Source organism: Monodon monoceros, unplaced genomic scaffold (assembly GCF_005190385.1).
Source record: "Monodon monoceros isolate NGI ecotype Baffin Bay Population unplaced genomic scaffold, NGI_Narwhal_1 Super_Scaffold_18, whole genome shotgun sequence".
Lineage (NCBI taxonomy): Eukaryota > Metazoa > Chordata > Mammalia > Artiodactyla > Monodontidae > Monodon > Monodon monoceros.
Genome location: NW_021703774.1, coordinates 3,720,054 through 3,792,142, shown reverse-complemented (window position 1 = coordinate 3,792,142; position 72,089 = coordinate 3,720,054). Strand labels below are relative to the sequence as shown.

The following is a 72,089-nucleotide window of genomic DNA, read 5'->3' as shown; positions in this document are numbered from 1 at the left end:
ATAATATGACACATTTATCATAATTAATGAACCGATATGCTTCCATATTAAGTAAAGTCCATATTTTATTCATATATCCTTGATTTTAACCTACAGTCCTCTTTGTGCTCCAAGATCCCATCTGGGATGTCATGTAACACTTAGCTGTCACGTTTCCTTAGTGTCCTCTTGGCTGTGACAGTGCCCTTGTTTTGATGACCATGAAAATTTTAAGGACTCCTGGTCAGATCTTTTGAACAATGTTCTTCAATTTGGATTTATCTAATGTCACAGTTAGACTGGAATTTTGGGTTCTGGGGAGGAAGGTCATAGAGATAAAGTACCGTCAATACGACTTAGACTGTTAACCTTGGTCACCCGGCTGGGGTGTGTTTGCAGGTTTTTCCGTGGTGCAGTAAGTCTTCTTCCCCTCTTCCTATTCTGTGCTTTTTTTTTTTTTTTTTTTTTTTTTTTGCGGTACGCTGGCCTCTCACTGCTGTGGCCTCTCCCGTTGCGGAGCAACAGGCTTGGGACGCGCAGCCTCAGCGGCCATGGCTCACGGGCGCAGCCGCTCCGTGGCATGTGGGATCTTCCTGGACCGGGTCACGAACCTGTGTCCCCTGCATCAGCAGGCGGACTCTCAACCACTGCGCCACCAGGGAAGCCCTATTCTGTGCTTTTTGGAAGAGGTCATGCCCAGCCCTCATTGAAGGGGTGGGGTGTTTTGTTCCACCTCCTTAAGGTGAGGAGTTTCTGTATAAATTACTTGGACAAGAGATTTATTTAATCTCCCTCACTTACCTATTTATTCAATTGTTTATTCCTACTAATGAGGACTCATGAATACTTTGAGTGTCACAGATTTTTTAGATTATGCAAAACTCGTCTGGTTCAATTTGGACCCCGTCTTACCAGCTCAACTACTATGATCCCTCACCCAACACCCCAGATTCTAGGCACAGGAAACTCCTGTGTGTTCTCAAACATGTATCTCTCCCAAGCACCCTGCTTCTTCACCTGGATGCTCTTATCCACATTTTATAGTTGAATGCAGGTCAATCTTTAAGATGTAGCTCATATGATTGCCTGGAAGTTAGCTTCTCCCTTTGCTTCCTTGGTAGTTTATGTGTCCATTAGTGTGTTTGTCATATCATCTAATAAATTTTTGCCTGTTTATGTCCCTAACGAGCTTGTAAAATCACGTTAGGCCGTTTCTTAGTCACTTCTCCATCCTTGGGCATCTGGCGTCCCACCTGTCATAGAGGAGGTTCTTAACAAGGTATTTGACTGGCTGAACAAGGAATGCCACTTGGCTAGTTGACTTTGGAGCTGATTTTGGAATCACCCTCTGAGTCCTTTCTAGAGAAAAATGGCATCGCAGATCTGCTGTTATTAGGATACACATTTTCTGTTGTTTTCACCTTCTTGTAATGATGTGTTTATTTTGACCATCTAGGTTTCTGAAAGTGGTCATTTTTAAGCTCAGTCATTGGTGAGATGGCTGGTCAGAGTAAGGGTCACAATTCCTGGCCAAGGAACAGCCCTAAACCCTGTGAAGAGGATACACCCTCCCCCAGGCAAGGATGGAAACGGGGTGACCTTTGTCTCATTAGCAGGCGGCCCTAACCATCCGAGCTAACCAGCCGGACTACAAAGGAAGCAGGCACGGAATCGAACAAACACAGAAGCTCACTTTGCAACCTAAAAACTGGGGCCCATCTTGACACACACAAACTGGCTTGACTGTTTTGACTGTCAAGTAGTCAAGAAAATATTTAAGTCAGTGAAAAAGCAGTCGAGTTAGTCAAAAATCATGTCTGACTTTTTTTTCCTCTGACTAGACTTTGAGTGCAGATTTGACTGGTCTATGTTTGTAGAAACAGTCACATTTTCCTTGCCAAAAGAGGAGGCTTTTTTTTTTCACTGAAACTTAATGAAATAACTGTTACATCATATAAATTCATTTCCTCAAGAATATGTGTCAGACTATCAAATCAGTTAAGGAAAATTCTCATCTTTTTTTCTTTTTGAAATTATGGGTGGGACAGTTTGGTTCCAAATTAAGTGAGTTCATAGCGCCATCTAGTGCTTCAAAGCAGAATGTCAGCACAAAGGTGGAGAAATTTTAAATCCAGCGTTCGTTGGCTGCAAACGCAACATCCTCAAAATCACTTGTCTGATTCAGGCTAGCACTTTCTGGTTTTAAGATTATTACTCACAGTTGACTGGGTATTGACACTTTATCACACTTTATAGTGTGAGTGATCATTGATTAAAGTTCAGCTTGAAAAGAATCCCCAAACAGAACCAGGAACATAGGTCCATTTTCTTCTAAGAGTATTAAGCATGAGACGAACCCACAAGTAAAACCCAACAGGACCGCGCAAGACAAATGATGAAAATCACAACCTTAAGTCTCCTCCCACCCAAATAGGTGAATTAAAGTGGACGAATCTGGGGACAGATGTCATCTTATTCCATACATTTCTGAAAATATGTATTCTCTGAGTGTGTTTGGCACTAAAACACAGAAAGGAAGATGTTCACTGGAGAGAAAAAGCAACTTACTTTGCTCGACTTCAAGGAAACAGGCAAACCTCTATTTACCAAACAATTTCTGCCTCGATCGCCTTCCCCTCCTATAGAAAATTGTATGAGTTTTGAAGCCACTCTTGATTTGGAACCATTTCTTTTTTTTTTCAATTAGTTTTTATTGGAGTATAGTTGCTTTACAAGGTTGTGTTAGTTTCTGCTGTACAGCATAGTGAATCTGCTATATGTACATATAATCCACTCTTTTTTTGATTTCCTTCTCATTTAGGTCACCACAGAGCAATGAGTAGAGCTCCCTGTGCTATACAGTATGTTCTCATTAGTTATCTCTTTTATACATAGTATCAATAGTGTATATAGGTCAATCTCCCAATTCATCCCACCACCACCCCACCCTTGGTATCTATACTTTTGTTCTCTACATCTGTGTCTCTATTTCTGCTTTGCAAATAAGATCATCTACACCATTTTTCTAGATTCCACATATATGCATTAATATACGATATTTGTTTTTCTCTTCCTGACTTACTTCACTCTGTATGACAGTCTCCAGGTCCATCCACGTCTCTGCAAATGACAAAATTTCTGGAACCATTTCTGATCAAGGTGCAAGTGTGACAAATTTACAATTTTTTCTTTGTCTTTGAAATCTAATAATATTTTATGTTTCTCTGCACATTAGAATTTTGGAAGCACCTGGATGTGTTATTCTGTCTCAAGCAGCCCTGGAAGCATGGTCAGCCCCACTCTCCAGTGAACTACCAAGCTGGCGTGCAAAGCCCATCTCCTCCACTCCAGGGCACTCTCATAGCTGCACGTGCTTTAGTCCCCTTCTCTTAGTGGGATTTTGAAAGCTTGGATGAAACAGTGAGAAAAGGGAGGAAGAATCAAGAGCACTGGACAAGGAGAGAGGGAGGCTTAGACTGGGGCAAGAGAAGCAGGCTGGGCAAGGTTTATGCACCACTGTATACAAGGCATTGTAACTCATAAAGTTATACTTTTTAAAGAATGGGAAAATAATTATGAATATTGTAAGCAATCCCAACATAATGACATGTCGCCACGTAAAAGTTTAATAATGATCAAACACTGAATGAATATTGCTGATGTAAAGAATGGATAAAAATTCACTCGGGAGCTTGTTCAACATCGTGACTACCATCCTATCCATCCCAGTTACTCGCACACAACCAAAACAAAATTTTTTTTTTGGCTTTTTCTTATCCATTCCGATTCATTTCAGTTCATTCACTTTGGGGTTTTAATCTGGCTAGAGCAGCAAAGTCATATTTTGTAAATAATTCACAGTTAAAAAATACTTAAACAGTGTTAATTTTTTAAACGTGATAATAAAGCTTCGTTTTCAGTAGTGCTTCGGGTTCATCATAGCAGATCAGCCATTGAAGGTACTCAATAAAAGGAGTTTTCTCAGTCTCAGGAATGTTCTAATCATTGCCCCTACCTCTCCTTAATTGCCCATCCTAGGAGAAAATCCTTCACCCCTGCAGGATTATGTCACTGTGGATGAAAAAGATGCTTACCTGTTAAAATATTTATGACTTCGTCTACCTGCATTATCAACTCATCAAGACTTATTGGTAAGAAATCGCTGTGCCTCTCGGCTAAAAGAGCAACGCCAGAAGCGGTAAGGATCACGCTGACAGCTGGACCTGGTCCACCGCTAGCGACTTCAGTGATTCTTGCCCTTGGCAAAGAACTTAGCGAGAGAACAAGAAACATATTATTATAAACCACTCAAATGTACCCAGTTTGCCAGTTTGCATATTTCTCTGCAGGACCCATGATCCAGGTAGCTGTGGGCAGAGCTGCAAGCTCTGCTAGCCTCCCTGGCTTTGAACGAAAGTGTTTTGTTTTGTCCGTTCTCTCAGGTGGTTTCCTGTGGGTATTTTGAGGAAGAGTGTGAGGAAAGAGGTATTTTTTGTTTTGCCTTGTTTTTTTTTTTCAATCACAAACAAAAAACCATGAATTCATTTACTCCCCACAAAATGGAAACAAAGGGAAAAAGCCTTTGGGAATCACCTTTGAAAGGAGCTGGCAGCAAGGAGGAAGAAAACATTCGCCACAGCCATTAGAAGCACACATTTGTTGGGTTGGATTAATTTTTGTCATCCTCCAAAAGCCTTCAGTTGACTTAGCTGCTGTGTCTGCTAAGTGGATGAAAAAGACGCTTACCTGCTAAAATATTTACGACTTCGTCTACCCGTCATGAGGCCTGTCCACGCCGGCCCTCCTGCCTGGAGGGTGGCCATGGCTGTCGCCTTGGTCCTGGTGTAGACTCACCTTCATCGTCTGTGTCTGCGGTGCCTTGGCTGTGCCAGCAGAAAAAGTGAGCTATCTCCAAGCAGTTCCAACCACACAAAATTAGGCAGAAAGAACTTGTCATTCAGAAAGAGCTAATAAAGGAATAATTTCTGTATGCCTCTGGAGTTATTATTAAATTGTATATTCTTGCTTTCCTGAAAATATCAGCCTTCTGCCTTGTCTATGTTCTCACAGTGCTTTACCCGAAACCACCGTTGGCACTGAACACTTTAAATTGTATTATATTTCTGTCCTTCTGGCCTCTGTGGGTAGTTTCTGAGAATCGTTCTTCTCTGCATCACCTGGAGGGTAGCACAGAGCCTTGCATGCTGTACCTACTGAATAGCTACTTGTTGAATGAATGAATTTACAAAATACCCTAGCAATATAATGAAGAGACTTCTTGAAATTAAATGAAGGTGAAGGATCATGTTATACACCGATCAAATATATTTTTGAAGTGTCACAGTGTAGGTAAATATGTGATTTGTGTAAGTATTAACATGAGCACCCAACCAAGTTTCATTTCCTATACCTGTCAGGCAATCTGTTCTTCCTTAATCATATTTTAGTTTTTCTATAAACCATCCAAAATGGCCAACCCTCTATGTTTTAAAAAGATAGTTTTGTATTGTTTCCTTTCTGTAGAATGAAAATCTGTTTCTAAAAATAGAGAAAAGAATTTTTTTTCAGAGGAAATTGAAAATTAACATTGGTTCAGGTCTAACCATGTTCAAGAAATGTAATTTTGTGTGAGCTTGTGTTGCCTGTAAGTAAATTGTCATGCCGTGATTAAACAGCAAATTCAAGCGAATTAATACAGCCTTCTTTAATTATAGCTGCTGCAGGTATAAGAAACATTAAATGGTACAAAACAGGAAATAATCTTTTTTTCCCCTTCCTTACCTCCCACCCTCCTTCCTTCCTAACTTCTCTCTCTCTCTCGGTTTTGTACTAAGAGATTTATAGAGAGAGCATTAACCCAGAAGTTATTCTTTTCCTATCAAAATTCCTGGTTAAAATAGTAGTGTGTGAAGAAATAATTCCAAATGTTTGTTTGGAAGACTGGGCTGTATTTTCAGTTTTCCACAAATGCACAGATCTATACAGTAGTACATAGGAAAACAAAAATGAAAAGCTCAAGTTATGGAAATACCATAGTTGAAGAACATCGTTAATTGCAGACTGAAAGATTGATAGCATTTTGTAATGAACACATCCAAGCGGACAAGACAAAGTGTACAGTTAAGATGAAACAAGTCGTTTAGCATAAAACACGGAAGAACAGAACGCATGCATCATTGCACCCACATGGACACGCACACACACGGGAGATAAAAGAGGAACTGTGCAGAACAAAGACCAAAACATTTTGTTTAAATACATCTGGCTAAAAAGTGCTTCACCTCGTTGAGGCAGGATTGGCGTCTAAGACAAATACTACAATGTAGTTGTATCTGAACAGTTCATTAAAAAATAATTACTTTTTAGTTGGCATATGAACATATACTTAAGCTACCGCTTAGTAAACATTTCATGGTGTGAATTAAGTTGTTCTAGACAAAACTGTTATACAATTTTCAAATTTAAGAGACAACCAAAACTAAATCCTAGGTATATTGCTCAGAAAGGGTCCCCCATCCCAGTAACACCCAACTGATAACTTACCACAAAACTCTCGCCATTGGAGTGGGAAAGCCAGTTAACCAGCGCCTGTTGGTGGCTCCACACGGGCACTTGCAATGCTGTGTTTGCCTTGACACCCATCATTGGCATTTCTTGAATATTTCCCCTTCTCTCTGTTTCCAACCCTTCCACTTCTGTGGCTCTGGTCTTTCTCATCTTTCATTTGCTCTAATATGATGCAAATTACTATACGTTTGAAGAGCTGTGTTCTCTGGCATCCACTTTATACTTACTTTCCTTTATCCCATTCCCTCACAGTATCCTGTATTTAAAAAAAAATTTATTGAAGTATAGTTGATTTACAACGTTGTGTTAATTTCTTCTGTATAGCAAAGTGACTCCGTTATACATACATATGTATATATACATATACATATGTGTGTATATATATATATATATATATATACATATATTTTTTTTCATATTCTTTTCCGTTATGGTTTATCACAGGGTACTGAGTACAGTTCCCTGTGCTAGACAGTAGGACCTTGCCGTTTATCCATCCTGTATGTAATTGTTTGCCTCTGCTGACCCCAAACTCCCACTCCATCCCTCACCAAACCTCCCCACTCCTGGCAACTACCAGTCTGTTCTCTATGTCTGTGATTCTGTTTCGTAGATAGATTCATTTGTGTCATATTTTATTTTATTATTATTATTTTTTTGCGGTACGCAGGCCTCTCACTGTGGCAGCCTCTCCCGTTGTGGAGCACAGGCTCCGGACGCACAGGCTCAGCGGCCATGGCTCACGGGTCCAGCCACTCCGCGACATGTGGGATCTTCCCGGACCGGGGCATGAACCCGTGTCCCCTGCATCGGCAGGAGGACTCTCAACCACTGCGCCACCAGGGAAGCCCGTTTGTGTCATATTTTAGATTCCACAGATAAGTGATACCTTTGTGGAGTATCTCTTCTCTTTATCACGCAGGGACCACTCTCAGTCATCTTATTATTTCTTCCACAGACTTTCAGTCCTCCCAGAAGGGGAAGGGACACCAGCTCTAATGGTAGAAAGACATGAGTTTGGAGGATAACTTATTCCTCACTAACTGTGAAACTGTGATAAGTTTCCTCAGTTTTCTTATCTGTAAAATGTGGGTAATAATACCTACCCTACAATCTGTTGTCAAAATTCAATTAGGAAGTGGATGATGTAGTGGTCAGGGACTGGTATCCGATAGAAAGTTCCAGGTAAAAACTAGTTCCCATCTTGCAAAATCACCCCACGCCCAGGATATTCTGTTGGCTCTTTGAGCCAAAATAGTTGCATGAATCACATTCATTATTCCTTGTTGAAACCCAATAACTGGTAAGAGAGGAAAAAAACAGGAGTGTGGTTTGTCAACTTTGTGGGTGGTCATTCTCTGTTAGAAAAATAGTCACTTTATGCTGTAGATCAACTGGGATAGGAGAGTTTAGGGAATATTGCAGTTAGGGAAGGACTGGAGAATCCTTGTATATGGTGAATTTACCCTGGCTGTGAGAAGAATTGCAACCCAGCAAATAGAAGCAAGAGAGCATTAGTGAATATATATATATATATATATATATATATATATATATATATATATGTAATTGGTCTTCATCATGTTTCCAGCCCAGAGCTCCTAAAACCCTTAGAGTTTCCTCAGGGATGAGGGTGATAGGGCTGTTCTTGCTGTGTTAATGAGGTTATTTTTGGAATGGCCCTAGATCACTAAGGATGGGGGCTGATCACCAAGGGAAGCAACCCATGTGATGAGAGGGCTGGAAACTTGAGTTCTCACCCCTTCACCCCTACCTCTGGGGAGGGGGAAGGAAGCCGGAGATTGACTCAATCACCAATGGCCAATGATTTAATCAATCATGCATATAATGACGCTTCCATAAAAAACCCCAAAGGATGGGTTCTGAGAGCTTCCTGGTTAATGACACATGGAGGTGCTGGAGGGTGGAGCATTGGGATAGCACGGAAGCCCTGCACCCTGTCCCCACACCTTGCCCTGGGCATCTCTTCCTTCCAGCTCTTCCTGAGTTATATCCTTTTATAACAAACTGGGAGTCTAGTAAAGAAAACGCTTCTCTGAGTTCTATGAACTGCTCTAGCAAATTAATCAAACCCAAGGAGAGGGTCGTGGGACTCTCTAGTCTACACTCTGTAGCTCAGAAGCACAGGTGACACCCTGGACTGGGGACTGGAGTCTGAAGTGGAGGGTGGGGGAGGGGGAGAGGGGGGAGAGTGAGGAGAAACACCTTCATTTGGTTGCAGAGGTCGATGTCATGCTCTTAGACAATACAGTCATCTCTAATTGATTTTGATTAAACATATATTCTCAGTAGGAATTTGGAGACGTAAGAAATGTAATGCCTCTTATATCTGTGTGGCATTCAGTAGAACAGGATGACTAATGTGATTAGATAATTTTTCCCTTTAAATATTAAAATGTATGTTGCTACCTTGTGAAATATTCAAAGGACCTAAGTATTTCCAGTGAATGATTTGACCTACAGAAAAATCCTCCCAGAAATAGAACCCAAACCTACAGTGTAATTTGAGAGTTACTTATAGCCCTCCCTGTCCCATATAGATCTTTCCCATATTTGCCAAGGGGTAGACTATTTCTCCTATTGGTCTGAGTTTAACACAGGGCTTTAATTGTACATAAGAGTTTGGATCAATTATTCATTAATTCATTCAACAAATATTTATTGAGAACATACTATGTGCTTGGCACTGTGCTGTACTCTAGGAGAAACAGTAATAGCAGAGGGAACTGCAGGCAATGCCTGTGAACAGAGAAATAATTGACATGGCTTTAAATAATGAGATGACAAGGGTGATGGAGATAGGGACTCCTTTAGATGGATGGTCCAGAAAGATCTCCTTGACGTGGGGACTTAGGAAAGGGATAGCCTGTGCCGTTGAATAACGAGAAAAATAGGAGGAAAAATCCACATGTGTGTGGTAGGAGAATGGGCCACACATGGTAGTATGTTTCCCATAAGAAAAGGTCAGCATAGATTTCATAACCGAGCCTTAGTACATCTTTAACAAGAAAGAATAGCATTCCCCCAAATATAACAAACTGACAAGGAGGCATGACTCTCCACGTGAGATCACGTCCTATAAATGCTACGTTTATTGTTAACAGTATTCCAATGTCATATTTACTTTTTATTTGCAGTTTTTATTTGCAATAATGATGTTGGATCATGTATTCATGGCCAGTGGTACCATTCCTTAGGAATTTCCTGTGGTTTAAATTGTCTTTTACTATTGTAAGGTGAAGGGCAATAAAAGATAGAAAGCCAAAGCAACTGTGATACTAGCTGTAAATGATACAACTAGTGTACTGGATACAAGGCAGTCACCTTACTTTGTGTAAGTAGGAATTACTGAACTGGCACTGTAATATATAGAAATCCAAAGTCCACTACACAGTGGTCTGAGCAAGTAGATAACAAACTCACAATTTAGGAAATTTAAGGTGAATTTCACACACACAAAGTGTAAAAATACTAAAACAGATTAATCTTATTAGGTTAATCAACATCAACTATAAATCTGACCATTATAATTTAAAAATTGGATTGAATTCTTAACACTTTTTTTCTAGCAATTGTATCAAATTTAATTCTGACACACTATAAAATTTCTTAATTAAATTAAGTAAGAACACTGGAAACTTCTGTAGCTGTCTGTTTGTATCCAGCTTTTGGAACGTTGTACTCAAAAGGATATGGATCCTTTTTTCTTTTTATATAGCTCACTTTTTACTGAAGTATAGTTGATTTACAATGTTTCAGGTGTACAGCAAAGTGATTCACATATATATGCATATATATATATATATATATATACATATATATGTTCCTTTTCAGATTCTTTTCCAGTATAGGTTATTACATGATACCGAATATAAGGAATACAGATTTTGAGAAAGACAAAAGAAAAGCCAACCACATTATAAGCTTTAGATGGACAGGGACCCTGTCTTTTATTTTCTTTGAAATCCATATGCCTCATGATAAGCATGTCAAAGATACTTGCTAATATGTCAAGGAATTAGGAGATGTTTATTGGTCCTATTTACAGGCAAGGCACTATCCTACGACCTGGGGGTAGAAGTCTGACTTCAAAGACCTCACAATCCAGGTGGATTCCCTGGTGGTCCAGTGGTTAGAACACAGCGCTTTCACTGCCAAGTGTGCTGGTTCAATCCCTGGTTGGGGAACTAAAATCCCACAAGCCGCATGGCATGGCCAAAAAAAAAAGAGAGAGAGAGAGGGAGATCTCACAATCTAAGTGGAGGATTGAACACACGTGTTTGGACACACGCGCTTATCTTGCAATATAACAGTATATAATTTAATAAGGTGCCAGCAATAACTCTAGAACATGTACAGATATGACACTTGATTTATTCGGACATGGATTCATATTGACATGGATTCCTATGGTCAAAGCACCATTCTGATGGAGCACCCCTTTCCTGGTTTCCCTATTCTGTGGACTAAACTCTTGACTAAAATTGTAATGAGTGAGGCCCATCTATTTCAGGAATCAATCTTTAAATGGAGGATTTAATGTAAAGACAATCCAAGAGATTAGTTCAGAGTCCCATATTGTGATATCAAATTTATACAGTTTACCAAATAACTAGCTTGGACAACAAATAAATGTATGAAATGGGATCTCCATGTTGACTGATGCTATCTCCACGGTCAAAAACTGCATGGTGCAGTCCATGGGGTAGGGCTATTTCCTCTGTCCCGATATGGGTGGAAACGCTTCCTTTTAGATTTCTGATTTGGATTCTCCTTCCACACTATCACCTCCTACGCCCTGTGGATCACAGTACAGTGTCGTGGTTTGGACCAGGGACGCTGGAACTAGGCAACCCGGCTTTGAATACGGCTCATCCTCACTTCAGAGCTGTGAGTCTGTGGGCAAGTTGCTAACTGTCTTCAGGCTTCAGGATCGTTTTGCAGAGTGAAGATGCTTGTGTTACTGCCGTGGGATGAATGGGGGTCTCCTGAAAGATAACTCCACATCCTACTCTCTGGAACCTGTGAATGTTCACTTATTTGGAAAACAGATCCTCGTGGACGTAATTCAATTAAGGATCGTGAGATGGGACGGTGGTGGATTGGGCCCTAAATCCAATGACAACTGCTTTTAAGAAACAGAAGAGGGAAAAGTGACATAAAGAACAAGACAGAAGGATAAGGCGGCCACAAGCCAAGGAGGCCAGGGAGTGCTGGCAGCCCCAGAAGCTGCAAGAGGCCAGGAGGGTTCTTTCCTAGTGCCTCCAGGCCGGCTGAAACCTTGACTTCAGACATCCGGGCTCTGGAGCTGTGAGAGAATACATTTCCATTTGTTGAAGCCACCCAGTTTGTGGCCATTTTTCACGCAGCCTCAGGAAACTAGTACAAGTGCCTGCATCTGAAATTTATGGTCAGGATGCAAATTCGTTGGTCCCACGTCTGACATGGAGTAAGTGCTCAGTCTAGTTGAGCTGTCATTGTTCTTTCAACGATGGCCTTCTGTAGTGAGGTGTGCTGTCTTTGTGCCCGACATTCACGCTTGTAACTTTTTAACATCACCTTGACCTTCCTTGAGGGAACTTCTGATTTTTAATCTTGAATGAATGATACATGGGCACAAAATGATTGATACCAATTCCTCTAGGTGTCCTAAAGGGACCGTTCCTTTTCTCCTGACATCAGGCCTTGAGATGCCCCATTTCTTGGCGTTTTATTCCAGTTGGTGGGCTGCATGGTAGCCTGTTTTCCTCTTAAGTTATACCTGTGTACAGTATATAGGTAATCTCTGGAAAGTACTTAACCAGTTATCGGCACATGCTAACAGCTAAATAAAATAAGATCTATTAGCATTACTTCCAATCTTGCTCTCCAATTTTGAGTCTCGTTTTTGAATTTCTTGTTGGATATTTCGACTTGGTTGTCTTGAGATGATTTCACTCCCAGTATGGGTAAAATAAAACTGTTTATCTTCCTCAAAAGCTCTATTTTTAGATTCCCCTTTCTCTGAGAATTACATTATTTTCTTATTCAGGCTTCATTTGACTCATCTTTAACTTACTTCTTTTGTTTGTTTTCAGTGTTATTTGAGTACACTACTTCTCTTGTTATTAAGCCTTCCTTATATATTTCCTTGGCTTTCTCAGCCTTAATACCTGTTGATGCCCATATGGTAATCTGCATATCTTTTTTTAAATTGTTTTTCAAATTGAGGTATAGTTTTTATTGTTGTTTTGTTTCCTTTTTTTGTTTTGTTTTTTGTTTTTTGGCTGGGCCATGCGGCTTGCAGGATCTTAGTTCCCCGACCAGGGATTGAACCTGGGCTCTGGCAGTGAAAGCCCAGAGTCCTAACCACTGGATCACTAGGGAATTCCCCAAAGTTGAGGTATAGTAGACTTACGATATTATATTGATTTCAGGTGATCTTTAACTTATTTCTATCTATCATGACTAATAACCTACTAAAGCCATGTAATATTATTCAGAACTCCTCAACAGTTTTTCTTTTTTTTCCCAATACTCAGCCTAGTTCCAACTCACAATTGTTCATACTGAGATTATTGACAAATATTAGCTGAATCTAAGATTTTTCTCCACCTCATATTTAGAATTCAGACTCCTGAAGGTAAGTCTTTCTTAAATACAGTTTTTATTCACAATATTTTCCACTAAAAATTATAATTCCACTTATTTAACAATAGAAAAATCCACAAAAGCACATGTAAAATAATTTGTCAAAATTATGGTACAAATTAGAAATAGTTTAAATTTTATGCAAGTCTTCAAACTCCTTCTCCAGTGTTTTATTTAAGCCTTAATACTTGCTGCCAAATTCAAAGAAACTATTATTAAATGATAAATACTAGAAAGCTTTTCATGTTCAATTTCTGTTTTTTAATAGGTAATCTTTTGAAAAGATTAACATATCAAAAATTACTATATTATCACCTATAATTGTCATAGAATAATATTGGTTTTGGGGCATCACATTTACATCTGTGCAATTCACCACAATATCAAGAAACATTTGGGATGAGATAGAAAACCCAGGAATTTGTAGTCTAAAATGAGCTTATTGTAAAAGAAATTCTCTCTCAGAAATAATAAAGATCGCTTTTAACTGGACAAAGTTCAATTTCCATATTTTAACTTCTATGCTGTTGTCTTTCCTCTTTTTTTCTTTCAGTGTTAGCATGATACTAGAGACTCCATATTGATGAGTCATGATTCTTGGTTCAGATCTTTTTTATTTTCTGTGACAGCCAAGTCCTGAGGGATACAGTGTAACTGACAAAAAAAAAAAAAAGAAGGGATGCTGGACGGTGCAGCATCCCTGCCAGGCAGAGCGTGGTTGAGACCAGAGGCCCCAGCAGGAAAGCAGGGTCTCCAAAGCAGGATGAAGCAATTCTCAGTGGATCTTATTCTGGACTGCAGAGACCATTTGGCCAGCAAGTTCCTCTTTTAGACTTAAAAAACCCCAAGATTGATTAAATCCATTAACATATAGCTATTATCAGCTGTAACATAGGACTATGGATGGACATTTTGCAGCAGGAGTGCAAGTCTGAGAATATAGAAAATTTTATCACCACCTGGGGTACTTGGTGTGCTGGGAACCTGGGAGTGAAAGCATCCAGAGGAAGGAGGTCTCGAAAAAGAGGGGAAGGGGCAGGAATTCCCTGGCGGTCCAGTGGTTAGGACTCTGCGCTTTCACTGCTGAGGGCATGGGTTCAGTCCCTGGTCGGGGAACTAACATCCTGCAAGATGCACAAAAATAAATAAATAAATAAAAGAAAAGAAAAGAAAGGAAAAAAAGAAAAAGAAAAAAAAATGAGAAAGTAGGGAAGGAGCTACAGCCCATGGGAGGAATTGGGGCAGCCCTTAGTAGCTGATTATAGGTAACTTTCCAGGTAAGAAAAGGATGAGCTCTGCCTTGTATAGGGTGAGTGAGGGAGGTGATCATCCTTGGGTTGCTGTGCTGTCAGGGGTTCTTGGGTATAAGGGGAACAGGACATCACAGAGTCCCGGGTCAAAGTGACACTGCTTTTAACTTTTATGGTGAAGAAGGATGCATTTCCCCATAGCTTGTTATCCTAAAAGGGATTCAGAAACAGCTGTGCCTTCTTCAGGGTCTGGGATGAAAGGGTAGAAAATACTGGAGCAAGTCCTATCCACCCACCTGAATGCACGGAGCTCCCGGGGCTGTGACGAGGGAAGAAAGCACAGGAAGAAGAAGCTTTGTGCGGTGAAGGAGGAAAATGGTATAGAATCTGGCTGGAGTGGGAAAGCAAAGAGAAGCAGACACAATAGCGGAGGGTAAATAAGAGGTTGCTCCCCGAGAGCAGCGAGGAAAAGAGGGATGGAGAGCCCTTCAAGAGATGGAGCTTTTTGTCTGACGGCAGGACGCAAGCACAGGGGAGGCATCATTGTTGTAGGACTGAACTGAGAAGAGCAAAGCAAGTGGGAATAATAGGTCTGTAGATGGGACCTAGGCACGGGCAGAGAGCGAGGGAGTGGGTGCACCTCCCCTCAACCCGGGGAGAGCTTCATGCCTAAGAAGTAGAAAGGAAATGAGCCTTCAAAGAATTGGACCCAACATTTTATCAATATGGAGCTAGGAGAGCATAAAGTAGAAATATAATCTAATACTTCAGAAGATGGCAACCAGTGATACAGTCTCTGAAATTCTGGAAGCAGAAAATGTAATACCTTAATGTAATATCAATCCAAAGGCTGGATACGAGGAGTAAGATTTATTTTAAACTGAGGTCTTGATTTAGGATTTCTAAGTGGCCAAAATATAGGAGGTCCCTTCTGGTCAGGATTACCGGCTGAAGAAGGATTTTTCAGGCTCTGCACGCAGAAGACATTTAAGGGCTGGCAGAGTGTACACCCTGGTGTCCAACACTGAATCCTCCCAGCTGTGGTAGCAGGAGGGAAAAGCCTCTAGTTGTTCCAGTTTTTTCTAAAGGAGAAAAGTGAAATTGCAAGGTCATGGAGCCATTTTGGTGATGTTTTGCAGAATTACACACATTCAGGCTTGCATCCCAGTCACTGGCTCTGTGACTTTGAACAAACTGCTCAACCTCTCTGAGGTTTAGTTTTGTCACCTCTAAAATGGGGAGACTGGCACTTTCGAGCTATGTTTGTGACAAAGACTGAAAATACTGATGTGTAGAAAGAACCCGCTTCTGTGGCTGCAAATGCTCAGTGCTGTGTGGGAGGGTGACATTTTTTTGCTGCTGCTTTATGTGTTGTTGAGAATGTGAGGTCAGTCCAGGACCGGAACCCGACTCCACTCCAGAGGGCTTCCTTCCACACCGGGCAGTTAAATATAAGAGTGGGACTGAAAATGCATTTATGAGTGTGACTTAGATGAGCGGACACAGGACTCTGGGATGTGGGACGTAGTGTTTGGAAAAGTGTGGGAAGGTTTTTCAACTGGACACAGGAGACAGTGATAGGAAGAGTCCAGAAGTAGTCTAAGGTGATCCGTGGATTTAAATATTTCCAAGGGTATGAAGCAGGGTTGGTCACTACTTATTTACACACAATCTGGTGCTGTAATTGTTCCAAATCATTCAGCCTATTTCATGTTTGTGTTTACTAAAACAAGCCAAGGTTTTGTGTGTGTGTGTGTGTGTGTGTGTCTGTATGTGTTGTGTGTCTCTGTGTTTGTTGGTGGGGACATTTGCAAAGTGCAACCTAATTGTTATAAATAGGCAATGCCGTTTTTACCCAAATTGTCAAAATTTTAAGAACAAAGCAAAACCCAACCACTATTTAAGATGTGAGCAGTTATGACAGGGTAGGTGTAGATTTCTAACCTCTGAGCACCTCCGCATGTCAGGAAGTTAATAATATTAATTTTGTTTTAACACTCGGAGTATTTGGAACCTCCAGCATTTTTCTAATTCATCTCAACCTTCTTCTGGACAAGCTTCACATTTTCAAAATGCGCCTTTTAATCCTGAATCTAAACATCCCTAATTCATCTTTTTATTACGTTTGTAGGAAGACCTAAAAGACAAGACAACCTCTGACACCTCTGTGTCCCAGATCATAGAAATCACAGTTGAACACTCAAAGCCAAACTTGTGACGCATCGTGGGACTTCCCTGGTGGCCCAGTGGTAAAGAATTCACTTTCCAATTCAGGGGATGTGGGTTTGACCCCTGGTCGGGGAACTAAGATCCCACATACGGTGGGGCAAATAAGCCCGTGCGCCTCAACTAGAGAAGAGAAAATCCGCATGCCACAACAAGAGAGAAGCCCTCGCGCCCCAGTGAAAAGCCCGCACGTCGCACCAAAAGATCCCACGTGCTTCAGCGAAGATCCTGTGTGTGGCAACTAAGACCCGAGTCAGCAAACAAAATACAAAAATAAATAATAAATATTAAAAAGAAACAAACTTGTGATGTATCAGATGTACACAGCACCACCCACGTTATTAGTTTCATTGTGATTCACGAGAGACTTGAAGGGAATGTTTAGGTTAAATCATTGCACAAAAATGAAACCGTATTTCAGGACATTTTGAATAAAATTTTATTTTATTTTATTTTTTAACATCTTTATTGGAGTATAATTACTGATCTCCCTGTGCTATGCAGCTGCTTCCCACTAGCTATCTATTTTACATTTGGTAGTGTGTATATGTCCATGCCTCTCTCTCACTTCATCCTAACTTACCCTTCCCCCTGCCCGGGTCCTCAAGTCCATTCTCTATTAAACCATTATTTTAAAGTGAAATGTTCAGATTAAAGGAAAACTTGACATGATGGTGTCCTGAAGAAACACTGGCCATGAGTTTTACAAGGCCAGGCTATGACCGATTCTTCTTACCAAAGAGAAAAGGGGGCCGTTGAATGGGTAGACATGGTGACAATAGTGGAAGAGTCTTTCTCCCCTAAAATGAATGTTTCAAAAGCTTGAAATCCTGGCAGACACCTATGGAAGATGAGCAAATCCTTGTTAAAAGGGGAAGACATCAAGAATAATCCAGAGATGAGAAGTCTTCCTAAGACACCAGAGAAGATTGGGGGGCAGGGCAGGGGGAGCGGGAAATACTATTCTGTAAAATAGGAAGCTAGAGAACATTCTAGAAAGGAGGGAGGTTGGGACATCACTGGTGGTCCGGTGGTTAAGACTCCACACTTCCAATGCAGGAAGCACGGGTTCAATCCCTGGTCAGGGAACTAACATCTCACATGCCACGCGGCAAAAAAAAAAAAAAAAGAGAGAGAGAGAGAGAGAGGAGGGAAGTTAATGATTAAAGAGCAAAATAAACACGAATAGCTGCTGAAGGGATTATAGGAGGCAGTCCATGTGTAACTTGAATCAGAGATAGCAAAATGCAATAAATGCTTGTACGATAGAGTTAAGGTCACATATGGAGTTATAGAGTTCAAGCAGGGATTCAGACACAGCCTCCAGGCACCCGGGAGGATTTGTGGTGGTCAGTTTATGGGATTAAGACTGATAGACTAAGAAAGAGAAATTGCGGATAATGGAAAAGTTCTCTAGAGCCTTGTTCAAGAGCAAGAAAAAGGAGCTCAGACAGGAAAGAACGTGGCTTAACGCCTCATCGAAGCATCGAGAAGCAAACGAATGGACAGAAGGTCAGGACAGGGGGCTATGATGGAGACGGGGTGTTTGCTGGTCCCAAGTTCTCACTTTCAATTCTACACACTTTCGAGCACCAACAGGGGCAGCTTTTTTGGTTGAACTTTTCATGGAAGATAAACTGGGAAATGTGAAGTTGATTGGCAGAAGTAATATATCATGATATCTCTAAAAGGCAGGGTAGAGAACATAAAAATTGAATGTTCGAATGTCAATGAAATGACAAACTATTCTGTTGGATCTTGCTTATAAAAAAACAAAGAAGCGCTAACATGATAAAGAGGCCTACCCTTGTTGGACATACCTTCCCTGCTCATAGCAGCAAATCCCTCCTTAATCTTTGAGGGCTGCTCCAACCTTCTCTGAGATGCCTTTCTTTGCTTGCTGGGGCCTCTCCCCACTGCACCACCGCAGCATTGTGCCCATGGTGCTGAAAACTCGGCCTCTGTGCACCGGTGCCGCATCAAATCTCAGAGACAGAGTTTTGGGTGAAGTAGAAAAGAGTAACTTTATTGCTTTGCCAGGCAAAGGGGGACACAGTGGACTCACGCATCTCAAAACTATGTGTCCAGACCCGCGAGGGTTTGGTGAGGAGTTTTATAGCAATGGTTCAAGGGTGGGGCTGCTGATAAGATTGGGGTGTATGCCTACAACGCTGAAGTTATATGACTTCACTCTTCTACTCAAATCTGGCAATGACTCAGCAGTTAATTCAGCTTAAAGAGATGGATTTCCTACAGTAGACTGTAGGGCCCTACATGATGTGCCCCCTTCTTGAACACTTCTACTAATCTCTCATTTGCTACTGTGCTCCTACTTTTCTGCCCTCTTACTTCCTCAGAGGGACCAGGCATGCTCCAGGCTCAGGGTCTTTGCTTAAGTTTTTTCTTCCTCCTGAAAGCCCTTTATTATGTATCAGTCAGCTCAGGAGAATACCAAAAATCAGTGGCATATAAAAACAAAAAGACTTATACCTTCTAATGTTCGATGCCCAGTGCTTACTCTGAGTTGTGTTATTCTCAGATCCAGTTGGAAAGATCACCTCTTATCTGAACGTTACTGATACTGTGACAAAGGAAAAGGAAATATGGGAAAAACATTCAAGAACATGGCTCCCAAGCCTTCTTCTTAGAAATGGGGACATAATTGCACTCACATTTCTTTAGTTCAAGAGAGTCATGGCCACTCCTGATGTCAATTGGTCAGAGATTTATAATCTCAAAAAGAGAGACAAGATGTATTCGGACAAGGATGCAATCTATTGATCACTCTCCACATATCACCTTGACCGATTCCCTCACCTTCCTCAGGTTTTGCTTAAATCTTATCTCCACAATTAGGCTCATCATTTTAATAATACAATCTTCTCTATCTTATTCTACTTGTTTATAGTACTTACACCTTCTAGTTAAACCCATTCCAGCCACTTCTCAAAAGTATCAACAAGAAAAGTATCCTGATAATTTATAGGTCCATCCATGTTGAAAGAATGGCATTATTTCATTCTTTTTTATGGCTAATATTCCATTTTATATATATATATATATATATATATATATATATATATACCACATCTTCTTTATCCATTCATCTGGCAATGGACATTTAGGTTGTTTTCTTGTCTTGGCTATTGTGAATAGTGTTGCTGTGAACATAGGGGTGCATGTATATTTTCAAATTATGGTTTTCTCAGGAGATATGCCCAGGAGTGGAATTGTAGGATCATATGGTAGATCTATTTTTAGTTTTCAAGGAACCTCCATACTGTTTTCCATGTGGCTGTATCAATTTACATTCCCACCAACACGGCAGGAGGGTTCCCTTTTCTCCACACCCTGTGAAGTAAGACAGATGGAGAAAGACAAATATCATATGATATCACTGACATGTGGAGTATAAAAAAAAAAAAGGTACAAATGAACCTATTTCCAAAACAGAAAGAGACTCACAGACATAGAAAACAAACTTATGGTTACTAAAGAGGACAGGGGAGGAAGAGGGATAAATTAGGAGTTTGGAATTAACATATACACACTACTATATGTAAAACAGATAATCAACATGAACCTACTGTATAGCACAGGGAACTATACTGGATATTTTGTAATAACCTATAAAGGAAAAGAATCTGAAAAGAATATGTATATATATATTTATATATAACTGAATCACTGCGCTGTACACCTGAAACTAACATGGTATTGTAAATCAACTATACTTCAATTTAAAAAAATATATTGCTTTAAAAAAAAAAAGTAAAAGAAAAGTATCCTGGCTCTCAGACTGAACTCAGTAAATGAATGACCTCTAAGATAAGGTGAAGGGCACTCTTCCCTGTGCCACAGACCTTAGGAACTCTCCTGGGAGCAGCTTCCTCTTTCCTGCACCCCAGGCTTGCTGCAGGTGGAGCTCCATGTCTGAAGCTGTCTACATCATGAGCACTGAGTTATGAAATCAATAGGTGTGCATTTAAATTCTTGCTCTGCAAATCGAACAGTTATGTAACCCTGTGGGCAATATTTAATCTTTTGGAGCCTCAATTTTTTCATCTGTAAAATAGAGAGACTAATAACTTCCTGAATAAAAGATGGCGTTTCTTCAGCAAAAATAAGGGATGAGGAACAAACATGTAAAGTTGTCAAGGGGAATACAAATTCAGGAAAAGTATAAAAAAGTGAAATGAATGATGAAAAATGAAATATTATTAAAGTTATGCTTGGTTATTAAAGTTATCTATTACATTATTACAGCCATAAAAATGAGAAGAAATAGAAGTATGATGCTATTAGATAAATCAGTAGAGGCTTTTAGTGAGACTGTTCAAATTAGGGAGGAATAAGATGCAAAAGGAAATTAGGAAATTAACATAAGGAAAGAATATATTACTTTTGTAACAGAGATTTAAGAACAATATCGGATGAATACAGTAAAAAAAAGAAGAAGAAATAAAAAGAAAACAAGATGAACCAAAAACAGAGACTTTCATTTATCATAAGAAACTAAAACGAGTGTTCTTTTTTTAAAAAACAAATTTCCCTGCACATTTCTTTGTAGCTGGCTTCTGCTATTGTTCCGTATTGTGTACTGACGGGGACATGTTGGTGGTCCAACAGGGCACACGTGTGGCAGGGATGATGAGAGTGACTAATATACAACTGCTTTATAGTGTAATGGGATTCATCTCTAAGAAAAGGGAGACTCCCAACAAACCAAGGTCAAGTTTTGCATTCCATTTCCTACGTAATCAGCTCTGCTCAAAAGAAAAGAATGTTTTGAAAAGAAAAGGTCACTTGGCGACCCAAGAAAAGGACATGGCAAAGAAGATGGCAGAGTGGAGGATAGAAGTCAACAAGTTGAAAAAGAAGACCTGGATTGCTACAGAGAATGATCAAGGAACTTGATACTGTAAAAATAAAATGTATGTAAGACTTGAGGATAAGGACATTTAGAAGAGATTTGAAAGGTTTGCAGAAATAGAACTAAGAGAAAGCAGAGATGTCATGTGGGACATTCTACATAAACTGCTGGTTAAAACCAGCAGAGCCCTGAGGTAGGAGAGGGGCTGCCCCCTTTCTCCCACAACAGAAGGTGAGATCCATGGGAGTCATCTCTCCTTGGAGCTTCTACTGTGAACCAGGTTCTGGAGGAGGATCTTTATTCCCTTTTCACTTTAACGTTTACAGCAAATTTGTGAGTTGGGCATCATGCGTTCTTAAGATGAGCACATTGAGTCTTGGAGAACTTGCAGAGGGCTAATCTGGTGGGACAAAGCTGGGTTTCAACTAAGAAGTGTCCAACTTAGTGTCTACTTTGCTGCCTGGTCCTTGGCCACGCCCTGTCAGAGACCACAGCAAAGGCTACTGGAGCCACTGGGAATGGAAAGAAAAACTATTGGCAAATATATCCCAAGGAAAGATGTAAAGGATCTGTGAAGGGGGAGAAAATGAGAAAGACTGAGAATATTAACAATAAAGTCATGGCAAAAAAAAAAAATACACATACATCCTCACATACAAATGAATAACAGACCAAAGAATAAAAACTTACTGTGGAAGAAGAAGAGAAATCAAAAAGTAGGCAAGTCCTGTGAAAATATTAATATATTTTATAATAAATCTTGGCAGGACATTTTTTAATAATAGAAAGAGTTCAAGCTCTAAAAAATCAACATGTGCTAGGTATTTTATAATTAATAATTCAGTACATTAATAAAGAATATACAACCAAGCATCATCTCAATTTCTTCCTTATTCAATTTTCCCTTCTCAATGTCCCACATTTAACACACTCACACCTGGACTGAATCACATGTACTTTTTTTCTCTCTCTAAATCTACCAAAAGTATCATCCTTCACAAAAGTGTCTTAGGTTGTTGTTTTTTTATTGTGGTAAAAATACACATAACATGAAATCTATCCTCAGCAAAAATTTAAGTGTATAGTATTGTTACCTACATGCACATTGGTGTACAGCAAAGCTCTAGGACATTTTCAGCTTAATGACTGACACTCTACCCATTAAACAATAACACCCATTTACTTCCACCCCAGCTGCTGGCAGCCATGATTCTACTTCCTGCTTTCAAGTTTGACTGCTTCAGATGCCTCACATAAGCAAAATCACACAGTGTCTGTCCTTCTGTGACTGGCTTATTTCATTTAGCATAGTTTTCTCAAGGTTCATCCATGTTGCAGCATATGACAGGATTTTCTTCTTTTTTAAGACTGAATAATATTTCGTTGTATGTATATATCACACTTTCTTTATCCATTTATCTATCTTTGGACATTTGGTTGTTTTTATGTCTTGGATATTGTGAATAATCCTGCAATGAACATGAGAGTGCAGATATCTCTTTGAGATACTGTTGAATACCTTAAGATAAATACCCAGAAGTTGTGTTGTGGGATCATGTGGTAGTTCATATTTTATTTTTTTGAGGAACCTCTATACTATTTTTCATATCAACTGCACCATTTTACATCCCTATTAACAATGTATAAAGCTTCCAATTTCTCCACATCCTTGCCGACACTGTTTTTCTTTCTTTCTTTTTTTTTTTTTTTTAATTAATGGCCATCCTAGTAAGTGTGAGGTAAAAACTCATTGTGGATTTGATTTTTATTTCCCTAATGATTGGTGATGTTGAACATCTTTTTCATATATTTGTTGACCATTTGTATATCTTCTTGGGAGAAGTATCTATTCAAGTTTTTTGCCCATTTTTGAATTGGGTTCTTTGTGTTTCTGTTGTTGAGTTTTAGAAATTTTCTATATATTTTGGATATTAATCCTTATCACATATATGATTTACAAATATTTTCTCCCATTCTGTGAATTGACTTTTTACTTCTTTGATAGTGTCTTTGGATGCACTAATTTTTCTAATTTTCATGAAGACCAATTAGTCTAATTTTTCTTTTGTTAATAGAGAAAGCCCATGTATTAGAGTCCATATATTCTATTGATCTAAAATGATACAGAATCCAAATATGCCATTGGTCTATATATCTGTCTTTATGCCAGTACCACACTGTTTTGATAACTGTAATTTGGTATTTAGTTTTGAGAGCAGAAATTGGGAGTCCTCTGATTTTATTCTTTTTCAGCATTGTTTTGGCTATTTGAGGTCCCTTGAGATCTCATATACATTTTAATATGGGTTTTTCTATTTCTGCAAAAACCATCATTGGGCTTTTAATAAGAATTGAATGAATTTGTAGATCTTTCGGTAGAATTGACATCTTAACAATATTAAGTCTTCCAATTCATGCACATGAGATGTCTTTCCACTTATTTATATCTTTAATTTTTTTCATAAATGTTTGTTTCCATTGCACAAGCCTCTTTCACCTCATTGGTTAAGGCAATTCCTAAGTATTTTATTCTTTTTGATGCTATTGTAAATGAGACTGTTTCCTTAACTTCCTTTTTGGACTGTTCATTTTTAGTGTATAGAAAGACAATTTATTTTTGTATGTTGATTTCATGTCTTGCAACTTTACTGAATTTGCTTATTATTTCCAAGTTTTTTTTTCCTGTGGGGTCTTTAGGGTTTGCTTACATATGAGACCATCTACAAACAGAGATAATTTTACTTCTTTCTTTCAGATTTGGATGACTTATATTCATTTTTCTTGCCTAATTTCTGTATCTAGGACTTCCAGTACTATGTTGAATAGAAGTGGTAAGGGTGGACATCTTTGCCTTGTTCCTGATCATAGAGAAAAGGCTTTCAGTTTTCAACATTAAGTATGATTTAGCTGTGGGCTTGTTACATATGGCCTTTATTAAACTGAGGTAATTTCCTTCTATTCCTAGTTTATTGAGTGTTTTTATCATAAAAGGAAACTGAATTTGGTTGAATGATTTTTCTGTACAGTATCTGTTGAGATGATTATATGATTTCTGTTCTTCACTTTGTTAATGTGGTGTGTCACTTTTATTGATTTGCATATGTTGAACAGTCCTTGCATTCCAGAGAAATCCCACTTGATCGTGTTGTATGATCCTTCTTGTGTGCTATTGAATTCAGTTTGAAACTATTTTGTTGAGAATTTTTACATCTATATTCATCAGGGATATTAGCCTATATTTTTCTTGCAGTATCCTTGTCTGACTTCAGTATCAGGGTGATGCTGGCTTCATAAAATGAGTTTGGGAATGTTCCCTTCCTCTAATTTTTTGGAAGCATTTGAGAAGGATTGGCATTAATTCTTCTTTAAATATTTGGTGGAATTCATGTGTGAAGCCATCTGGTCCTGGGATTTTTGCTGTTGTTGGCAGGATTTTGATTACTGGTTCAATCTCCTTATTAGTTATAGGTTAATTAAGATTTTCTGTTTCTTCACGATTCAGGTGAGTAGGTTGTATGTTTCTAGGAATTTATCCATTTCTTCTATGTTGTCCATTTGTTGGTATATAATTGTTTATAGTAGTCTCTTAGGATCCTTTGTATTTCTGTGGTATCAGTTGTAATGATTCCTCTTTCATTTATAATTTTCTGTATTTCAGTCCTTTCTCTTTTTGTCTTGGTAAGTCTAGCTAAAGATTTGTCAATTTATTTGTCTTTTCAAAAAAACAGCTTTTAGTTCAATATCAAAAAATCAAACAACCCAATCGAAAAATGGGCAGAAGACCTAAATAGACATTTCTCCAAAGAAGATATACAGATTGCCAACAAACACATGAAAGGATGCTCAACATCATTAATCATTAGAGAAATGCAAATCAAAACTACAATGAGGTATCACCTCACATCAAAAAATCTACAAACAATAAATGCTGGAGAGGGTGTGGAGAAAAGGGAACCCTCTTGTACTGTTGGTGGGAATGTAAATTGATACAGCTGCTATGGAGAACAGTAAGGATGTTCCTTAAAAACCCAAAAATAGAGCTACCATATGACCCAGCAATCCCACTACTGGGCATATACACAGAGAAAACCATAATTCAAAAAGAATCATGTACCACAATGTTCATTGAAGCTCTATTTACAATAGCCAGGACATGGAAGCAACCTAAGTGTCCATTGACAGACGAAAGGGTAAAGAAGATGTGGAACATATATACAATGGAATATTACTCAGTCATAAAAAGAAACTAAATTGAGTTATTTGTAGTGAGGTGGATGGACCTAGAGCCTGTCATACAGAGTGAAGTAAGTCAGAAAGACAAAAACAAATACTGTATGCTAACACAAATATATGGAATCTAAAAAAAAAGAAAAAAGGTTCTGCAGAACTTAGGGGCAGGACAGGAATAAAGATGAAGATGTAGAGAATGGACTTGAGGACATGGGGAAGGGGAAGTGTAAGCTGGGACAAAGTGAGAGAGTGGCATGGACATATATACACTACCAAATATAAAATAGATAGCTAGTGGGAAGCAGCCACATAGCACAGGGTGATCAGCTCGGTGCTTTGTGACCACCTAGAGCAGTGGGATAGGGAGGGGGGGAGGGAGACGTAGAGGGAGGGGATATAGAGAGATACATATATATATATATATATATATATAATATATATAGCTGATTCAGTTTGTTATAAAGCAGAAACTAACACACCACTGTAAAGCAATTATACTTCAATAAAGATGTTAAAAAAGTAAACAAAATATAAAAAATTAATAAAGTTTGAAATAAAAATAAAGCAGATCTAATTTTTAAAAAAACAGCTTTTAGTTTTGTTGGTCTTTTCTCTTGTTTTTTATTCTCTATTTCATTTATTTCTGCTTTGATCTTTGTTATTTCCTTCCTTCTGCTAATTTTGGGCTTAGTTTGTTCTTCTTATAGTTCCTTGAGATGTAAAGTTAGGTTGTTTATTTGAAATCTTTCTCTTTTTTAAAAAATGTAAGCATTTATTTCTGTAAACTTCCCTCTTAAGACTTCTTTTGCTGCATCTTATAAGTTTTGGTATCTTGTGTTTCCATTTTCATTTATTTCAAGGTATTTTTAAATTTCCCTTTTGATTTCTTCTTTGAACCATTGGATGTTCAGGAGTGTGTTGTTTAATTTCCACATATTTGTGAATTTTCCAGATTTTCTTCTGCTCTTGATTTCTAGTTTCATTCTGTTGTGGTCAGAAAGGATAGTTGGTATGATTTCAGTCTTACATATTTTAGGGCTTGTTTTGTGACCTAACATGTGATCTATCCTAGAGAATGTTTTATGTGCACTTGAGAAGAATGTGCATTCTACTGCTATTGGGTGGAATGTTCTGTATATGTTAGGTCCATTTGATCTATAGTGTTGCTCAAGTTCTCTGTTTCCTTATTGATCTTCTTTTTGGATGTTCTGTGCAGTATTGAAAATGGGGTATTGAAATTTCCTGTTAATTTTTGTTGCTGTCCGTTTCCCCCTTCAATTCCATTAATGTTTGCTTCATATATTTGGGTGCTTTGATCATGGGTGCATATGTATTTATATTTGTTACATATTCCTGATGAATTTACTCTTTTATCATTATATAATGTTTTTCTTTGTTTCTTGTGATATTTTTGACCTAAAGTCTATTTTGTCTGATATAAGTATGGCCACCTCTGCTCTCTTTTGTTTACTATTGGCATGAAAATGTTTTTTCCATACTTTTAGTCTCAGCCTGTGTGTGTCCTTTTGTCTAAAGTGAATCTCTTGCAGACAGTGCAGCATCAGAATCACCAAGTGTGCCTGTTAAACAAGCAGATTCTTGGAGTTCATCCCAGACCTACTGAATTAAACTCTCTATGATGGTATTGCCATATTCACATTTTTAAAAAGATAAATTTAAAACCCAGTATTCCCATTTCTTCCTGGAATTTAAGATTAGCTGTGTCCACCAGAAGGAGTTTTGTGGATTATCTGGGAAATTGTGTACTGTAACTAATTTAAGATTGGAGTTTGTTATTTAAACTTTCCCATTGCCTTATTAGAGGTTGGATTCCGGTAGCTGGATGATTCTTTGTTTGCCAAGCAAAGTGATGGATGTGGGAATATCCATTTTGGAGATAGAAGTTGATGCTGGATTTAGTTATTCTTTTTTTCCCCCCAGAGATTATATAAGGGAGTGTGCAGGGAAAGAGAGAAAGGAAGACAATGTAAGAAAGAAAACTTCACGAGGAAAGAGACTAGGTGGCTGGTTTCCATGTTTTTGAGGTTGGCGAAGCATGACTGCTTGAAAGAATGGCTGGAGAGACCTTGGGGGAGAGGCAGGAGCAAAAGAAAATTTTCAAGTGAAATGCTACATGCTAGGGCATGAACAATCCCTTTGACCCCATCAATGTTCAGGAAAAGTATAAAACCCATAATATGCTTGGAGAGATGAGCTTGGAGAGATGAGGTCTCTTGAGAAAGCCTATGATGCCATGAGATTGACTCCAGGTCATCGCGACTCAGAATAGAGTGCACTTGCCTGCATGAACAGCTGTACATCCTGCACAATGGTGAGTGTAGAGTAGCTCCTAGGATATTTCACACACCCACCAATCCTCCCAGATCTCCAGGCCTTCTATATTGTTTTGTGTTGTTACTGGATGGGAGGAGAAGGAAGTAATGGCGGGGGCTGGATGATATAAGGGGATTGAGATGGAGAGAGCGGGACAAAACCTGAGAGTCAAGATTCTGGTGGGGAGAAGGGGTGTCAGTAGTGGCAGGTAGATGTAGAGAAATGTAGAACTCAACAGGATTTCAGGTATGTTATTTTGATTTAACCTCGGTTTCTGCATAGGATGACAACTGTGAGAATGAAAGAGGGAGCTCTCAGTAGTCTACCAGGAAAACAGGTATAAACTGAGTCTGTGTGTCTGGCAGGAACTAGCCAGGATATGTGCTCAGTCTCCTTCTGCAGGACTGTTAACATCTGGGTCTCCCCTTTGTCCTCAGAGGACTGTTTCTTCTCAGTGTCCGCAGTCTTTATTTCCCTTGAATTCTCCTTAAGTTTCTTTTTTTTTTTTTTAAGAACTCTATCATGTTTTCTTTTCATATCCATTGAGTTCTCAGGTCAGTTCTACCTCTTTATTGTCTCTCTTTCTATCCTCTTGTCTCTTTTCCTGCTATAGACAAGGACCTACTTATCACCCACTTGGATTCCAACAATAGCCTCCTAACAGATGCCTTGGTGTCCAGTCCGGTCCCCCTTTCTAATCCACTGGAGGCACTCTGATCAATACATGTGCAGTTCTCATTATTTCACTTTACTGCTTACAGCTGCTCAATGGCTCCTGATCCATTTCAGGTAAAGAACAAACTTCTTAGCATGGCCTTGAAGGCCCTTCATAAGCCACCCTTCTAGCCTCTCCAACAGCAATTTAAGCCTTCTCCCAAATGCAATTCTCTAGCTTTCTACATCTCCTTGTCTTTGTGGGTGCTCTTTTTCTAGCAGAAAAATAGATTCTAAGAAATATTCTAAGTTCTAATTCTGTGAAATTCCTGTTGAAGTGTTCATGAGGATCTATTATCATATCATAATAAGAACAATTGATTACTATGAACTTTAAATTTATTAATTAATCACTAACCAATCCAGGGCCAAACACTGAGTTAGGCCTTAGGAGATGAAGATTAGTAAGACATAGCTTTTGACCTGGACGAATCACAGTTAGGGGATGGGGAGAGACCAATAGACTATGTCCTACAACATGGGAAGTGTTATAATAGAGCTATAAAATCACCAATGTGGTAATGGCCACCTTTCCTAGGGGAGTTGAGTAAGACTTCACAAATGAAACAAACCTTTAACCCTAGTGAAACCGAGCTGGACCCTGTGGAGCTCCTGGGCATGGAAGCCTTTCTGTACCCCATTTTCTTGTTTGTAGGGAACAGACCCCAGATTCCATGACCTTCCCTGAGTTCCAAAGGGCATATTCGAAGAGTTGCTAATCAGGGAAGGGAGGGGATGCAAAGACAAGGGAGTAGCAGCCAAGAAACCACCTGAGGCTACATTAAAGGAACCAGAGAAGACCATCAAGAAGATTACCTGAGACCAGATTAAAGGAATGCAGGCCCTGCATATACCCTAATCTTATCAGCAACCCCACCCTTGAACTATTGCTATAAAACTCCTCATCAAGTCCTCCCAGTTGGGACACATAGTTTTTCGGGGCAGGAGCCCACTGAGTCCCCCTTCACCTGGCAAAGCAATAAAGCTATTCTTTCCTACTTCACCCAAAACTCTGTCTCTGAGATTCTATTCGGCACAGGTGCACAGAGACCAAGTTTTCGGCATCACTGCCTTGAAAAACCAGTAGAATTTGCCAGATAGAGAAAGAAACTCTAGGCAAAGAGAATGGCAAGTTACTATAATAACTGGCCTTAATATTTTTCATTTGCTAATATTGCTGCTAAGACTTGTTTTGACTGTCTCACCATTAGCAAGGCCTTAACTTGAATGAAAGAGAGAGGTGTAGGTTACTATCGATGCAATTATTTCACAGCTGGGGCAGTGAGTGGTATTGTGTCGGTGTATATATATTGCCTGAGGGTTTCTCTTTCCCTTCTGTGTGATCACAGATGATTTTGAAACTTCTTTCACGAATGGTGGGCTATCCAATGTTCAATCAGCAAAATCACAGCGCTTTCAAACTTTGCTGACTCTGAGAGGGTCAGTGTGGGAAACTTCTTGCCTCTTGTGTAGACTGATAAGTATATCACATTCGGTGCTGGTGGTTTTATTTGGGGTGTTTGGGCATATTTACACTTTTGCTTAGGAAAGCATCTTTCTGAACTGTGACTACAAACTGTGAATTCACTAGGAAACAGGTCTTTAGAATATTGGCAAGGTTCTCATATTCGCTGTAAGCTCTATTTAAATATCTCTGGGGTTGGTCTGTGGAACACACATGTTCTTATTAATTGATTACACATTAATAAGAATGATAACAAGTTAACACTTGTGGATGCTTTTTCAGTGGAAGTGCTAGCATGATAAAACAGGCTCCATTAAACTTCTGTTCTACTGGATTCTACTTCACCGAAGATAAGCAGCTTACTCTAAAAATGAGATAATTTCATAATAGTCTATTTAAGCTGGCTGCAGAAGTAAATTACAATGGTTTTCTGCCATTCCCCACCTCACCACCCCATACCACAATCATTCTGTCCTTAAATCAGTTGATTTGGCTTAGTTCTTTTTCTACTATAATAATAATAATAATGATACTTATTATTATAAACGCTTATATATCACACATAATGTGCCAGGTAGCATGCTGAGCATTTTCTGGGTATCTAGTTATTTAATATTTACAAGAACTCTCTGTGGTAACACCGCTACTCTTTTGTTCGAGGAATGAGGGAGCTAAAGCACAGAGAGGTTAGTAACATGCTCAAGGTCACAGAGTCAGCAACTGACGGTGCTGGGATATGAGTCCAGACAGTCTAGCTGCAGGCATGCTGCCCTTTAATACTGTGCTACACAATCTCTCTAGCCACAGTCATAGTCAATGTGCTTCTCTTCACAGTGTCATAGCAGGAGTTTAATTGACTTGAGGACATAGGGACCCCCATGCCATCCAAGTACCCCCTCTTACACTGGAAGTGAGCACTTGGGTGACTGGAGGTGGGAGGAGTAAGAACATGGACTCGTCAGTTACCATAATGGCCCTGGATATATTTCCCATCTCCAATGTGTGATTTAATGGAATTCAGAAACCTTGGTTGAATAAATGAATGAGGGGATGAATGATTACTATTGCACAGGATGTAAGATCTCCATTATGTCATTGGCAAGAAGCTCCTTCAGGCACTCTGTGAAGTGAGTGAAGAAATTCCCTACACCAGTAACTCCCTGCAATGCCAGGATCCCACCGTCCTGGGAGGATGGGGATGGGAGAATGGGAAACACGACAACCAGCTAGAAACAGCAGCAGTTGCGTTCCCTCTCGCTGATAAAATAGAGCCATAACATTTTCCATGACCTCTAGATTCCTGCCTTTAGGGAATTCCCAGGCCATCCAGTGGTTAGGACTCATCACTTTCACTGCCATGGCTCGGGTTCAATCCCTGGTGGGGGAACTAAGATCCCACAAGCCACATGGCGTGGCAAAAAAAAAAAAAAAAGAAAAGAAAAAGAAAGGATATATTCTTATCTTTATTTTTAGTGCTTTTCTTTCAGTGATCTTGTTTTCTTTAGGTCTAGGGCTACAATAACCATTTCGAGGAGAATTTTCCCAGTGCAACTTTTGAGCTGAAGGAAGCAGGACAAGAGAGCTGATCTCAGGTCTTTGTTGATGAATCTAGAGGTGGAACGAGACCACCTGCCCACCCTCTGCCCACTCCTGAATCCCACTATCACCAGAGAAAAACACATGACTGACGTCATCTCCTTCTAAAAGGATGGCAACGTACTATATCTCATTTTGACACTCAATGCTGTTGGCAATCCTATTACACTTCCCTAGCATAGCCATGTTCATACTTTCTAAAATGATCATTTCCCCCCTTGTTTTGTCTTGCTAAGTCTCCTAAAATTTCTCATTCAGCCAATCATTTTCCTCCTATTTATTAAAACAAACAACAGCAGCAGCAGTAAATCAGACAGGAACTTTCTCATCTTCCTGGCACTAAATCTACCCACCCATTTGTATGTCAGTCCCACTGCCATCTTCCTGTTCATGCAAGAGTCCCTACTTTTATCTAAGGCCAACTCTTCTGCTTTAATCAGAATCCTATACTTCTTGCCCTCTCAGGGACTTGGCTTCTGCAATAGTTGTCTTCTATTCTGCATTACAATCTTTTCCTCTTCAGTGGAATTTCAGTCAGTGTATGAATATGCTCTAACGTGTCCTGTCCCAAACAAAGAACACATGTTTGATACACACTGAAACCAAGCAGGACCCTGTGGGGCTCCTGGGCATGGAAGCCTGTCTGTGTCCCCCGTTTCTTGTTTGTAGGAAATAGGCTTCAACCTCCATGACCTGCCCCAAATTCCAAAGGGCAGGTTCAAACAGTTGCTAATCAGGGAAGGGAGGGAATGCAGAGACAGGTGTAGCAGCCAAAAAACATTAGTGCAGCCTTGGGGCAGGGTCCTGGTTCCACCTCAAGGGATATGCATAACAATATCTTTGAGCTCTTCTGCAAAACTAAAACCCCCAACAAATGGAAGATATTAGCTACTTGATGAAGCATTCTTCATTCCAGAGAGAAGATCACAGTTTGATAACTTTGAGAACCACAGAAGCTCATCAAGAGACAGCCTGGGGCCAGATTAAAGAAATGTAGGCCCTACACACACCCTGATCCTTATCAGCAGCCCCAACTTTGAACCATCATTATAAAACCCCTCACCAAATCCCCCCAGGTTGGGACACACGGTTTTTGAGGGCACAAGCCTTCTGTGTCAGAGCCCCTTTTCCTGACAAAGCAGTAAAGCTATTCTTTCCTGCTTTACCCAAAACTCTGTCTCCAAGATATGATTAGGCACCAGTGCATAGATGTGAGTTTTCCACATCAACATCTCCCTCAAGCTGCATTTCCATGTCTCTGGTGGTGTTGGCAGTCTTAGGGTTATCTGGAGCTGGTATCTCTCCCTTGCTCACCACACATTCTCCCCTTAAACTCCTCCTCCTCATGCCTGAATCTAACAGTCCCACCTCTGTGGGACTGGAACTCCCAGCAGCGTTCAAGACAGGTGATGACCCTCTCCTTTTTCAAAGCAATACCGAATGGGTCTATCTGTTAGCTAGTGCTTCCCAAAGCATCACACCAAAACTCAGTGGCTTAAAATAACAATTTACTGTTGCTCGTGAGTCTATGGGTCTTCTGGGCAGTTTATATGGTCTCTTCTTCTCTCACTCAAGTGTGATGGTCAAGTGCAGGTAACGTGGTTCTGCTGATCTAGGCTAGGTTCTTACATGCTGTGGGTTGGCTGGTTCTAGGATGGCCTCAGGTGCAAATTTCAACATTGGCAGCTTTGCATACTCTGGCCAGCTCTGTTCTAGCTCAGTCCCTCTGTAAGGTAATAAGGCTCATTTACTGGTGGCAATTTTTGATTCTGTGTGTGTCTGTGTGCTAATATAGAGGAAAAGAATCTGAAATATTTTTATCCCTGTACATTTCTGTGAATGGCATGGTTTTGTTTTCAGATACAATGGAAATGAGTAAGAACTTGATGGAATCATTTTTCATGTTGCAAAGGAGCAAAACAAAAATAAAGGAGGATTCAAAGCAACCTTAGGTTATTCCATTTCTGTGTGAAGACCTGTGGGAACAGAAAAAGCATTTTAGGATAAGGGCATGTGCAAAAAGGTCAACTTTTTTTGTGACTGAGAAAGCTATCAGAGATAATCGAGTTATCTCTGAAATATGTAAAACCTTCTTCATATGTAAATAAAATAAACCCTGGTGGCTCTACCTTCTGTGAGAGTGTAAGAGTTCTTGAACAATGACTCATTCAGTTAGGCAAAGACATGAAACCATATTTGAATGTAAAACTATATGTGTTACAGAGAATCTAGGAAGCTGGGTATCAGTACACACTACTGCCAATATAGCATGCAGGGTAGATATGGGGTCAAGGAAAAGTTACCAAATACTACAGAGGTAGATGAGAAAATGCCAAGTAGTGGGTACTGCTCTTTGAAATTGGTTTGATTTGATTGGTGGATTAAATGTTGAAGGCCTATAGGGATCATTTATTTCAACACCATTTTGTCTATTAAGCCATTAGAAAAGAATCTGAAGCCCAACAGGACATAGAGAGGACATAAACAGGACATAGACATAGACAGGACCTAGAGAGCTTGAGGCACAGCCAGGACCAGACTCACCCAATCTTCATCCTTGTCTTCTGGCTGTGGGCACTACTTTACTGCTGAGAAAACTCTTGTACTGATTTTAGTGTGTTTCCGTCGTGCTTAAGGCTTAAAAAAAGTATCCTATCTCCTCTGCAGGAATTTATTAACATGGGTGTTCTGGACACTATATGAGCTTTTTACATCCAGAAAATTGACATCTTGATGGTTTTCATGGGACAGGGTATTTAAGATATTTTTCATTAGATTAGATCTTCAAGGCAAATCACAAGTCTGTGTTTTTCAAAGTGATCTTTTCACATGAATGACTTTTCAAATACGCTGTTTTACTCATTGTTTTACATGTCTTGATCTGTAGGATAGAGTAATTGAATTCTCCAAATCTGTGTTGAGCTGGAACTCCTCCATGGCTACCCTCATTTTATGGAGGTAACTTTACTTGATGCCTTCACCTCATCCTCCAATCTTCTCCTCCCCCTGAAAAAATGAGGGGCAGTGTCCTAGGAAAGGTTGATACCTTTCCTAATTAACTGGGGAATCAGTTGTCTTTCCAGTAAATGGAGAGATCTACCACATGAAACCAGTAAGCTAACCTGTTTGGCTTTCTTGGCCCCCAAAGTTGGGAAAACAAATGGAATTTAAATTTTCTTCTATTAACCTAATGTGAATGTATGATTGAATATTTCTGAGATCTAAAACGATGGTAAAATTTTAACTTTGTCTGTTAAAAGGAAACAGTGATGCTAGTAATCTAAAACAATGATCAGTTAGAATCATTACAGTTTGTATTTGGAATTGAGTATACAAATAATTTGGTAACAATGAAAATTTCCTAATTAAATTTTGTTTGCAGTGGAATTAAAATTTGTCTGTATATATTATTGGAAGATCAGAGTACCCAGGATTCTTAATGATATAAATGTAGAAACTTTTCAGAGAGGCAGCAGGGTCAGTACTGAAGCCTGGGGACATTGGAGTCATATTTCCAGATTGAAGCCCCAAATTGTCAGAGTTTCTCAAGCAACTCTAGGCAAGTTTCCTAATCTCTGTTTCGCATTTTGTAAAATGGGGATGCTAATACTACCCACCACAATGGGATCAAGATAATTTATACATTGCACTTGAAATACCTGGTACTTAACAAGAAATTAGCTGTGACTCTCTAGGCAATTGGGCTAATGGCACACTGTTTTAGTCCATTCGAGTTGGTGGGGGGGCTCCTGTAACAAAGTACCACAGACTGGGTGGCTTATAAATAACAGAAACTTATTTTTCATAGTCCTAGAGGCTAGAAGTCTGAGATGAAGGTGCCAACGTGGTCAGGTTTTGATGCAGACCCTCTTCCAAGCACGGGCAGAGGGCTTATTGGATCCTAACCTGGCAGAAAGAGGGTGAGCGCCCTCTGGCCTCCTTCAATAGGGCACTAATGAATCCCATTCACAAGGGTGCCACCCTCATGACTTAATTATCTCCCAAAGGCCCTACCTCCAAATACCATGACATTGGGAATTAGATTTCAGCCTATGGATTTTGGGGCAATACAAACATTCAGGTTATAATACATACTAACCTAATATGTCTCCTGGGAGGTTTTGTTGTTGTTATTTTGTTTTTTGTTTGTTTGTTTGGTTTTGGTTTTTTCAGCCTAAACATGTATGCTAGCAACTCATTTAATTGTCATTTAATTTTTTTTAACATTTCTGCTAGAAAGAGAAGAATATTTGTTTTGTTGAGGTTAGGCAGAGGGGATGGTTATATAACCCATTACTCTTTAAGTACCTATGTATCTATCTGTCTATCTATCATCTCTCTTTCTATCTATGAAGTTCTTATTCTTCTTTGAACTAGTGATAACATCTTACTGGTTTCCTCATTGATTATTAAATTAAATAAAATCCTTAACATATATTCATTTTATATCTGGATCAGAGTCATGATTATATCTCCCTTAAAAATGATCTTTTAACAACTGCAACTAAGAACACATTTTCTATACCGATAAAAAGGAGAGGAAGTTAAAAAAAAAAACCTACACCCACTAAAAAATGGTCAAGTCCATTTTCTTCTTCAAGTTCAAAAAATATGTTGCCCTACATTCCTGACTTACTCCGAGTTAAAAGACAAGGTCATAGCTATTACCAGGAAAGCTGTAACAACTTTTTTGTTGGTTTGCTTTTAAATTCAGTATTCATGTATGAATTATGTCACATTATAATCTGTAGATGTCTAGTAAATTTAAGATGTACAGTTCAAATCTCTTAATATAAACATGAAACCATAAGCAACCAGGGGGCATGCAGACACCGTTTATTGAACAATGGGGTGCACATTTAGTTGGCAATTCTGTAGTTTGCGTGGATTTCTGGTTTCACGTCACAGACGATGCTCAAAAGCTGGTTGATCACACTTTCCATGGACTTGTTGTAGCTTCCATTCAGTTCTTCTATCTTCTCTAGCGTTTGCGCTTCTATTTCTTCCGAGATATTACTCTGAGAGCCCATTATCTGCCAAAATAAAACAGACAATTCACTGCATTATACATCATATTAAAATTTAGTTGTTTTGTAAGAGTAGTATCGACATATATACACTACGGAATGTAAAATAGTTGGCTGGTGGGAAGGAAAAGCATAGCACAGGGAGATCAGCTTGGTGCTTTGTGACCACCTAGGGGGGGGGATAGGGAGGGTGGGAGGGAGGCTCAAGAGGGAGGGGATATGGGGACATATGTATGCATATGGCTGATTCACTTTGGTGTACAACAGAAACTAACACCGTATTGTGAAGCAATTATACTCCAATAAAGATCTATTAAAAAAATTTAATTGTTTTGTAAGTTAAATTCATTTTGGCTTGTTTGTCATTTACATTATGCATTATTTTTCCAGAACTTTTTCAGAGAATGGGTAAGATCACCAGTATTATGAGTGGGATGGATACACTTTTCTAAAAGAATATTATCTGCAAAAAAAAAAGTCAAACCTAAATCACTATGCTGTGCACCTGAAACTATATTGTAAATCAACTATTAAAAAAAAAAGGAAGCTGGCCACAACAGGTGACTTCTACTTCTAAATTGACCTTCACACAGTACAAATTGAATGCAAGTTCACAGTCATTATACCATGCTCAGAAATTTTTTCATGTATTGATATTTATAATAGTTTCCATTGAATTCCTGTATTTTACCTTTTGCTTACTTTCTGTATTAAAAGTCTGGAAAATAAAGTTGAAAGGCATCATTAAACCCATTTTGCTGGTCTTTAAAGAGCAAATACCTGGTTTGTCAATTTTTAAAATACATTATCTGAACTCATTAAATCTTTTTTTTTGCTGTACGCAGGCCTCTCACTGTTGTGGCCTCTCCCATTGTGGAGCGCAGGCTCCGGATGCGCAGGCTCAGCGGCCATGGCTCACGGGCCCAGCCGCTCCGCGGCATGTGGGATCTTCCCGGACCGGGGCACGAACCTGTGTCCCCTGCATCGGCAGGCGGGCTCTCAACCACTGCGCCACCAGGGAAGCCCTTTTTTTTTTTTTAAGAAAGATACAGCCACAGTATGCTCAATAAGATACTTTCACAAGCACAGGTGTACCTTTTTTTAGGTATTAGATATAATCTTGAAAATTTTGGTATAAATTGGGATATACAGACATTTGGTCCCTAATTTTTATGGCTCGAGTTACAATTTTTTGATGGTGTGAAAGTGATACAAATTCAGTAGAAACTGTACTTTGAATTTTGATCTTTTCCCGGGCTAGTGATATTCTATACGATACTCTCTTGTGTTGCTGAGCAATGGAGGCCACAGCTCCCAGTGGGCCCAGTGATCTCAAGGGTCAACAACCCTTATACTCACACCCATTCTGTACCCAAACAACCATTTGGTTTTTCACTTTTGGTACTGTATTCAATCAATTACATGAGATATTCAACACTTTATTACAAGATCAGCTGTGTTAGATGACTTTGCCTAACTGTAGGCTAATGACAGTGTTCCAATCACGTTTAAGGCAGGCTGGGCTAAGCTATGATATGGGTAGATTAGGTGTATTCAATGCATTTTCAACTTTGATAGTTTCAACCTACCATGGGTTTATCAGGAGGTAAACCCACCATAAGCTGAGGAAGATCTGTACTCGTCCATCTAGTTCCATTGTAATTTTAGACTTCTGTTTAACTTATCTTTCTGATTGGTCTTTCATGGGCAGTGATTCCCAGTATTTCCCAGTACCTCCTCTATCTCTTAGCCTCTCTGTCAAGTAATGATATGACTGAAATATAATTTTACCAGGGGAGTTACCAGTTTAAAGGGATTCTGCAGAGAAACCCTTTGTAAGGTTATCCTTTGCTAAAGCAAACAGACAACTCCTAATTTTATCTCCTTTGTAAACTCAGCCTTTCTTGAACAGGACATTGTGAAGGCAACACAGCTGGTTTTTCTCTTCCATGAGTGTTTATGGAAAGTATGCATTTAATTTAGTCCAAGAGACCTCACTAATGATTGATTTTTTACTTCAAGGTAAAGAAGTCTATTCTAAATTCTAGAATCCACATGATCTTTCTGGGTCCCAAACTTGAAATCAAATGCAATTGAGGTGATCAGGTTCAAGTTCTTTTCTGTTTATAGTCCAGGCAATTGGGGCCTCCTAGTTCAAAGAAAGTCATTTTGGGGTGATATAGCTTCTAAGACATCAAATGACTTTAATAAAATAACATTTTGATAAGTGAGTATACAAGAAGCACAGACATGTGGACGAAATTTCCCTTGCTATGAAGATACTGAAAAATAGAAGAGAACTACTTACCAAAATAGTTCTACCAGAATAAAATTTTTCCTCTAAATCCAATATTGAATTTTTTTTGAGTTTGATAGAGTCTACCAAACTCAAAAAAAAAATTATTGTTTCTAAATTCAATGTCTTAAGTGGTGAAAAATTTAAAAGACACACAGTTATGAAACTATTGTCTACTTTTCTTTGGAGTAGTGTTAAAAATAGTTATTATTAGGCTAAGTTATTGCAACTGTCCTGAAGGACTTTGGAAAAGTTCACCTCAACATTAGGCTCTTTATTTTTATTGGAGTGTATTTGCTTAACAATGATGTGTTAGTTTCCGCTGTACCACAAAATGAATCAGCTATAGGTATACATATATCCCCTCCCTCTTAAACCTCCCTCCCACCACCCCCATCCCAGCATCTAGGTCATCACAGAGCCCCGAGCTGAGCTCCCTGTGCTATACAAGAGCTTCCCACTACCTATTTATTTTACACATGGTAGTGTATATATGTCAATGCTACTCTCTCAACCTTAGGCTCTTTATTTTTTAAATGGGGATAACATCACCCATTTGATGCGATCGTTTTAAAAATTCAGCCAGATTCATGAATGCAAAGTGGTGCTGTCCAACAGAAATGTAATAGCCCCAAAGTGAGCCATGTAAGTAATTTTAACTTTTCTAGAGTTGTATTTTAAAAATTGGTAAAATTAACTTGAATAATATTTTTATTTAACCCAATATAATCATACTACTCTTTTAATATACAGTGTAATATTATTGCATTATTGTTTGTCATACTAAGTCTTTGTAATCTGGTATGTATTTTACCTTTATAGAACGTCTTAATTTGGACTAGCTACATTTCAAGTGCTTGGTAGCTACATGAGAATTACCATCATTTTTGACAGTGCAGGTCTAGGGCGGCAGATGACAGCCACTAGTATTCGTTATATTCTTAAGGTGCTTTGTTAAGGCAACATGATAATTTTCTGAAGATATTTATTATGAAGACGGTGTTTAGCACAGAAGCTTAGCACTGAGCAAATAATCAGTAAATGTTAGTAATGATTATTATGATTTCTCACTGTGTTGCTTGTACTTTAAAATTTGTATAATCCATCTTAAACTTTCAGAAACATTGGAATACCCTTGTCAACAACCCATACTCCTATGTCTCATCCTGCATAATTATATGACATTATTTCTGAGTTTATTTGACCTGCAATAATTTGAGTTTCTGCACTGTTTCCTAGATGGTACGATAGCGTGACTCACCATACACCACTTTAAATGGTCTTCCTTGGGAAGAATTGCATTTGTATCTGAAGACAGTGCTACTTTAAGCCATGTAGGAGTTTAAATGAATGAATGTAAGCTCCACAAAGGGAGGGATAAGTGTCATCTCGTCCACTGATGAGTTATAACTGCCTCAAACATTGCCAGGCACATAGTAGATGCTCAATACATATTTGTTGAACAGAATAGAATGAGCAGATCACCAGGTGTTACAGAGAACTTATTACCTGTTCTACTGTTCTTCTTGGCCAAAGCCTGCTGCTTGAATATTTGGGACACTGTATAAATTAGAAGTTGATAATTAAGTGACAACTAATGGCACATTTGGTTGAAGGGCACAATTTAAAGACATCTCTATGTGTATTTTCAAACCTTCAGTGTTGAGACTGATGTGTATAGCTTTACAGCTTAATGACTGATGGTGTTGGTGAAATCTTTCAGCATTCAATAAGTTTCTTTTTAAGTTGTTTACATGTTCCAGTTTAAGGGCAATCAGAGGTTCAGGTCCCACACACAGTTTTGCGTTCTCAATTTGTGGTTGCTTCAAGGAAACAAAAATGTTTTCATGATATGAATTTAGGAAGAAAGATTAAAGACAAAAATCTTCAATATGCCCAGGGCAACCATTTTCAGGTCTTTGGTTTACATGAATGGTGCATCTAACTTTTACTTGCATTAACGGTGGATTTAATTTTTCCACTGTAGTAGTCCAGATTTCTTTTTATCTTCTTCGGTAGAAGATGTTATTTTGTAGGACTTTTCCAAAGTTCTACAGGATGGTTGCAGTAACTCCATCACTATAGTTTTGTCTTTTTGAGAATATTGTATAAATGGAATCACACAGTATATATTTCATATCCAATATAAACGAAATCAAACAGTATAAATGACGGCCTTCTCTCACTCAGCATAGCATCTTTAAATTTTAGAGTCACCCAAGCTGTTGCATATATTTTTAGTTTGGTCTTTTTCATTGCTGAGTGGTATGAAATTCTAGCAAGGGATAAAGTGAAACAAGGAATAAGTAAATAAGCAAGGGATCAGTAAATCTTTGTTATAAAAATATTCGTTGATATACAGCCCACATTGGGATACTTGCTTCTATTGACAAGTCAGGGGAGTTGGAAAAACCCAGACATTAACAAGAGCTAAAAAGCAACCAAAAAAGTAGCATCAAGGAGCAACCCCCACAGCAGGCAGAAAACTGGTTTCTTGGGTCTCCTCCCAGACCTCCCACATGCCCTGGGTTAACGATGATGAGCTTTAACTGGAATAGCTCTGTGTCTGACATATGGAGGTCACGCCAGGAAAGAAGATCTGTGCTCATGGTTGACAATATGCTTGAGGTAGCGGAGGCTTAAACATGCTGAACTTTTTATGTAAGCTTTTGATCAACTAGCTGTAAGATTGGCTTAGAGCTCTAATTATGAGAGCAATGAGGAATTTTAATTATTCTCTGACGCAGAGAACAAATATCCTGAACCAGTTTTACATTTTAGGAGATTCTTCTGGAGAAATAATATTTCAAGAGATTAAACCCAGCCACTTTCTAAAATGATGGTCAGTTTTGTAATTACTTAAAAATGCATATATTAGAAATATCCAACACAGGATCAAAAGAGCTGATTGGTGTGAAGAATGATTATTTTTTCAGGTCCTAATATGGCATGGTTATGACAGAACTCAGTAGGAAAGGTAAAGGCATGGAAGAGATGTTTAGCTCTTCATTCTTACTGGATACTGATTGGATACTTACTGTGGAGCAGACTCCATACCAATATCAAGGAAAGCAACAGAGAACAAAACAAAGAACCTGCATTTTGGTGCTTATAGTCCAGAAGGAAAGATAAACAATAAGCAAAGTATGTATATATATAATATATCCAGTAGTGATAAATGGTATGAGTACAATGGGTACTTACTTTCTTTTTTTATGAGAGACACAATTTCAGATAAGGTGATCAGGAAGAAGAGCTAACAACTAAACAGAGATCAAGGAGAGATGAAAGTGTGTAAAAGAAGAAGAGCCTCGGAATGGATAGAGCATAGGCAAAGGCCCTGCGGCAGCAGCCTGTTTAGTTCTTCTGGGGTAAAACAGGGAGACATATGGCGAGAACAGAACAAGTAGGGACAAAAGTAGTAGAAAATGTTACAAATGACCAAAGTAGATATTGTTGTCTATTGCTGAAAAGTCTTCTGGTATTTCCTGATGATTTCCTTTTCAATTAGCTGGCTTCATTCCATAAATCCTTCATGAAAATATAAAGCAATGCTGTTTCCTACCCTAACATTTAAAAAATATCTGTGGTTCAGAGTAAAAGGTAAGTGCATGACATTTTCAGAGCTGACAGTTTAGAGAGATAGCCAAGGGCCAATCATAGAGGGCATATATGCATGTGTGGACTTGGGACTTTATGATTCCTTTTTCCAAATATCGATAAGAATTTATTTTCGCTGAGTGGTCCGCTTTGTTCTAGAAATGGCTTTTTATTTTAAGAAACAGCCCATTGGAAAAGTTTTTCCTGCCGTGTAATCCAATTTACCTGATCCCACCTGAGCTCCACACCTACTGCCACTAAAATCAAAGCTGTTAACAGAAAGATTTACAAACTGCTTGTAGTTTATCTTGCAATGTCAGGCTTCTGCACAGAGCTTTATTTGTATTTTTGCTGAGGCAAAAAGAAAATATATAAACTTTAGTTATGGCACATGGAATTTAAGCCATATTGCAATCAGCTCTGAAAAATTCATGCGCATATATATATATATATATATATATATATACACATCTTTATTGGAGTATAATTGCTTTACAATGGTGTGTTAGTTTCTGCTTTATAACAAAGTGAATCAGTTATACATATACATATGTTCCCATATCTCTTCCCTCTTGCGTCTCCCTCCCTCCCACCCTCCCTATCCCACCCCTCCAGGCAATCACAAAGCACCGAGCTGATCTCCCTGTGCTCTGCGGCTGCTTCCCACTAGCTATCTACCTTACGTTTGGTAGTGTATATATGTCCATGCCCCTCTCTCGCTGCTTATATATCTTTTTTACTGTAAACTGTAGATATTTTTTTAAGTGTTAGTGTAGGAAAAAGCATTTCTTTATATTTTCCTAAAAGATTTGTTGAATGAAGCCAGCCTGTTGAAAAGGAAATCATAAGGAAATACCAGAAGACTTTTCAGCAATAGATAACAACATGTACTTGGGTCATTCCTAAATCTTGAATCCACCAAAGGAAATTTGGCCTAACAAGTTCATTGTAGAACATTGTACAACACATTTTATTGATTCTATTAGTAAACGTTAACAGACAACAGCAACCAAAATGTTCTCTGATGTTTCTTTCTTTCTAAAATGTGTTAGTCAATAATCTGTTGTAGTTGTGGTTCGGGGGCTCTAGAGCACAGGCTCAGTAGTTGTGGAGCACGGGCTTAGTTGCTCCGCAGCATGTGGGATCTTCCCAGAGCAGGGCTCCAACCAGTGCCCCCTGCATTGGCAGGCCACAGCTACTGAAGCCCGCACACCTAGAGCCCGTGCTCTTCAACAAGAGGAGCCACCGCAATGTGAAGCCTGTGCACCGCAGTGAAGAGTAGCTCCTGCTCGCCGCAACTAGAGAAAGCCCACGTGCAGCAACGAAGACCCAACGCAGCCAAAAATAAATGAATAAATACATTAATTAATTATAAAAAAGAATCTGTCGTAGGAATAATACTTTAACCAATTCCATCCACTTGTATATTTGAGAATACGATTTTTAATCTACAGTGTGTTAGACAATAACTATAGATTGACACTCTCTATGCCAAATCAAAAAGCCTTGGAAGTGAACATGTAAAATCAGTAATTCTGCAACGTTTAAGATTTTGCTTGATGTTCAGCCTTGGTTGAACTATATTCGCTCCATCCAGGGTATTTTTCTCTCCTGGTAGTGTGCATGACACCTTATGAGGATTAATATCATTATTAGTGAATATTCATACCTTAGAGTCTATGCTGCAAAAAATCAGTGCTGACTTTCTTACTTACCTTAGCGTGTTTCTGTCGAAATTCCTGATCTCTCTGCATTCTGTACTGGTCAATTTCTGCCATTGCTTCCTCCTTGGCTTGACGCAAACGCTTGGCTTTTCCTGAAAATTAACAGTGGTATAGAAGGAGCACTATTTTCTTTTCAACCCACCTGGAATTTACAACTTGATTTTTAAAAATATGGGTGAGGTCTTACATTATTATTATTATTTTTTTTTTTTTTTTTGCGGTATGCGGGTCTCTCACTGTTGTGGCCTCTCCCGTTGCGGAGCACAGGCTCCGGACGCGCAGGCCCAGCGGCCATGGCTCACGGCCCCAGCTGCTCCGCGGCATGTGGGATTTTCCCGGACCGGGGCACGAACCCATGTCCCCTGCATCGGCAGGCGGACTCTCAACCACTGCGCCACCAGGGAAGCTCTCTTACATTATTTTTTGACGCTTTTTTTTTTTTCTAGAATGACATCCTGCATTAAAACATGATAGATATTGAAAAATTCCTGGTTTTTTCAATTGGATTCTTTAGAACATGGAAATGACAACATTCTTTCACACCTCCATGTTTCAATAAAATATCTGCCCATTTACTCACAGCAGTACCAGCCAGAGAACAGATTTTAGCTGTCACTGAGTCAAAAAGACATTATTTGGTCAGACTTTCTGTCCTGATTTGCTGCCAGGAATCCTTCAGTCCATACCAACTGGATTCTATTGAATACTGGCAGATCTCCAAATGCACAAACATGCAGCTCAGACTCTATCAAACCAACTAACAATTTTTTAAAGCATTTTATTGGGTTTTTTCCTTGCCATTTGTTGACTCTAGAAAGTCTGATTAAGCCCCAGAGCACATCAAAGTAGATACTTTTTGTAGTAGCTTTCTCTGAGGGGGACTTGAAAGTGATTGTAAAACCAACCGTTTTTAATGGTTATGAGATTTAGTTAAGTAGCTCTCTTTTCTTTTATTAAGAGCAAAGATGTAAGTCTTAAGCCAGCAGACAGCAATGCAGATGAAAGTTTCAGACAAACACAAAGCTGTGGAGATCATTAGGTGAGCACATGACTTTTTTTGACAACCAGAGTAAGTTTGGGGGGTTATAGAGTAATAGTCATCGCTGCTAGGCACTCACCACCCACCACCTTCAGATACTAATGCTTTGTGATCATTAAAACTTTAAAGAAATTCTCAACTGTATTAAAATTAATTTGTCTCAGAATCTATCGTCTCTTTATTTTAGTTAAATGCCTTTATTCTTTTGCCCATTTAACATAGTTTCTTCTCTCTGATAAGGTCTCAAACTTTTGTTTTTAATTGTTGTCAAGGGTTTGTTATATGGTGTAGACTTTGAACTAAATAAGTGTATTTTCAGACATAGGAAACAAACTTATGGTTACCAAAGGGGAAAGGGGGGAAGAGGGATAAATTAGGAGTTTGAGGTTAACATATACACAGTACTATATATAAACGTAAATTAGATAAAATAGATAACCAGCAAGGACTATATAGCATGGGAAACTATATTGAATATTTTGTAATAACCTGTAAGGGAAAATAATCTGAAAAAGAATATATATATATATATATATATATATATATATATACACAGATATATATATATATATACACACACAGATATATATGTATATACACAGATATATATATATATAAATAACAGAATCACTTTGCTGTACACCTGAAACTAACACAACATTGTAAATCAACTATACTTCAAAAAAAATAATGAATAAATAAATAAATGTGTTCTCTTTAAGTAGCATTAAAAAAATCTTAAACTTTTATCTATGTGTCAATCTAGATACAGGCTTTTACATGGTTTCGTCTTTCTGTACCTTTGTTGTATTTAAGTGTAGATGGTGTCTAAATTTCTCTCCCTGCTGCGTATGAGTTGCTTTGCTAGTCACTGTATATAGATGGGATAAAGAGAGTCACTGAGTTATAAATTGAGACGTGTCTCTTTGAATATGTATTACCCTTGAATGGGGCTGAGCTGACCTCATTCAGAACAGAATCTGTCTACACTCTCTGTAAAATCCAAGGTCTCATATAAATTAATGGTCTTCTGATGCTTGAGGCTTAATGGAACATTCACAGCAATGCTTACCTTTTTCCTACTTAATTAATGCTCCTTACCATTTTGCATATACAGATTTCTTTATTCTCTATAGTTCTAACCATTTTGTGGCAACCAAACACATGCTATCCGCAGAACAATTAGATATGTTGGCAAGGAAAGCTGTTGCTGGATCCCCAGCCTACTTTCTTATCACGGCTTATCATTCACATTAGGACAAAAATATGTTTAAGATGTATTAACATTTTCTTAGTTATAATGGGTTCTATAATGGGTTCTAGGATACATAATGATGGGTTGTAGGATACGATTTTATCCAATCAACCACATAAAACATCTTGACTTTCCACCTTAATTGCAAATTATGTTAAATATACTGGTTTCAAAGTCACCACTCTAGCACATAAAAATAATAATAGAAAGAAGAGAATCTCCATGTGCCCTGCCGCCGGGAAGAATCCAGTACTCCACTTAAGAGACTGCATATTAGCTCCATCGTGCAGTGACAAGCTCAGAGTGTGTCTGATCCCCTCCTCATGGCACCAGTCACCCGCTGGTTCTCATTCAGTTAAAGAGGAGAGCCACAGGGAAGTCGCTGCTGGCACAGCAATTTTCTGGAAGGACTGGGCAGCTGCCGCCTGTGAGAGCTTGCATATCTTCCACCTGATTTCATCCAGGGCAAGAAACTAGAGCCTCACGCTGACTGTCTCGCTGGAGGTGAAGCAAAATGCATGCATCAAATCCACTTGTATTAACCTCTAGCTGGCTTCTCTGTCTCTGCGGGAGATTTCCAAATTTTTAAATTACACCTCTTTCGGAAAGACAGATACCATTTGATATTGCTTATATGCGGAATCTAAAAAAAAATGATGCAAATGAACTTATTTACAAAACAGAAACACAGTCTTAGAGAATGAACTTATGGTTACCAGGGGCAACGTGTCGGGGTGTCGAGGGATAGATTGGGAGTTTGAGATTGGCATGTACACACTGCTATATTTTAAATAGATAACCAACAAGGACCTACTGTATAGCACAGGGCACTCTGCTCAATACTCTGTAATAACCTAAATGGGAAAAGAATTTGAAAAAGAATGGATATATGTATATGCATAACTCAATCACTCTGCTGTACACCTGTAACTAACACATCACTGTTAATCAACTATCCTCCAATATAAAATAAAAATTAAAAAAAAACAGCATAAAAAATTACACATCTTTCTTCTTAAGCATTAAAAACATGGCTGCTGTGAACCAAAAGGGGTTCATTTTCTTATTTCTCAATACTTTCTCTATCAAACACAAGGGCGACCCTATGACAGATTTTAAATACAACAGTCAAATTTTTGTCCCAAATTTCCTCCAAGGTCACACAGGCTTATTAGGCTGAATGCTCTAACTTTTGTTTTAGAGAATGTGGCAATCTCACACGTCACGATTTTAAATACTGCTAAATCAGGTGCTTCAGGGTGGTGCAGGAAAAGATGGTTTTCATTTATTCATCCATTATTCATTCAATATTTATTGAACACTTATTACTTATTACACTCATTACTACACTTAATACTACTTATTATACACAGGACTAGAGCCAGAAAAATATATGATATGGTCCTTGCCTCTAGCTGAGGTACATATGGTGTATTTTTGTTTTTTTGGCTGCGATGCGAGGCATGCAGGGTCTTAGTTCCCTAACCAATCAGGGATCCAACCCTCACCCCTTGCATTGGGAGCACAGAGTCTTAACCATTGGACAGCCAGAGAAGTCCCAATATGGTGTATTTTGGAAACATGTACATGCTGCTTCAACGTCCAAGAGGAAAATTATAAAATGCATAAAATTGTGAAGAATACACAAAATCAACTGTGAAAGCAATGAAACAGAAATCTTGGTTCTATTTGTTTTGTGACAGTTAAAGATGACAACATTTATGGAAACTTCTACTATGAAAATTCTAGAGCCTGTGCTTCCCCTTCATCCCAAGAGTCATGTTGCATTTTCTGGTAACAGAGGAAGTGAAAAATACAAACAGACCCACACATGTAGAGTAAGGGGCTCAGAAAAGGCTTCTAGGGGAGGTCAGGGAAGACTTCTGAGGAGGAAACGTTAAGCTGAATAGACTTAGCCAGGACAGAAATGGGAATGAATTGTCTACTTTTGAGATTAGAAAAAATACAAGACCATCTTTTCTGAGATATTTTTGGGAAAATTGGACTACCAGGGAATTCCCTTATTTTATTAAATTTATTTTATTGAAGTATAGCTGATTTACAATGTTGTGTTAATTTCGGCTGTAGAGCAAAATGATTCAGTTATACGTATAGATACATTCCTTTTTTCATATTTTTTCATTATGGTTTATCACAGGATATTGAATACAGTTCCCCTTGCTCTACAGTAGGACCTTGTGGTTTATCCATCCTCTATATGATAGTTTGCATCTGCTAATCCCAAACTCCAAATCCATCCTTCCCCCAACCCTCCTCCCCCTTGGCAACAACAAGTCTGTTCTCCATCTCTGAAGTCACTCATTTTTAGACATTTGGTTGGTTACACAGAAATGTTCTACATTCAACAAGCCATTATTGGGATCTATTCCATAGGATGTTTTGTGGGAGGAAAAGTAGGAGAGAAAGATGTTTGGATTGATTTTTAGGTGACTTGTGGGGAAAGGACTAAGAAATTGGGCAGGTTACACTTGAACTCTATGTGGGGACAGAGGGCAAGGCTCACAGCTGCATCCTGCCTGGTTTCCTGGCGAGAAGAGGCCAAGGGACTGTCCCAAGATGCTGATGGGTCCTTGAGACACTCTGTTGGTTGTATGGCTAAACTGGTTCTGGAACGTGTTCTGGTGGGAAGACAAGATGACATTGATCATTTCCGAAGGAAATCAGAATGATACAGTAGGCACTGATACAATAAGATGTTAGAAGCTTTGTAACCTTAAGCCAGTTATTTAGAGTTTCTGAACCTGAGTATTCTCATCTATAAAACAGATTTAAGAATCTACTGCAAAGAGTCATTGGAAGGATTTTTAAAGTTGTATATGAAGTGATTGTAAGAATATGCAACAATTTCTAATCATTGTTAGGAAAACAGATTCCAATTCCTGGGACCCTTTTGCTAAGAAGGAAGGCAGCGAGTAAAGCATGAGCTGGAGGAAAGGTCCCTAGGATGCCACCAAAAAAGAAGCCTCTGTAGGCTTCCCTGAGGACACCTACGTGGGTATATCCAGAGGGCGGCTGGACAGACATCTTTGGAATTCAGGAGAAAGGTCTAAAATGGAGACAGAGATTTGCTTGTTAGTCATCTGAGTTTGTGTGTGTACTAGTCCTAGCAGCGGGTTTGCACTGAAATCAACGCCAGGGGATGGGGTGGGGGGGTGTGGAAAGAGAAGAAAAGAGGGCTAAGGTCTCAACCTAGGGATCACCAACATTGGGGGATGAGGAAAGGAAGAGGAACCTCAGGAGGATCTGAGAGTAGTCATCAGAGAAGTAGGGGAAACCAAGAGAGAGGACAGAACTGTGCAAGGAGGAGGTGGCCAACACACATTCCATGGAGTGGAAATAAGAGACATCTAACCAACCAATACTCCTGTCTATCTACTATGTCCCCCACTCTTCTAGGTCTGTTGATACAGCAGTGAAAACCACAACAGACAAAATTTCTGCTCTCGTGGAGCTCTGAATGTAAGAGGGGGAAGCAGAGATAGGAAACAGGTAGTAAGGATATGATACGGCAGGGATGATGAACACTGTGCAGGGGAATCAAGGCACCTAAGGGACAGAGAAACAGCAGTGGGTGCTGACACAGATAGGGCAAGCCTTTCAGAGGATGGGGTATATGAGCAGAGACTTCAAGGAATGAAACAACTAGCCATGCAAATGCCTGAAAGGGAAGAGCATTCCAGGCAGAGGGAACAGCAGAGGCAAAGACCCTGAGGTGGAAGAGTATTTGACCGGTTCAAGGAACAGTAAAAGCATCCGCCTGGCTGGGTCACAGGTCAAAGAGAGCAGAATGGTTGAATGTTAGGAAATGATATCAGAGAGGCAGCAGTGGGACCAGGTCACGGAGACCTCTTGGGGTTGATAAAGACTGGGATCCCTGAGGTGCTAAAGCCATGAAGGGTTTTTAGCCACAATGTGGCATTATACTACTTCTGCTTTAAAAGGATTTCTTGGGACTTCCCTGGTGGTCCAGTGGTTAAGACTCTAAGCTTCCAATGCAGGGGGCACAGGTTCGATCCCCAGTCAGGGAACTAAGATCTCACATGCTGCGCATAGTGACCAGAAAAGAAAAAAAAAAAAAAAATACAAGAAAGGATTTCTTTGGCTAGTGTGGTGAAATAGATTGTAAGGGCTAGGGAGAAGCAGGAAGATCGATCTGAAATCTATTGCAATAGGTCAGACAAGTGTTAATGATGATTAGAAATAGTAAAGCAGCAGTGGAATTGACAAGAAGTTCTATATACTTTGAAGACAGAGCTGATGGAGAAACAGAGATAGATGAGTCAATGCTGGCTCCATCATTTTATTTTGGGGCAGAGTCAAGAGAGCAGTTTAATTGAGATGGCCATTAAACATCTAGCGGTGTGGGGAGAAGGCTGATGTTTATATAAATTTGGAGATCAGGGAAGCAATTCGGGCTGGAAATATTAAGTTTGGGAATCATCAACCTGGAGCCAGGATTTAAAGTCATGGAATTAGATGTAATCACTTAGGAAGTATCTGTGGATACAGAAGAGAGCAAGTCCCACCTGGGCCCCCAACCGTAGAGACTGGGAAGATGAGAGAAAGCCAAGCATGAGAGCAGGGCTGCATAGTTCAGTGAGGGAAGAGTTTCAGAGATGAAAGAGGAATTCAGTTGGGACTGAGATAGTCAATTAATTGGATTTAGCAACTTTGCTGGTCTTGACAAGGGGGGCTTTGGTGGAGTTGGAGGAACAAACGTCTGATTAGAATGGGTTCAGGAGAAAATGGAGTTTAAAAAAATGGAGACACGGGCAATAAAGGCAACTTCTTTGAGACGTTTTCACTAACGAAAACAGACTAAGAAGGTAAGGACTCAGGACAGCCAAGTGAGTCTGACAATTAAAGGATGTTGGATTGTGTCCTTCAAAATATGTTTACATCTGGTACATGTGAATGTGACCTTACTTGGAAAGAAGGTCTTCGCAGATGTAATCAAGTTAAAATGAGGTCATGCTAGGGCTTCCCTGGTGACGCAGTGGTTGAGAGTCCACCTGCTGATGCAGGGGACATGGGTTCGTGCCCCTGTCCGGGAAGATCCCACATGCCGCGGAGCGGCTGGGCCCGTGAGCCATGGCCGCTGAGCCTGCACGTCCGGAGCCTGTGCTCCACAACGGGAGAGGCCACAACAGTGAGAGGCCCGTGTACTGCAAAAAAACAAAACAAAACAAGCAAACAAAAAAAAATGAGGTCATGCTGGATTGAGATGGGCCCTACATCTGATGACTGGTGCCCTTCTAAGGAGAGGCAGATCTGGAGACAGAAGCATAGGGGCACAGAGTAGACACACAGGGAAGAAGACCTTGTGATTACAGAGGCAGAGATTAGAAGGATGCAGCTCCAAGCCAAGGAAAGCCAAGGATTGCCGGCAATCAGCAGAGGTTAGGAGAGAGGCATGGGACAGATTCTCCCTGAGGGTCTCCCGGAGGAAGCAACCCCGCCAGCACCTTGTGTCTGGACTTCTGGCCGCCAGAGCTGGAGGTTAATACATTTCTGATGTTGTAAGCCACCCTGTGTGTGGTGATTGGTTACAGTAGCCCTAGGAAGATAATATAGTGGCTTAGAGAATCAGAGAAACAATGTTAGTTGAGCTTTGGAAACCAAGTCAGATACTTGAGTGTGGTACAAAGAGTAGGTATACAAGTGAAAAAAAAAAAGCATAAACGGAGCAGAGGTCACCTTGATTTGGTATAAACACAAAGTGCACTTGAGGAATGCTTGGAGATTTCTATCTGTTGCTAATAACATTTTTATTCTGCTCTACCACATAGAAAAAAAAAAGAAAAAAGCTTTCTTGGCTTTGGGGGGTTGTTAATATTACGATATAACCAACCTGGTTTGAAGAATGCTTTTATTTGGTTCACCTACTACAAACATTGGAAAAAGTGAAGTCGCCAAGGAAACAAAGAAGCTCCTCTCTTTTGGTGCTTATCCTCATCTCTCCTTTCATTACTCTACCTCCTTGTAATTACTTTGCTTTTTCTTTTACTTGTTCTTTCCTTGTTAAAAAAAAAAAAAAAAAAAAATATATATATATATATATATATATGTATATATATCATAAGTAGTTTTGTGTAGATCCTGGATTGAATATAACCAAATGTTATTAAGAGATGAAAATGTCATGTGGTTATTATTTTAACATGACCCACTCAAAGAAATGAAAGTCCAATATACCTACAAATAGCCCATTAGTCTGTGGGCTATAAAGAAAAAGGAAGAATTTACAAGCCTACAAAACATACAAAACAGGGCCATGAATTTTTACTGGAACAATTTTTATTTTATTAGTTCAGTAGAAGTCGTATCTTCATGAATCAGAACACACACTTGCGTAGTGAAAATTGATGAAATCAAGGTGCTTGTTTAAATAAACTTGGAATATCTGTATACTGGGAAACAGACAATTACAAATGTTGATTTACAAAACTATTGTTGGTAGGCCTCCTAGAGAGCCAGACAGATCTGCATTATTGTATTCACTGATGTGTTATCTAAGTAAGAAGTAGAAATATTTCAATTATTTATTTTGCACTAAAGTATAATTCAATGGGGACTTCATCAAAGACGCTGAGGAGGTCAGGGGAACTCAGCTGAACTCAGAATCCTCGTTATTAAATAGCGGAAGAATACTCATAGCTAATTCTTGTGCAGCCCCTTCTGGGTACCAACGGGTGTTTTAAGTCCTTTATAAGCATTCGCTCAAGTTGATTATGACATCAACTCCACGAGGTAGATACTGTTCCTCCAATTTGAGGCTAAGGAAGTCAAAGCATCAGGATCCTAAGAGACGACCTGCCCAGTGCCACCCAGCCAGTTGGAGGCTCAGCCCACACTGTCTGGTTGCAACCCCTGCGGGTGTGTCCCTTTCCAAGATAAGTGAAATAAATACTGCTCTCATAAAAGGTCATAACTTAAAGTAAAAAATAATATTCCAAAGAAACACAAGTCCTTATTCCTCCTGTTGATAATGGTATCTTGAATTTCTACTCTAATTCTGATCAAAGATGCAGTTCAATTCCCCAAACCTGGGCTCCAGGATAGGTCCCAGTTCTGTTGCAAAAATGTATTTAATTTGTCTTCGGCCAGCACACTCACTTTGATGCTTTGATTGATGAACAACTTTTAGGCAAAAGGTATTAACTTCAAGTAAGATTATTTAAAATAGTGTCAACCTACTGTGATTCCATCTGAATTCAACCAAACAGTGTCTCAAATAAAAATTTAGGTGAAGGTCTTAACTAATAAATACAAAGGAATGCGTAATCGGTGAATAGAGGCAAATATCTGAGTTCTTCAAATAAAAATTTAGGTAAGGATCTTAACTAAAAAATACAATGGAATCCATAATCAGTGAATAGAGGCAAACATCTAGAAGCAGACCCAGTCTCCCCCATTATAAGAAAAATTGACCCAGAAGCTGCAGCAGTTGTAAAAAAGAATGAAATTAGACTGTGTATTCTATTCTTCTATTTCATTCTTCTATTGTTATTACTTATAGTAATATACAATATATATAGTATAAGTTAAAAACAACAATAACTATTTAGTTTGTACCCTACTGCCTTAGGCATCACTTTCTGATCCTTAAAAATATTTGGCCATATACGTATTAAATATTTATATAAAATATAATATTTATATTATAACACATAATATATAATATAAATATTATATATATTTTATTCTTATATATTTTTATATTTTAAAAAATATAAAAGATATTTATATATTTTAGAAAAGAAAAAATTGAAACTCAGAAATGCTCAATAACTTGCAAAAGAAACATAAGAAAAGCCAATGGTTTTTCTATTTTGTTGCCTCACTTTTTAAGTCTGTTTACTCACCCCCAACTCCGCACTCCCGCTCCTTCAAAACAAAACGAAAAACAAACTCATCTGTCTCAGCAGCTGGTAAGTGGGGACCTGTGATCCTTATACAACGGGGCCTCCAACCCCTAATCTGTACCCCTTTAGGCAAAACCTTTATTTTTTTAACATTTATTTATACCATCTACTGGATTATGTAACAGCTTCACCGGGATCTGAGGCAGCCTCCTTAATGGAATAAATCAATATTTTTGCAACATAATATTAAACATGTCCACCTTATTAATCTTATATTTTTCTAAAAGGATTAACATGTAAATTGCTGTATTTTCTCTCTCTCTCCCTCCCTCTCTTTCTCCCTTTTAAAATGAATATTCCCAAGTCTCTTTCTAGCAGAGACTCTATGTGTAAGTTTCTGAGGGACTTTCCAATAAATGGATTTAAGAAAGAGATGGTGATTCTAGACCTTCTACAATGGTGTTCACTATTGTGATCTGTTGGTTCTCATTCTGAATCTCTATTCTGCCTTCGTTATGTCAGATTTTCAAATAAATCTCTTTATGGAAAAAGATAAAGTGAAACATATGGGTTTATAAAAATGATGGCTATCTGTACCTCTCATGTCATTTACATATTTACGTCATTGGGGAATTCTTTAAGGAAAGGTCTAGGTCTACTCATCAAGCATATGTATTAGAGTGGCTTGGAAATGGTGGGTGCCCGATAAGTACTTACTGAATTAAATAAATGAATGAAATAAAACATAGTGAAATATGAGAGAAGCTACAAAATACCAGGTAGCAAAGGTATTATTTTATTTTGCCTTAGCATGCTTAAGAAGTGAGTATGATGCCCAGTTACAGCTGGGCAAGAAAACAGCTTCTATCCAGTGAAAATGCTTCTCAAAGCTGTTTGAGGCAGAGGAGAGACATTCTCTGTAAAATTGAGTGCAGAGGTTATTGGTTGAAATAACATTTGGAAACATATTTTCCAAAATGTTTTTAAGGTCTGGGTATTTACTATTACTGATTGATATTTGCTTGAATATTTAAGAACAAAGACGAAGAAAAAGAAAAGTACACAAGTACTTTCAGTGACCAGCAAACAAAATGAACATTTTGTATACGAATAATACAGTATGGATTTTCTAGTACTGACTTCTGATGAAAGATTGCCCAAGGACAGCATACGTACTTGAGGAAAGGAAAAGAAGTTTGGCTTTTATCTTTATTATGAAATCTGAGCTTAGACTGTTCTGACTGGTTCCCAATTTCAAACAGCTTGTATGATTTACAGTACTTCTCTAACGATGTTGAAAAAGGAAAAGTAGTTGGTAAAAACCATTTGGATCCTATAATAATAGTGATTCTATTTTTTTTCTTTTTTTGGTTTCTCATTTGTTGTTTACTTATTTTTTTTATTGAAGTATAGTTGATTTACAATGCTGTGTTAATTTCTGCTGTATAAGCAAAGTGATTCAGATATATATATATATATATATATATATATACACACACACACACACACATTCTTTTTTTAAATATTCTTTTCCATTATGGTTTATTATAGGATACTGAATATAGTTCTCTGTGCTGTATAGTAGGACCTTGCTGTTTACTGATAACATCGATCCTGTATGTGCTTTATCATTGTTTCACTTCTTCCATAATGGAAAATAAAGGTAACATAATGATCACATCTTAAAATAAGTTGGTTTTCTGTTCTGGATATTTTAAATGTGGTAAAGAAATCTGAATAAAAAATAAGGGAGTTTTCTACACTGTTTCAGCTGGCAGGTACTGGACTGCTTTGTTTCCTGTACAAGTACGCTGCATTCATACCATTTTGCCAACCTTGGCATGGTTTCTTGTAGAAAAAGAAATGGAGAAAGAGGTAAAGTTTTCTTTTTCATTATCTTTTGCCATCCTGTTCTCTTCTAGCTCCTCCACATGGGGTCTTTTTCTTTTTTGTTGTTGGTGCCCACCTTGCTGAGTGTTCAGGAAATCAATTTATCTTAAGAAAGGAAAATGATTTTGCCTGCGGTAGAAAACCCCAGGGGACAGAGCAGTGCCTCAGCCCGACTTCCTCTCTCACATTGTAATGTCCTGTGCCTGCATTTCATGCGACACACTGAAACTAGCTTCTGCCAGTATCACCCGATCCCTATCACTACTTACTTACACAACTACTAAGCAACGATTTTAAGACATGATCCCTATCTCGCAGGGCTTTGAATCTAATTGCAGAGACAGAGCATGTGATTAGGGAGAAGGTAAATGACATACCTTCCTATAGATTAAGTCATCATGTGATATGAAATGGGACAGTGGGAAGAACAGAGGTCTTGGCCCAGGGAACATGAATTTGGGTTGCAGATCTGCGATCTTAGTTTATTCATTATAAAAATCATGTACGTTTTGTACCATGCAGTTGTTAAGATCATGGCTGGGTAACCAGACTCCATCCAAATCCAGTCTCTACCATTTACCCTCTGTGCGACCTTGGGAAAGGGGCAGAATTTCTCTAAGCATCACTTTCCCCTTTTTGCAAAATAGATTTGTGTGAGGGGTAAATAAGATAAACTTTGAACATGGTGCTTGGATGATATTTTCTATTTTTAAAAAAATATTATGGCAAATTATGGACTCAGTTTCTAGATACGTGAAATGGAAATAATAGTAATACCTAATTCATATGGTTGTTGTAAGTATCAAGGAGAACAGGAAGGGGGTTGAGGTTTATTGAGAACATCTTACCTGTTAAGTCAGTAGATGCAGGGCCAAATAGCAAGAGTATTAGAAAATGAGAATAAAATGGAAATATTTTTAAAATTAGAAATTAAAAGCTATCCAGAGAGGGAGGAGAATGAGCCATTAACTGTTATGATCACAATTTTATAGAAACAGAAACCAATGCTTACAGAGCTTAAGTCACTTGCTTATGTTCACTCCTTAGTAAGTAGATTCAATCTGGAAGTTGTCTATCTCTCTCTTTTTTTTTTTTCTTGGCCACACTGCACGGCTTGTGGGATCTTAGTTCCCCAACCAGGGATTGAACCCAGCCCTGGCAGTGAAAGCACCAAGTCCTAACCACTGGACAGCCGGGGAATTCCCAGTGATCTATCTCTGAACCATGTCACAATATTGAGACACTGAGGCTGGGCAATGTGAAGGAAATTGCAGAGGCAAAGCTTAAGCCTGTGTTTCCATAACTTCAATGTCCATTATCATTTCACTTAGCAGGTAGCCTGTCCAAAAGATCTGAGCTGGCAAAATCTATCTCCACTACAGTGATGGGGGACAGACAACTGGGTAGTTTCTATGAACTGGCCAAGGTCTACCAGGGAGTGTGGTGGAACCAGGATTTTTTTTTTTTTTTTAAAGAAGATGTTGGGGGTAGGAGTTTTATTAATTAATTAATTTATTTTTGCTGTGTTGGGTCTTCGTTTCTGTGGGCGGGCTTTTTCTAGTTGTGGCAAGCGGGGGCCACTCTTCATCGCGGTGCGCGGGCCTCTCACTATCGCGGCCTCTCTTGTTGCGGAGCACAGGCTCCAGACGCGCAGGCTCAGTAGTTGTGGCTCACGGGCCTAGTAGTTCCGTGGCATGTGGGATCCTCCCAGATCAGGGCTTGAACCCATGTCCCCTGCATTAGCAGGTAGATTCTCAACCACTGCGCCAGCAGGGAAGCCCCATGGAACCAGGATTTAACCAGAGTCTGCCTGCCCCTGAGATCCGTGCTCATCCTACTGCATCCCCCCTCGTCCCTTTTTGTGACAAAACTCTCACAAATCAGACAGAATGGAGACTTACTCTTCTTAGCCTCCTCGAGCTTGTCCTTGGCCCTTTTCTCTGCCTGGAGGAGCTGGTGGATCCCTTGAGACTGGCTGGTCATGGCGGCGGCTCCAGCCAGGCGGCTTCTGTGACTCTGGGAAGTGATGGATCTATTTATCCTTAGAGAAATCACCACATAGCTCAAATTGTTGTGTCAACAGTGAGTTCTAAGCACAGCTGTTGGTTCCAAAATGGCCTGAGTGAGTAGGGTAGCTGGACTCCAAGGAGAGCCCAAGGGTGGAATCCAGAAAAACAAGTTAAGTCAAGGAAGTTGAGGACTTATTTCTGCCAACTTTAGCTCTTTTCTATGAAATGGGTGTTGCATCTACTTACAAAGAGTGAGTAAGACGTCTTTAGGGAGATCAGCGAACCTATCCCTCCTAGGAATACTGACTTCTTTACTGAATTTTTCTTTCAAGTTACAAGATCTTTCTTTGTTCTTTGTCCTGGGGGTTCTAGTTTTAGGTCTTTATTTGTTTCTAGTGATGCAATTATAACCTCAGGACAAATTTATTAACATTTTGGGAGGAAAGGGGATTTCCTGGGTTTATGATAGACATCTATTCTGTTCTCTCCCTAGGCCTCAGGTGATAGGAAAGAAAAGGATTCTTTGGGGCTTGGTGTTGTTCTGTAGCAGTGCTGTTTGCTAGAGTTCGATCTTAGTGCAGTGACTAAATCAGCATTAAGGGAAATATTACTGAAGCTTCTGAGTTTAAATTAAAATCATCTAAACATGCGTTTTATGTTAATTGCTTTGTGCTTGCATTGGGGGCTGTCCTAAGACAGTCCAATAAAATCCATCATATTTGATTTGATTCAATCCACTAGGGATTGGACAGATTGGAACATTCATCACAGTAGAGGATCATAAAATATCATTCACACGTACCTAAACGTTTTATTTGAAATGAAAAGTTAATCTTTTGAGATATGGCCAAGGCTTTATAATCAGCAGAGTGGAGTGTCATGTACTATTGCTTTCATAAACTACACCTCTGCTTAGGTATCAGTTAGTACTTTTTTACTAACTGAGAGAATGGAGATCATCAGTGATTTCAGTGAATGGTTAGGTGGAGGTCATTGTAAGAAACTTGCTTTAATTTTATACCAACAGTGTTTATTGACTATCTCCTGAATGCATTGCACCAAATGAGGCCAGTTCAGGAGAATCAGATCTTGAATTACAGAGAAAGGGTGATTCTGGAGGGAGATTACAGGAGAGGAATTAGGTAAGAAAGATGATTTTTTTATACTAGCATAGAAAAATACTAAAAGCTTGAAGGGACAGGTATGACTTTGTCATCATTTGAACAAGGTACTTAGCTAGATTCTAACCAGCAAAGGCATCTCTGGTCCACAATACACACCTTCCTGGCCTGATTCTAAGACTCCTTTCCTGAGTGTTTCATTTTTTTTTTTTCATTCAAATCAGTTTGCCTAAATAATATAATATTAATGTGTGTGTGTGTTTTAAATCAACTTGGAGAACATTTTACTTTCAGACACTTAGTACAGGAAATATGTGTTATGTGAAATACAAAAGGTGTTCAACACCACTTCCTGCCACTAACACGAAGTGATGCCCAACAGTGACTTACACTGGGACTTATTGTACAAATTCAAGCACTCAGAACTCATGAATGCCCTGATTGAATTTTGGTCTACAAAGTGCTCAAACACTTATCAGAATTCTGTATGTAAACTCTGATAGCAATAATGATAACTTCTTTTTAAAATTTTTATTGAAGTATAGTTGATTTACAATGTTGTGTTAGTTACTGCTGTACAGCAAAGTGATTCAGTTATACATATATATATATTCTTTTTCATATTCTTTTCCATTATGGTTTATCACAGGATATTGAATATAGTTCCCTGTGCTATACAGTAGGACTTTGCCGTTTATCCACCCCTTATGTAATAGTTTGCATCTGCTAATACCAACTCCAAACCCATCCCCCCATTCTTTGGCAACCACAAGTCTGTCCTCTATGTCTGTGATTCTGCTTCATAGAGAAGTTCATTTGTGTCATATTTTAGATTCCACATATAGGTGAAATCATATGGTATTTGTCTTTTTCTTTCTGACTTACTTCACTTAGTACGATCATCTCCAAGTCCATCTACATTGCTGCGAATGGCATTACTTCATTCTTTTTTATGGCTGAGTAATATTCCGTTGTATACATGTACCACATCTTCTTTATCCATTCCTCTGTCTACAGACATTTATGTAGCTTCCATGTCTTGGCTATTGTAAATAGCGCTGCTATAAACATAGGGGTGGATGTATCTTTTGAATTATAGTTTTGTCTGGGTATGTGCCCAGGAGTGGGATTGCTGGATCATATGGCAACTGTATTTTGTAGTAATGACAAGTTTTGAATAACCTAGATGTTCAGTCGGAACAGAGGAATCACCCATTGTTAGATGCTACTAACACAATAATATTGTCAGGTACTTTCGAAATACCTGTAACTTACAGTGAACATATCCTTGGCAGAAAATTGTAATCATATTTCCTTTAAGATCTCACTCATAATTTTAAATTTTATGACAGAAGTTTTCCTTCTCTTCATTTAATTAATAGAGGAGTCTTTCTTGGGACCAGAAATACCAACAGAACATTGCAGGATCCTTCTTGACAAAAAGATGCAAAGTGGAATATTGGAAGAGGTGTCCACTTACACAGGAGAAAAGGGCTTTGAGTGTAACTCAAAGTAGGGAGTTAGAATGATTCCATCTTGTCTTCTCCTGACCCTCAAAGGATCACAGTCCCAGTTACAAGGAGGGATAGAAAAATCTACCCATAAGCAGAGAAAGATCTCCTCTCAGCCTGGGCTCTGGGTAAAAAAAAAGTAACTACAGGCCTACACTTGTGTAGATTTAACGGTATATTAACAGGATCTTCTGTAGAAATAAAACCATGCTGGACAGGAGCTTACAATCTAAACTGCAGAACAACTGGGAAGGTAAAGTACAGGGGAAGTGGGCAGAGTGGGGGTGGGTAGCGCCGGAAGCCTGGGAGGGGAATCTGAACTTTGTCATAAATGGAGGGGATCAGTTTTTATCATACTAATGGGTTACTTTAACTGTGTTAGTCCCTTTTAAAATCAAAGCGAATTCCAGATGTGACTTTTCATTTATAAAATTTAACATTTTGAGGATAATCATACTTTAAAAATTTTATCTGTTAATAACCCAGATTTGAGTTGTTCTTTAAATATTTTGTGTTGTTGAGGCATTAATGGACAAGCATTTCTTTTTCTGTTCACCAGCAAAATACCAACAAAACTGGCTCTGAGACTCCACAATTCCAATGCATATTTCCTTACATTCACCCATTTGATTCTCCCGGTTGTCCTGGAAATGGGTATTGTTGCCACATATCACATCGATTTAATCAGTAAAGAGACAGGGGCACCTATAAAATAAGCAAGACTCGTGTCCGGAAACTGTGGCTCAGAAAACCTGAGAAGCAGCCCCAAGGTCAGGGGCTCCTAAGTGGAAGGACTGAACTCATCTCAAGGTCAACTATCTCCCTCCCACCCCACCCTCCAATCCTCTCTCTTCCCAGGAACAATTTCCTTCCATATTTCTTTTTTCTTCATGAAAAAGATGAACAGAAAATAAGCCTATCAATTGGCATTTCCCTCTGTATAAAAACATGATCAAAATATGGATCAAACAAAATGCTAGGTGCTCAAACAATTGAAAACAAAAATATCAAATCAAAGTGAGATTTGGCTTAATTTAGATCTCCTTGATTAGTGAAAATTCCTCCTCAGAAATACTTGTTTTAGGTAACTAGAGTTCTTCCTATCCTATTTATTTGGGACCACTTGTTCTGGTCTTACTGTTTATTCTGTTCTATTTTATATTTCCTTTTATACCTAAAAATTAAACCAAATAATACAGTTTTCTTTAATTTGAGTGGTACGAATCATTTTTGCTTTCTGTGTTAATGTTGATTTCTATGTGTAACCATATAAGAAACACAATTTACTGATACTATTACTTATTATTATGTATATGATTTATTATATATGATGTTATTTTATGCTTATTTATTATTATTTTCAATAATAAATTGAATATTTAAGTTATATATTTTTATACAAATTCCAAAAAGTAGAAGTGATTTGGTTTCTCAGATGAGGTAGAGAAATAAGACATAGCACTCATAGTAACTTTGTAAAAAGGAAGTGTAAGAATTAGTATAGTATAGATTTAGGTCTTTGTTCTTTGATTCTCTTTTCTAAATACTTTCATATTTCTTTTTCATTAGTGCAGAATGCAAAAAAAAGTTACAAAAAATGACAAACTCTTAGAAAGAAAACCTGTGTCCTTTGAAAATGTTTCACTCTTGAATGTTGAAGGATTCCAGTGAAATACCTCTTAGTTTTGCTTGTACTTAGCTTGAAAAAAATGTAGCATTGAAAGTTTTGAATAGCTAACTTATACATTTAGTGAGCATTCAGTCTATATTTTTTGGTTTCTCTCGTTTGAAGTTTCATTTCTGCTCAGACTTCCTCTCACCATCCATCCATCCCCTGCATATTTCAGCTAATCATATGATCCTTCCTCCTTTTGCCCACGTTGGTTTAGTCCCTGAGTCTGAATAATAGCGAAAAGTAGCTTAATTCCTGGTTTCCTGAAGGCCTGGAGCTTCTAGGTATTTCAAAACTGTAAGCTGCAAGTTTTTAGGCAAAGCGCCAAGACTTGGTCTGGAGGCTTCTACAGAGCCCAGAATCATTATTCACATCACGTATTCATTATAGCTGAGCAGGGATACATAAAACAAATACCAATCCAATATGATCCTCTTCTCTTTATCTGTCACTCGATAGGGAGGCAGCCCTCCTGACTCCTGTCTCCCCTCCTCTGACCGTCTTCTTCCTCTAGCTCGTTCACCCTACTACTCATCCTCTCTCCCACCCCCAGAAACCTTCCTCCACGCCTTTATGCAGACTCTTCCTTCGCCTGGAATAGCCTTCTTGTATTGCCTGGAAAACAAAGCCTTCAAGGCCGGTTTCCAATGTCAACTTGAAAGAACGAAACTTTCTGGATCCTCTCAGACGTCACCGATCCCTTCTCCACCTTGCAGGACCTTGTGCTGACCTGTCAGAGGGCATTTCTCAAGCTTCACTTGCCCTCACATATATATTTTCACTCCACATATATATATATTTTTATTACATTGACACTTTGCTTCATATGCAGTACAACAAATAACCCTATTTCCTGTGAGAAACTTACGATGCCGTCACTCAGGTCTTTCTGTCTCTTTCGCAGTATTTTATGGCTTCCCCATCCCCTGTGAAGCTGATGTTGCTTCTTGGGATGGATTCTGTGAAAAATCTTGATGGTTCTAGTGTAAGGAAGTTATCCTGAGACAGTTGTGTAACTGTCTACCACCACCTCTACCCCCTGTTCTGCCAACTGTTGTTACTGAAGTATCTGTTCATTCAAACAGATGGAGGATACAGTCTTCAGTGCACCATGTTGCTTTGAAGGGTAGGCATGGGCATCTCTGGCCATGACTCCTGGTTGAATCACTTGAAAGCCTCCTTCTACATACCTTGAAGGACACCAACAATCTTGATCTTCCTTCCACCTCTCTGGCTGCTCCCTTTCTATTTCTCTGGTTCCTTCCCATTTTGTTGTAAATTTTGGAGCTGCCCAGGATTTGATCTTTGGACTACTTCCCTTTTTATTTATATTCCCTCCCTGTGTGATCTCATCCTGTCTCACGGGTTTAAATGCCATCTACATGCTGATGACTCATAAATGAAATCTCCACTTTGCACCTCTGCCCTGAATACCATCCTCGTATTCACTTGGGTGTTTAAAAGTCATCTTGGATTTAACAAGTCCTAATCAGAGTTCCTGAAACCCAGTGAACTTGCTCCTCCTACATTTCCCCCATTTAAGAAAATGGTCTTTCCCTTCACATATTTGATCAAAGCAGAGTCATTCTTTCTTTCCTTACCCATATCTAGCTCTTCAGCAAATCTGTTGACTCGCCTTTCAAAATAAATTCAGAATCTGACTGCTCACCTGCTTCTCATCGTCATCTAGGGCAAAGCCGCCATCATCTCAGATAGATGATAGGCCTTAGTCTAGGAATCGTTCTTCTATTTCTGTCCTTGCTCCACTTAAATCGGTTTTCAGTACAGCAGTGAGAGCGATCCTATTAAAACAGCCAGAACAATGTCACTCCTCTGCTCAAGGCCTTATAGCGATTGCCCTTAGGGGAAAAGTCAGATCCTTGGGACTTCCCTGGTGGTGCAGTGGTTAAGAATCCGCCTGCCAACACGGGGGACAGGGGTTCGATCCTTGGTCTGGGAAGATCCCACATGCCGTGGAGCAACTAAACCTGTACTCCAGAGTCTGAGAGCCACAACTACTGAGCCCACACGTGCTGCAACTACTGAAGCCCGCGCACCTAGAGCACGTGCTCGGCAACAAGAGAAGCCACTGCAATGAGAAGCCCGCGCAGCGCAACGAAAAGTAGCCCCCGATCGCCACAACTAGAGAAAGCCCGCGTGCAGCAACGAAGACCCAAAGCAGCCAGAAAATAAATAAATAATTGTTTTATAAAAGGACATACTTTGAAAAATAAAAAATCAGATCCTTAACCAAGGTATCTGAAGGCTCCCACTCCGGGCACGCTGCTGCCTCAGAACCCGTGCCCTTGCCCTTTCCTCCGTCTGCAGTGCTTCCCCTAGTATCTGCTAGCTTGGGTCCTCCCACTTCCTGTCCTGGCTCACAGAGGGCTTCTCTGACCTCCCATCTGAATTTGCAGGCCCTGCTTCCTCCCTTTCCCATACACTCACTACTTTACTTCTCTGTTTATTTTACGCCATAGCTATTAGCACCATCTCACCTTTTGTTTTTCTATTTCTCTTATTATCCATCTCCTCCCTCTAGAATAATACATTCCATGAAGGCACAGATCTTACCTGTTTAATTAATTCCTTTACACTTAGCTTCTATAACAGTGCAGTAAGTCCCCTATATACGCACCTTCAAGTTGTGAACTTTCAATGATGTGAATGTGCGTTTGCATGTCCAATCACGTAAGTTAGTTCACGGGTCTGGCGTATGTTGTCACGTGCGTGTATCCTCTACAAGTGGTTGTGCTTTTGTGTACTTCACTGTACAGAACTGTGTAGAGTGCAGTAGTGCAGTATCTTTATTTCAAGCTCAGGATGTCCAGAAGCAAGTGTAAAAGCAGCAGTGAAGTAGCTGATACTACTGTACTTTTCAAGGTACTGTACTGTAAGATTAAAAATGTTTACTTCTTGTGTTTGTCTTTTATGTATTATTTTTTTGAAAAGTATTATAAACCTATTACAGCACAGTACTATATAGCTGATTGTGTTAGTTGGGTACCTAGGCTAACTTTGCTGGACTTACAAACAAATTGGACTTATGAATGCACTCTTGGAACGGAGAGTGTATGTAGGAGACTTACTGTATCTGCTAAACAGTATGTCCTCAAATATGGCTACAGGAGCAAAGGTATATGGGGCTTCCAGGGAGAGTATGTTGACTGCAACTGGTCTATCCCATAGTAAGTGTGAATGTTTCTGTGTAAGAGGTCTGTTCATAAAGTACATTCACCACCATGTTACCTCTTTGCTCCCTGTCCTGTACATATTAATCAACCACAGACCTAAAGCACAATGAGGCAGAAAAGAGTGAGGGAAAGAGAGAAGGAAGAGAAAGAAAAGGAAAGAGAGAAGAGACATTCCTTTTAATAAACTAGGTAGATCAAGGTTTCTATTACCAGGAGGAAAAGTAATGTTTTAAAAATTTTCTGTACAATCTCTTCTTTGAGAGGACATTCAGCTAGATTTAACCTGTACTATAATATATTCCAAAATTGTTGATCAAGGCATTAAGTGACTATATCTTAGTTTCCACACTCTCACTGTCTAGTTAGGAGTATGCATCACCACTAATAAAACAGCGTAAAGCTGGTTAAGAACAGGGACTTGGGAGCAGAGAGCTTAGTCTGGGTCCCAGCTCAGCTCTTCCTCTCGCTGTGCCTCAGTTTCTTCAACTGGAAAATGAGAGATAAAGCCAGTACCTTCCTTACAGGGCTGTTGTGAAGATTAAACTAATCAATATTTATAAAGCACTTAGAATAGTATCTAGCACAAGTTACTGCTACATTTTAAAAAATTGAATAATTAAATAAAAAGTGTTCAAAACCTTATATTTAGTCCCTTTATCTCATCACCCTCATGGCTCACATCCTTATGATTTTTCTATCTGCCCACCAAGAGAACTCACTTCCCTACTCTGTCAGGACCTACTTTATTTATTTTTTAATCAAATTTATTATTTCAAGTAGAATCTTTGTTCTCAAGACAAACTTCTGTGGCTAAAAGGAATTGTCTATAGAATAATGATCTAGAAACAGTGCTTCATTTTGTGACTTATAACAGTAAAAACTCCTATCTTTTGGCCTAATTTTGTTGTGAGAACCTCTATCAATTTCCAATTATGAAAAACTATCCAAACTTAGCTTTGGATTAGCTAAGATACATTGTTAAATTCTGTTTTCAAGCAAGAATTCTCACTATCAGATAGACAATTTAGAGATAAGATAAAAGGATTTAAATGGGAATCCAGGGAAGGGCTGAAAGAAAAGCAAGACACTTTTATTAAAGATATTTTCTAGTCCTCAACGTTTGAAATGTATCCCCACTAAAATGGCAGATTTCAGTGGAGTTCTTCTTCAAAGATACGCTACATGCTTTTTGCTTCAGAATCCCTTGCTCCAAAGGCTGAACCCCTGGCAGCTGGACCCTGGCTTCTTAGGGTGTAAGGTGGCTCAGAAATGGCACCCAAAACTCAAGACACTAGGGCCACACCCCTGTCACTGATAAGGGTGGTGATTTTGGGCAAGTTATTTAGCCTGATCCATGAAACGTTAGATAAATCAGTACCTGTGCCATGAGTATATCTTGAAGATTAAATTGGATCAAGTGTGAGAAATGTCTGTCATGGAGAAAGCACTCCATACGTGTTGCTATTATTGGCAGCCATTGGATAAAGCAGAAATAATGTGTAACCTCCCTGACTTTTACATGGCATGGGTTATCACAGTGACTGTCTAGCAGACTTCTGAACTGTGCAGTCCTTTTCAGGTCATCAGTTTTTGTTTTTTTTTTCAGTACGCGGGCCTCTCACTGTTGTGGCCTCTCCCGTTGCGGAGCACAGGCTCCAGACGCGCAGGCTCAGCAGCCATGGCTCACGGGCCCAGCCGCTCCGCGGCATGTGGGATCTTCCCGGACCGGGGCACGAACCTGCGTCCCCTGCATCGGCAGGCGGACTCTCAATCACTGCGCCACCAGGGAAGCCCGCTGCCTTACTCTTAAGAGGTTTAGGAATAAAGTATGCCTGGGTTTGCATGGAAGAGACTGGGTATTCTGCAGATAAACTGGATTGTTTGTATGTAGCATGAGGTGGTTGGAGGTGGGCACGGGATCCAAAATTTTGTGGACGTCCATCATGGACAACCACTGGAGTTATCTTCTCCCTGTGCCTTTTGCCACCGTCAGCAAAGTGAAGAAAGCAGCAAGGAACAGGCTTCCCTGGTGGTGCTGTGGTTAAGAATCCACCTGCCAATGCGGAGGGCATGGGTTCGAGCCCTGGTCTGGGACGATCCCACATGACGTGGAGCATCTAAGCCTGTGCAGCACAGCTACTGAGCCTGCGCTCCAGAGCCCGCGAGCCACAACTACTGAGCCTGTGTGCCACAACTACTGAAGCCCACGCGCCTAGAGCCCATGCTCCACAACAAGAGAAGCCACTGCAAGGAAGAGTAGCCCCCCGCTCACTGCAACTACAGAAAGCCCACGTGCAGCACCAAAGACACAACTCAGCCAAAAAAAAGGAAAAGGAAGCTTGAGGTGAAATCTGAAGATGCAGAACCTTGAGGTAGAATGGGGTTGAGCCACCCCTGGGCTGGAACCATGGTAAAGAAATTGATGAGGCAGCCCTTGGGGACCCCACGGTCTTGGATCAACCCCATGGTCGGGGTAAAAATTGCCCCTGGGTGACTTAGAACATCACACGACTGGGGAGAAGAGGGTGTTTCCCAGCTTGTTTTATAGAGAACTGAGAGTACACAGCATCATCTTCACATGACCTCCTCACCAGAAACTCCACAGGGAGGCAAAGAGGGGTGCGACCTCCCTCTTGCCTTTCACTCTCGTCCCAGGCTGCCCTTTTAAGGAGCTTTTTATCTTCTAGGACTGCCTAAATGCTCCTTTAACCTAGTTCCTGCTTTATGGGCATATGGGAGAGGGAAACAAGGAGCAACCACTGAGCTACACTTTGGTGACCCTGAAGAATGTTCAGGAAACCTCAGCAAAAGGGAGGTAAGGTGTCAGAGAGAAAGTGCCCAGGAGTAACCCTATTATAAATGGAATTATTACTAGAAGAATTATTACTGACAAAACCAAACTGGTATTCGATGTGAGTCCATAGGAGTTTAAGTAATCACATTAAAATAAAGGTTCCATATTGCTTGGTGGTCAATAATAATAATAATAATAATGCCTAGGAGCAGACCTAGAGAAAGGGCTGCCTGGTGCAGCCTCTCCTCTGGAATAGGTGCTGTCCCCGTGCGCACAGTCTGGGTCCTGGGACACTCCCAGTTCTGCAACTTTGGCTCCCAGGACACCATGTCCCCTTGGCCAGCGAAGCACCCGGCCATAGTGGATGGAAGAGAGCATCAGGAAGGAGAGTTCAAGATTAGGGAGCTCGAGAAGTCCTTCTGCATTGGGAACTCACACAAAGAAAGAAGGGTCGGTTGGAAGAAGGGCCCCAGGCAGAAGGAGCTGTACACCCATCAGAAGGAAATGGGTAGCTGTGGGGGAAGGAGGGGGAGGGGGCTGCTGATGTGCAGGGGAACTGAAGCTTGTGGGGTGGATGGGAACAGTGAGGGGAAGCCTGGGCTCGTCTGCATGAAACAGGTTCCTATTCTCGTAAAAGGTAGGTGGTCCTTAACACTCAGCTATGCGCATCAGGCACCCTCTGAAGTCAAGACAGACATAAAGTACTTGGATTATTATCTAGAACTGATGTTACGTACATGTAAGTTAAGTCCACTAACCCAGTGGAAAGGTTCATCCTTTTCAAAGGTTCATCATTTGACATTGATCAATGTCAAACATCAAAAGAAAAAAAAAAAAAAAAAAAAGCAAAAAAAAGCCCAGACTCTACTCTAGAGCTGCTTTGTGCAAAATGGTAGCCATCTGCCGTACCCACCCATTGAGATCACATATGTGGCTGGCTAGTCCACAGGGAGATGCGCTATAAACGCAAATACCTACTGGACTTTGAGAATGTAGTGTGCATAAGAGAATGTCAAAACACCTCTTTGTAAAATTAATTGCATGCTGAAATAATATTTTGGACGTCCTGGGTGAAATAAACTGTATGAGAATTAATTTAATCCATCTCTTTACTGTTTTTGATGTGACTACTAGAAAGTTTAAAATTACATATGTGGCTCATATTATATTTGTATTGGACTGTGTCGCTCTTGAACCCAGTTCTGACATTCATTTGCTGTGTATCCTTGGGGAAGTAGGTTAACTTCTCTGTACCTGCAATTCCTCGACTATAAAGTAATTGAGTTGTGAAGATGAAATGATTTGATATACGAAAAGCACTTAGAAAAATATTTGCAATGTAGAAAATTTAGCTATTATCACAGTTTTCTTTCTTTCTTTCACTCTTTCCTGCTTCCTCCTTTCCTTCCTTGCTCCCTCCCTCCCTTCCTTCCTTGCTTCCTTTCTTTCATAAAAGAGTTTCAGTGAGCTACAGTTACAAATCAGAGATGAACCGTTAGAAAGGGGTTGAATTGGAATGCATTTCTGTATTTCCAGCCAACTGTTGTAGCTATGGAAAGCATCTAAAGTATATTGCTGATAATGGAATAATAATAATTCAATTAGCTCTCAAAAGAGTTTCACAATCTTTTAAAAGTGTGAACTCCCATAGAGCCTTCTTGTTTTGTGTCTGCAATGACAATAAACACACAAAGCAGGTCCAGCAGGTCCAGCACGCATTGTAGTATAAACAGACAAATGTTTCTGGTTGTTTACTGTAAACAAGAAAAAATTACACTGGAATTTGTGAGTTGTTTAATTAGAATCTGCAATTTACTTGTGTGTTTCCTTTTGCTAGTTTCTTCTCCTAAACTACTTTTAATTTGCTTAGAAGTGAGCCTAAAACCTATAACATGTGGACACTTCTAAGGACGGAAAATCCGAAAGCTCTGGTTGGATTGGAGGAGGGTGATTAAAAGAAAAAGGGGAAATAGAAAAATTGCAGTTACTGTAATTTAAGGGACATGATAGGATATCAAGAATATGATATGTCATTCAAGAATTGCTTGCACACGTAAGAATCTATCCACACGCCCTGGGATATATAAACAGGAGTAGAATCATAGGAGAGTTTCTCTTTTATGTGATATGTATCATTGCTCCAATGCTTTTTAGGGGGGACTGATTTTAATTTTTGACTCCATAATTTAAAACGAATGTGATGGATATAGAGAAAAACAGCAAAAATGATGAAAGGATTAGCCAATAAAATACCTGAAAACAAAGCATTTTAACACAAGAGTTTTTTAACCCTTAACATGAAAACCCACAGAGTTTTTAAACTGGGAAAGGGATGAGTGACAATTTAACAAAATTGGAAATGACAAATGAGACTGAGGCCATGAGTCTAACAAGTGAACATGGGCATTGTTACATGATTGTCTCAGGTGCATCCCTGCCACCACCTACGTGCTTTCAAGCTCATGTTTCTTATTTCTTCTCATGCATTTGACATTTTTGGAGGAAGGGGGCACAGATCTCCTTCTTCCATGTGCCCTAATACCCTGTACCTCTCTCTAACATGATGCTCAACCCTCTGTATTGTGATTTTCCACTTTTGCGTGAGTCTCTCTAGATCTCCAAGGACAGGAACTCAAGCCTTCTTTTTCCATTTTCCCAGAACCTGGCAGTGTCCTCGTATGTTGCCTGAATGCATGAATAAGCATAGGGACGTTAAATTTTCTGGAAAGGGTATTTTAGAATAATTTGAGATAATTAGTTTGTTGCCATTAGGACCATTACAAATAGTTCCTTAATAATCCTTGATTTTAAGACTGAGGATGAAATGAGTTGATGGTGCATTGTTACAGGAGTTTTAGAATCAAACAGCTCTTTTTCTAGGTTGGACAAGTTGCTTAACCTTTCTGAGGCTTATCTTCTTATCTGTAAAATTGGAACAGTCATACCTAATGCCCTGTAGGGTGAGTGTGAGCTTGTAATTAAAATGCAATTATGCACAAAAAGTAGTTAAGCTAAGTGTCTGTCATCATATAAGCACTACATCATTCATTCATTCAGCAAGTATCTATTACTATGTGACAAGCACTAAGGATATAGCAGGTGTTAAGAATATAACAAGGTGATTATCATTATTATAAGATATGAAAGCTTTAGGTAAAATTACCTGTCCATGATGCTCTGTCTCCC

General features: G+C 39.3%; 1 protein-coding gene across 1 annotated transcript; it reads right to left on the bottom strand.

Moving 5' to 3' along the window:
• Positions 1–36,703: 36,703 nt before the first annotated feature.
• Positions 36,704–58,623, bottom strand: ATP6V1G3 (ATPase H+ transporting V1 subunit G3). The gene is made up of 3 exons (XM_029229811.1): positions 58,504–58,623; positions 44,524–44,624; positions 36,704–36,918 (listed from the first exon to the last, which is right to left on the bottom strand). The coding sequence occupies exons 1-3, from the start codon at positions 58,583–58,585 to the stop codon at positions 36,745–36,747; spliced, it is 357 nt and encodes a 118-aa protein (XP_029085644.1). The 5' UTR covers positions 58,586–58,623; the 3' UTR covers positions 36,704–36,744.
• Positions 58,624–72,089: the final 13,466 nt, after the last annotated feature.

Bases quoted from the DNA above. Each gene is read 5' to 3' on its own strand.
- ATP6V1G3 (XM_029229811.1), bottom strand. From the start codon at position 58,585: ATGACCAGCCAGTCTCAAGGGATCCACCAGCTCCTCCAGGCAGAGAAA. The intron at 44,625-58,503 runs GTAAGTCTCCAT...GTTAATTTTCAG, and splicing joins GCTCGAGGAGGCTAAGAAGA to GAAAAGCCAAGCGTTTGCGT. The intron at 36,919-44,523 runs GTAAGTAAGAAA...TTATTTTGGCAG, and splicing joins TTCGACAGAAACACGCTAAG to ATAATGGGCTCTCAGAGTAA.